Source organism: Lycium barbarum, chromosome 2 (genome assembly GCF_019175385.1).
Source record: "Lycium barbarum isolate Lr01 chromosome 2, ASM1917538v2, whole genome shotgun sequence".
NCBI classification, from domain to species: Eukaryota; Viridiplantae; Streptophyta; class Magnoliopsida; order Solanales; family Solanaceae; genus Lycium; species Lycium barbarum.
Window position 1 is genome coordinate 130475177 of NC_083338.1, and position 61160 is coordinate 130536336.

At 34.1% G+C, this 61160-nt stretch overlaps 5 protein-coding genes, 1 long non-coding RNA gene and 1 pseudogene across 24 annotated transcripts in view; 4 read left to right on the forward strand and 3 right to left on the reverse strand.

The window, feature by feature from the left end:
- LOC132627243 (putative transcription elongation factor SPT5 homolog 1) overlaps positions 1-601 on the forward strand; it is a 4638-nt gene extending 4037 nt beyond the window's left edge. The window contains exon 7 of one of the 5 annotated variants that reach the window (XM_060342482.1): positions 1-601. This exon is cut by the window's left edge and continues 456 nt beyond it. The gene's annotated coding sequence lies outside the window, so the exon portion shown is untranslated. The other 4 variants (XM_060342481.1, XM_060342484.1, XM_060342485.1 and 1 more) reach the window with 4 other exon arrangements.
- Positions 602-1270: 669 nt separating this feature from the next.
- LOC132627242 (peroxidase 43-like) lies at positions 1271-4700 on the reverse strand. Of its 2 annotated transcripts, none has more exons than XM_060342479.1 (4): positions 4293-4700; positions 3951-4133; positions 2788-2950; positions 1271-1900 (listed from the first exon to the last, which is right to left on the reverse strand). In XM_060342479.1, exons 1-4 carry the CDS (start codon positions 4515-4517, stop codon positions 1467-1469), a joined length of 1005 nt encoding a protein of 334 aa, XP_060198462.1. In that variant the 5' UTR covers positions 4518-4700; the 3' UTR covers positions 1271-1466. The 2 variants fall into 2 exon arrangements, with proteins under 2 accessions (XP_060198462.1, XP_060198463.1); XM_060342480.1 differs by having other exon boundaries at positions 1271-1897; positions 4293-4694.
- A 24413-nt stretch (positions 4701-29113) lies between these two features.
- On the forward strand, positions 29114-34387 carry LOC132627244 (uncharacterized). Of its 7 annotated transcripts, none has more exons than XR_009577819.1 (7): positions 29114-29318; positions 29653-29740; positions 30485-30606; positions 31545-31664; positions 32705-32880; positions 33196-33391; positions 33917-34387. It is a non-coding gene; the product is annotated as an uncharacterized LOC132627244 (long non-coding RNA). The 7 variants fall into 7 exon arrangements; XR_009577820.1 differs by having other exon boundaries at positions 29116-29318; positions 33227-33391; XR_009577818.1 differs by lacking the exon at positions 32705-32880 and adding an exon at positions 30331-30354 and having other exon boundaries at positions 29124-29318; positions 33227-33391.
- Positions 34388-38806: 4419 nt separating this feature from the next.
- LOC132627245 (uncharacterized) lies at positions 38807-43116 on the forward strand. 2 transcript variants are annotated; one of them, XM_060342486.1, is made up of 3 exons: positions 39104-39226; positions 40942-41319; positions 42369-43116. In XM_060342486.1, exons 2-3 carry the CDS (start codon positions 40995-40997, stop codon positions 42917-42919), a joined length of 876 nt encoding a protein of 291 aa, XP_060198469.1. In that variant the 5' UTR covers positions 39104-39226; positions 40942-40994; the 3' UTR covers positions 42920-43116. The 2 variants fall into 2 exon arrangements, with proteins under 2 accessions (XP_060198470.1, XP_060198469.1); XM_060342487.1 differs by lacking the exon at positions 40942-41319 and having other exon boundaries at positions 38807-39226.
- Positions 43117-43260: 144 nt separating this feature from the next.
- LOC132627246 (LRR receptor-like serine/threonine-protein kinase FEI 1) lies at positions 43261-46316 on the forward strand (annotated as a pseudogene).
- Positions 46317-47454: 1138 nt separating this feature from the next.
- LOC132627248 (SH3 domain-containing protein 1-like) lies at positions 47455-57722 on the reverse strand. 7 transcript variants are annotated; one of them, XM_060342494.1, is made up of 10 exons: positions 57369-57722; positions 54283-54396; positions 53767-53959; positions 52581-52788; positions 52236-52322; positions 51923-52117; positions 50565-50627; positions 50239-50403; positions 50044-50118; positions 47455-47747 (listed from the first exon to the last, which is right to left on the reverse strand). In XM_060342494.1, the coding sequence occupies exons 4-10, from the start codon at positions 52599-52601 to the stop codon at positions 47622-47624; spliced, it is 732 nt and encodes a 243-aa protein (XP_060198477.1). In that variant the 5' UTR covers positions 52602-52788; positions 53767-53959; positions 54283-54396; positions 57369-57722; the 3' UTR covers positions 47455-47621. The 7 variants fall into 7 exon arrangements, with proteins under 7 accessions (XP_060198477.1, XP_060198473.1, XP_060198471.1 ...); XM_060342490.1 differs by having other exon boundaries at positions 52236-52788; positions 53767-53915; positions 57369-57721; XM_060342488.1 differs by having other exon boundaries at positions 52236-52788; positions 57369-57721.
- On the reverse strand, positions 53038-57428 carry LOC132628910 (SH3 domain-containing protein 1-like). Its single transcript, XM_060344661.1, has 5 exons — positions 57369-57428; positions 54283-54396; positions 53767-53955; positions 53135-53281; positions 53038-53049 (listed from the first exon to the last, which is right to left on the reverse strand). Exons 1-5 carry the CDS (start codon positions 57426-57428, stop codon positions 53038-53040), a joined length of 522 nt encoding a protein of 173 aa, XP_060200644.1.
- Positions 57723-61160: the final 3438 nt, after the last annotated feature.

Here is a 61160-nt window from a genome sequence, read left to right on the forward strand (position 1 = left end):
AAGTGATGAACTTTTGTGCGTTGTAATTCTTGTTCTTCATACTTCTTAAATCAATGTTTTAGCGTGTAAGTTTTGTCCATATGTTTTTTGGTATTTGTAGAGTGTGTTCAGTAGTATAACATTGCAGTATCAGATTGAAATTTGAATGCGTCTTTTAGCTTTATGAGTTCAATTTTTTTCATATTCGAGAATGATTTTTGTTGATAATTATTGTCAAAGTTACTTAAATACTAGTCAAAATTACAATGGTGGGGGATGCAAACAAGTCCGAACAGTTGCTTCTTTACAACTCGAAGCTCAGGCATAGAGGAGCCTGAGTGGAATGACCTTTAATGCTGTTCGTTATTACAATTTATCTTACTATTATTTAAGCTCTGAGTATGTAATCCAATATACCTGGAATCTCTCCGAAAGTTCTATACTACTAATTTCTTCGTCATTGGCTTGTGCTTTATTTGTTGCAATGTAGGAGAGTTGCATGAAAATGCCTGATGTTAATGATGATATACTCTGTAGTCAAGTGTCTGCGCTGAATGTAATCATCATATCATTGTAACTGGGTTAGCTTGAAAATACAATTACTGTTAAAAAAAATAAGAAAACGAAAAGTTCTTCGAGCCACTCGATATCTCGTTTTCTTTCAGGGGATTCAAGCTTGTATTGTAGAATCTTCATAAATAGTGTAGTACTAACTTGTTCCCTCCAACATATAATAGTTGGATTCAAGCTTGTATAGTAGAATCTTCATAAATAGTGTAGTACTAACTTGTTCCCTCCAAGGTATAATAGTCGGATTCAAGCTTGTATAAGAGAATCTTCATAAATAGTGTAGTGCTAACTTGTTCCCTCCAAGGTATAATAGTCCAATAACGTTGTATGACTCAATCAGAACTAGTTATTGCATCCAAAATTCTACTAGCAAGATCAGCACTTTTGCATCCAAAATTCTACTAGCAAGATCAGCACTTTTCTTCAACAAATAGTAGTTTCCCCATTCCGGTGATTACTCTGGAGACTTAGATATTTTTTCTTTTATAATAACTCCTTTTTCTCACAAATATGCACCTCACTTTTGATGCACTGCAAACCTTTTCTCATACAAGTTATGGAGGAAAGACTCCTATTTTTATGATTGAATTTCTACCATATATCGTAAATAGGAGAATAATGGGGTTATTGATGTTGAAGAACATGAGATCATGAGTTGACGGATAATAATTCAATATTTAGTGGGATAAGTAGTGAGATAGATTATAGGAGATCAAAGGGATAAAAAGAAATTATGACGAGTTTCAATATCACGGAATAGTGAACACAAAGACATTGTATGGCCACTTTCCAATCTTTATCGTCACGCTGTAAGAAAGATTAAATGTCATATACTTTAATCTTAACATTTTTTAACTACTAAAATGTATATGATCTCCAACCTTAAGTAATTATCACCATTACTCATAAAATGTTAACTACTTTTTATTAAAAGAATTACAAACCTTTCTAATCTCTCCTAATAATCCAGTCTTCACCTCAAGCCTTCCCAACTTTACCATGGCTAAACCAAAATCTTTTCCAAATGATGATGAATTACGATTTGGACTCTGTGGCTGAAGATAAGAATCAACCACTGCTCGTGTAATATTGTCATCATAAAGCCTTGCATCTGATGCTATAACTGCAAATCCATTCTTTATGTTGTGCAAAATTTGATCATCAAATTTTCTCTCACTCCCATTATCAAGGGATATCCGAACATTTATGTTTCCATTTTTGGGGCATTTTCTTCTCAACTCTGGGAGGAACTTGGGATTGATAGATGGATCTGCATCTAATTTTCCAGTAAAGTTGTATAATCTTTTAGGCATGAAAAAACAAGCTGTGGTGCCAATTGTATGTGCCCCTGCTGGATGTTTGACATGATGCATAAATTAATATCAACTTATAATAAAGTGACAAAAATGTATGATATGTAGCTAGAAAACCAAATTATATTGTATCGAGATACAGTAATTATGAATGTTTAATGTGAGTTCTCTGTCCAAAAAAAAATAAAAATGGTCCCTTATGTTTGAGAATATGTTCAAAGTAGTCCCTTAAATATATTTTGAACAGTTTTGGCCCTTTAAGTTTTGCTAAAAGTGAGCATTTAGTCCCAGTCAAATATTTAAGAAATATTGGCCATTAAATTTGGTATAACCATCTGGTAGTGAGGTCCAAATTCATGTCATGTGAGACTCATTAAAGGGGAAGTTTTGGTTATTGTGGAAAAATCAATTATATTTTAAATGTGGAATAAGGATCAACTAGGACAGAAATAAAGCATTGGGTCGAACTCTTTTTTAATGTCGATGTAATAGCAATGAATAGTCATTGACTTCCGGGACTTAGTTTGCTAATGATCGAATGACATTCCTTCTTCGGCTCGAATCGAGCAATCCCTTAAATATGATGCAAAAGGGAAGTAAGAAATTCAGTGTTTCACTGAGATTTTGAATAGCAGCCCTCTATTCAAGTAAGCGTTCCCTATCTGGAATTTCTCAATCCAAAACATGAACTCAAAATCTTTAATTAAAGATGAAAGAATCCTATCCATCACACATTCACACCAGCCCCCCCCCCCCCCCAAGTGGTGTTCTAGTAGTTGATTGTCACTACTAATTAGAGCTATGTTAGGATGTTGTACCTCCTAATAAAACAATGCTTTTGTTCACTCACATAAGGAATGAAATAGATGGCTTAAATTATTATACCGATAGAGTAAAAATGAGTAGGTGGAATATTATATCATACCACTCAAAATGACGAGTTCCTTTTCGGTAAAGCCTTTGGTTTTGAATTTTTCTTTGAGAACTTCAACAGAGTCATCCACTTCTGGCATTTTAGCTGCAAATGACAAATCGGATACTCTACCATCTCTTCTACCTGTCTCTACTTCATAAAATGGTCCTCCAGCCTATATCCAATGCATTAAAACAAATTAGAATATCACTATCTCTTAAGAAAATACAAATGCATAATCATGAAATATCACGAAAGGTTGAATTATTTAACCTCTTTCTTAATTATTAATCTCAAATTACCCAAAAAGAACATCAATTCTGTTAGAAAACTAATTTAAAGTTGTAAGAAACTAAGTTAATTAGCATTTTGCTATATTATAAATAGGGTTGTCTCTACTTTTTTTCTTATAGTGATGATCATTTATGAGAATTTGAGTAAAATTGTTTCCTTCAAATAAAAAAAGAAAAACGAAAACTATATGTCATACACTTTTTTATGTGATTAAAAAAAAAGCTATAAGTCATACACTTAACTAAACACCATTAATTAATACAGTCGTTTCAAAATAATCTTAAGGAAGAAATAATTTAAAGCAAAGTAATGGTATATTCAATCAATATATGTATGGACAATAGTTTAGTTTCCGTCAACAATTTAAGTTTTATGTATTGGTAGTATAAAAATATTCAAATAATAAAATCACCTGTATGATAATTATAGATAAAAAAAATTATGATAAATATTAATTAGTAACCCGATAAAAATAGTAATTGACCTGCTATCACAAATTAAACTATACAATTAAACTATACAAATACTTACTTCCTCCATCTTAAAATACTTGTCTTATGTCGCTTCTTGAGAGTCAGTTTGATTAATCATTAGAGTCGAATTATATTAGATTAATTCAATAGTTTAATACTAAAACTTAGATATTCGAAAACTATACGATAAGTACTAAAAATTGCGATTCTTCACATATTAATACAACTCCAACATATGGTGAAAAACAAATATTTTCAAATATTGGTCAAAATCTAATTTGATTCCCCATAAACGAAACATGACTCTCAAGAAATGAAACATGATAAGTATTTTGAGACGGAAGGGTATTTTCAAATGAAAGTGGGCTGTTGAAACAAAAAAAAAATGAAAGTGGGCTAATGCATTACCAAGACGACAGCGTCTCTAGCAGCTAAAGCAATAATATCTGCACAAGATACAACACCAGGACACTTAGCTTCCAATTGAGTTTTGGCTTTTTGGATCTCTGCAAATCCTTCAAGGCCTTCATGACCAAATGCATTTTTTTCAGCTTGTTTAACATGATCAATCAAAATTGAGCCATCACAACCCTTTAACATTGTAAAAAGAATTAAGGTTACTAGTATAAATAACATAAAGAAATGTAATCAACATTTATTGGAAAAAGCAATCCCCAAAGAGGGAATGTTCACTTAATTTTGCTTTAGAATTGATTAAAATTGACATACTAAAAAGTGGTTTAAAAAAACCTGGACAAAGCAGTCATGGAAATGGAGTCTAAGTAACATGGCTGGCATTCTTGGTTCTCTTTGAGAAGCTTCTTTAACCACAGAGCTAACAATGGATTCAACATTATGACATCTTTGAGAATAAAACCCAACTCTAAGTTGTCCATTTAGAGCTGTTACTTGTAAAAAGCATATAATTGAAATTAGTTTAATGAAACTCTTTGCATTTTTTTTTAACAATGCCATTGTTGTTAGAAGAATTAGGTGGGGAATTGAAATGAGAAAGGTTACAAAAATGGAGGAGGGATATGATCCAGTTGATGATGAATAGAGATGAGTGGGAAATAATAAGGCAAAGTAAAAGAAGTAAAATGCCTTAAATAACTAGAGGATTCTGTGAAATCTGTCCTATTTACTAACAACACTACATGTCATCCATGCAACTCTGCTTTCCATCAAGACCTTTTTGTTTTTATCCTGAAATTTCTGTTTTTTCATTTCACATTTATTCTACTTGTCCTGTTTAACACTGTGTCAGATTTTCTTGAAGTACCAACGTAGATAAATATTTTTTATTTTACAAAAAAAAAAAAAAAAAAAGGTCAAACTATGACTGACCTGTTTAAAGCTATCTTTCTGAGCTGAATAGAATTAGAATGCTGTTTGGGTGTAAAAATAGTTAATACGCGTTAAGTGTTGAAAAACATTTTTAGGTGTTGAAAGTTGATTTATCAATAATGCAGTTATGTGATTGTTTTAAATTGATGAATTTAATAATAACAGTTAGTGTGTTTGATATTTCTATTAAAATTACTAAATTGTCCTTAATGTTATTTACTAACAATAAAAATTTAAAGTATGTTTTAGAAAGAGAATTTAGAAATCACAAAGAATATAACGAATAAAATCGTAAAAGGTTTGCTCAAATAAGAGAAAATCATAAACCGTAAAATTATAAGTTGGAGATGACCAACTTATGATTTTGGACTTACTTTAGCTTATTGATAAATAGCACTTTTTGTGTTCCTCAAATACGTAACTAAGCCAAAAAGTGCTCATAAGCTAGTTTGATTAGTTTACATACTTAATCAAACCCCCTCTAAGCAGGCGTTTGGCCATGAAAACCAAATATTTTTCACTTTATTTGGTATTTTGGAGTTGAAGATAGAGTTGTGTTTGGTTATAGTTTTTGCAAAGAATATTTGGTTGTTTGAATGTATTGAAAGTAAAAAAGGTGGAAAAAAAAGGGAAAACAAGTGTTTTGGTGTTTTCCAAATTTTATTTGGAATTTTCATGGCCAAACGCTGATTTTCAAATAAATTGAAAACGTTTTCCGGAAAAAAGTGATTTTTTTTATGGCCAAACGGGTCCTAAATTTCAGTCTGATTTTTTCGCGGAGCTGAAGTTTGCTAAAGAGTTTTGTCGCATTACCGCTTTCTCTAAATGTATAGACGATATTGAAACGACCGGCCGAGAATTAATAGATATGTGTCTGGAAAAAATATTTAATTATGATTTTCTAGTTAGAAAATAAGAATGAGGGAGGTAATATCCAGCTATCATAACATTTGTCTGTGCCTATATATACAATCACAAGCTTAAATTTTCAACAAAAAATCCACAAAATGAGAGAAAAAGAATTAATTAATGGTCCAACAACTTGGCTCTATTCTAAGGATCATTGTAAAAAACAAACAATAACAGTAGATACTTTTGCACCGACCTCCTCACCATGAAATAGATAAGGATATTGAGCTCAACTATCATGTCTCTTTCTAAACAGCCATGTGCTTTTGGTTGAAACTTGACATTTTTGGTAAAAAGAAAAAAAAGTTTAAGAGCATTTTTAGTTCTGAGAAAGATTGTAGTTTGTCTATGATAACATGACAACTTTATATTGTTATTTTAGATACATAGTAAGATAATGTTATCCACGAAAAATATATGTGACAAGGAAGGTCCTTGGACAAGGGTGATTAGTGCCTGATATTTTTCTAAAATTGGGTGTTCGATTGAATGTGTGAGCAATTTCATGTATATATTTTATCTCTGTATTTGTTAATGACTTATACTGAAATACTTTCCTATACCTTATTAGGCTTATTTGACACTTCTTTTTACATCTAAACATTCACAATCACTCATTTCGGATTATATGCATCTATGATATTGGGGTATGACTTTGAGTCCTACCTTACTATACAAAAGATAAGTAAATAGAGGAGGGATATGAAACATTACCTTCTCAAATATCCTATAATTTAAATGAACAGGTTTATCCCCTACCCTTGGGAATTTTAAAAAAAAAAATAGCTATGTGCTTGTGAAAACTCAATGATTCTATTCTACAACAGGACGACTCCTTTGTACATGCCCAAAATTTATAGTGTAAGATCAAAGGAGCACAGATTTCCTCTACCTCGTATGACATATTTAACAAAAAATTGTGTTACTACATACCATATGCCCAAGAGATCACATAATATTATCAACCTTGTGATATTCTTAATTAGTTCATTATAATTCTTTACCTGACTAAACATAAAAGATGCATACATGGTGTTCTTTCATATTCTTAATAATTGTTTGTACCTGCATAATTGGCAGGTTGCTCATGTTGAATTGTACTAGTATTATGTTGAAAATTTTGTTCCTGAGTTGAAAATATCCATTGTTATAACAAAAAGTGGATCGTGATCTTATAGAAAATTCTTAATCGATAATTTTATTTTAGGTTGTCTAGTTCTAAAAGTAGGGAGTTGTGCACAGTGTTTTAAAAGGCGTTTTCTAGGCAAAACGCACCCAAGCTGATATGATCCTAATTAGCACACTTCATTTCAAGACGTACATTCAAGAACGAGATATGAAACTTCAAGCTCTACAAGCTACATGGAAGATGAGGAAGTTGTTTGAGGCCTTTGGAGGCTCCTACAAGCCACACAAGATGGCTTACGACGTATGGAAGGTAGCTTGGGCAAGGCTTGGGCAAGAAAGAAGGCCAACACTCAAAAGTGGCTAGATGTGCAAAGGGGTAGAAACGCAAAAGTGGCCAAACATGCAAAGAAGGGGCATACATGCAAATGGTCGCAATTGCAAGCTTTGAGAATTGGATGATAGCTATTTGTGCAAGGAAGAAACATTTCAAATTCCAAGTCAACATCCCAACTAGCCAAATAAAGCCATTGCGTCATTAATGACATTTTTGTAATAACTTAGTCTTCTTTTGTCTAGGAGTATAAATACTAGACTTCGAGATTTCATTTACTTAAATTATATTGAATTGAGATGAATACTCTAAATTGAGTGATAGTTTGTTTGGTAGTTTAGTGTAGTGTCAATTTAGTGATTAGTGATAGTTAATCATGGTGGATTCCATTGTTGGCTATGAAACCCTTTTCCATTGATTTTCAATAGAGTTGTTCATTTGTAGATTCATTTGGATTACTCTTGGTTGATTATCAAATAGTATAGGCTCATTAGTAGGAATCGATTAGGAGGGTTTAGGTTTCATATACCTAAGTTTGCCTATAATTCCTTTACTAATTGGTTCTTGCTTTTATCCCTCTTCTTCTCATCCCAAATTCTTCACTTCTCATCCCTTAATTTCTTCGTTATCTTTGTTTCTGCATTTTTGTTGTTTGAATCTGTGTCTTCCACAAGCCGAATCGTATCATTTGGTATCAGGGCTTAGTCTAGAGTGTTGTTTCTACAATCCTCAATCCTAGGTTCTTCATATTTGACAAAAAAATATTGAAAATTCAAAATTTCCCAAAAAAAAAAATCAAAAATTTGTTGTAGTTTTTTGGTGGATTTGAGGTCAAATTTGAGTTCCTTGATATTAAAAACCCCTAGATTTCAAATTTCATGGCATTTGGAGGTGTTTTGAAGATTCTACCATTGTTGAAGCTTGAAAGTGGGTCTTGATGATTGAAGGTTAAATTAGCTTCAATTGGTGTTGGGCTTTGTTCTCCTAGTTGTGGGGAGCTTAGATCCGAATTTTGGTGCAAAACAAATTGATTTGAAGGTGACTTGGAATTTGGGTGTTTTTCAAGTTCATAAGCATCTTCATATCTTCATAGTGAAGAAGAGGACTCAAAAGAGTGTTGATTCAAAGCTCTTCAAGTCAAGAGGCCAAAAGGTGTTTGTGGGCCTAAGTAAGTATCAAAAATAAATCTAAAATATTAAGTTCAATTTTCTGATTTTTCAAAAAAAATAAAAAAAAAATGTCACGTCAGCGCTGACATCAGTAGCCTGACGCGCTTCTGCAGGTGCGTGGCCCACAAATTCAGAGAGCAGACTTTTCAAAAAAGTCTCAATTTTTTCTAAGTGTTGGCAGATTTTGGTCCAACTTGAGAGGGGCATATCTTTGTGTGTATGAGGAGTTACGAGAGTCATAACCTATCTAAATTGAAGTTCATCGAGTCTACTTTCCAAATCAACAAACCATTCATCAATCGGACCTATGTAGAAAGAATTATTTGCGTTTTAAAAACATGTGGCAAGCAGCTCCGAATTTTCTAAGTGTTGGCCAAAAACTTCCCAAATTTGTTTAAGTGTTTGGCCAAGGTTTGTTCACTTCTTCTTCTCATTTATTTGATTCTCCTAGCTAATTAACAACTAGTAATTGATCCTTACTTGGTTGTTAACTAGTTCTTGAGTCCGAATTTCATTTCGTGCCAATTTCTTCCAAGCTTTTCTCTTTTATTTCGTTGAAAATTTATTGGCTCTTTTCCGTTCTCTTTGAGTCGACCTTTTTTCATCTAAACAAGAATCTATTCTTCCACAAAGATTAGAACCTTGTGAATTAATTTGGGATCAGCAGTTTATTGCCAACTTTGGGAGAAGCTTTAGGTTGAGAGGTAAGCTTGAGTGCAAATACGAGTGACGTGAGGAACTTTACTACTAATCTTGTTTGCTCGTTTTGTAGGTACAAGGAGAGAGATCATAAGGAGGAGGAGATAAGGATGTCATTCATAGCTTCGGAATCTTGTGGTGATGACATAGAAGGCTATGCCTCTAGTAATGGAGGATATGGCTTTGATTGTGAAGAAGGCTATGAGGAAGATGGTGCAACATATGACTATGACGAGTATGGAATTATGGAGACGACAATGGTCAATTTGATCATGACCCATATGATGGTGAGCCTTACTACTCCGAGGGTGAATATGAGACGAGTGAATCTTATAGGGCTTATGAAGATGACGAAGGAGTAGAAGAATTCTTATGAAGAATCCTATGGTGAAGATGAAGGCTATGACGATTTTCATCCTACACACCATGGATATGGATGCGACTTGAGGTATATTCCTTCCTCACACTTACGTTATGAATCTCTTGGTGAGAACTTGCAAGAATGGGAAGAATATGGTGATGATGAGCCTAGCGGCTATACACTTCATGGTGAATATGTTTGTGAAGACAATGAAGTTGCAAATGGTTCTTATGAGGGGTCTTCTGGTAGATATTCATGTACACCTTGTAATACTTCTTATTCCAAGCAAAATGGTCTAAGTGTGTGGATTGGTCTGAGTAGGAGTAGTCTGAGGAGGGAAGAGATTATACATTTCCTAATCCAAGAAACACAATGAACTATGATTCTTATCCTAATCTGGAGATGCCATGTTCTCATTATACTTATGGTGTGGAGGGTAGGAGGAGAGAAGTGTTGACGGGAGGTGAGCAACTTGTTGGTTATGCAAGTTCTTGTGGTGACTACTCAAGTCCGACATCTTATCCTAGTCCAAAGATTGTACGACTAATCAAGGAAGTCAGATTCAAATGAAGGAGAGCTTGTCCGTGGAGGGAGCAAAATTGATCAATGAGAGGATATCGGGGGAGTAGCAAAGATGGATAAAATATTACGTGGGATAGAGGAGAGACTAGGGAGTATGGAGAGTAGAAGGGGGCTAAATAATAGCCCGAGTCTTGTTGGGAACCCACAAGGCTCACATCAAGAACCTAACCTAGTTCACCACCAAATTAACCTGTCCCAAAGGATGCTTGCCACTTGTCCCAGCTCCAATGAAACTGAGAGAAAAAAGATTGAGAGGAGTAAGAGAGTGAAAAGTGACAACTCTAGAGAGGAAAAATGAGAGGATGTGAGGAGTGATATGAGGGAGTTATCACAATCTTTATCTAACCCTTGTGACTTTTCTTTCTTCTCAAGTGGTCTTAATGATAGTGCAGGTATTCTCAGAAGCAAGCCTAATGACTAACCTCAATCTTTGAAGGTTCTTGAGGTGGTTGAGAGCTTCCCAAAGGAGCAAACGAGCTCCAAAGTTGAAAACCAAGGCAAAGAAGATGAATGCGAACGTCAAGGTAAAATGGTTAATCTTAACTATCTAAGTAATGTGAATGACCATGTTGTTGAAATGAGTGTGAATGTTAGTTTTACCTTAATTGAGCTTAATGAATCTTTGCCTTGTGATGAGCTTAGTGCTATTGTGACAATTGACAATGTATTTTATATGGGTAATCCAACACTAGTTGATCCTATTGATGACTATCTTGACTCTTCTTTTGAGTTCAAGTTGTGTCCACCTAGTGTTGATCCTCTTGATATGCATATTAGTACCTTGTCATGTGAGTTGTTAGGAAACCCACTAGTTGATCCTAGCGATGATCGAATTGAATCTTCTAGTAAGGTCAATTTGTGTCCAACTAGTGTGGATGGCGATTGTTTGGGTCAACTTGCTTGTATCGATAGTCCACTAATTGAGAAATATCGTGATGTGCTTAATGAATCTCAATTTAGTGATGAAGTTAGCCAAGTTGATATTGAATGTGAAAATGACACTCCACCCGTGTTTGACACTTATGGAGATGAGTCTTACGACCTTGATTTGTTGTCATTTGTTGAGACTCAAGATTCTAAAGGTGTTATGTGTCAAGTAGATAGTCATGAGATTAAAAATGCTTTGAAGAATGACCTTTGTCTTTTTTAGAGTGAGATTGCATGCTTTCATCCTTCATTGTTCATTGATTCTTCTCTCTTTATAGATAATGCTTATTTGATATTGACATGACTATTGGGAATGATGAACCTAGTGGGGGGTTTGGTAATGTTGAGCATTTGGTTTCCTTTGGAGGCTATAATGTGATATATAACCCACTATGGGATGACGACACTCTTCCCTATGATGGAAATTTTCCCTTGAGGGGTTGTAACTCACTTATGGGGAAGGAAAGTGTTGCAAAGGACGGTGATTCTTGTCTAGAAATTGCTAATTCTTCCTTTCATGCTCAACTTCATAGTAACCTATTGGATGATCTTGTTCTAGATTCTAGTAATGAGGTTACACTTGAGGATGACATAGAAGAGGAAGTTGCTCTGCGCAACACCTTTCTTTACTACTTGTTTGCATTTGATGACTCTCATGTGTATGTTTTGGGTGCATCTTATGTTAAGGGAGACTCTTATAGGGTAAATGATTGTGTCCTTGACCATACTAGGTGGGTAATCTACCCATTTGATCCGGGTGATACCTTGTGTGATTTAGGGACACTATCTTGGAAGATTCCTTGCTTAAAAATTGAATTTTCATGGTGCTTTCATGTCAAATAGAACCAATGTAGTATTACATGCTTCGTATTTTGCATCCATTGGATTTATTACTTTATCCTTATGTCATGAACCTTGGAGGAATCAACTTCTTGATACCTCATGTGTGCACTTGTTAGGTATGATTGCTATTGATGTGTGGTTGTACCACAAATTTGTCCATCCTTGGCATGTATGTGTGGTTATTACTTTGTGTGATAACCCTCAATCCTTGAGAAGTATGTTTTCGTATGTCTTCCCTTGGGTTTTGCTAGGTTCGGATTCGAGGACGAATCCTTTTGAAGAAGGGGAGGATAATATGATCCTATTTAGCACACTTCATTTCAAGACGTACGTTCAAGGACGAGATATGAGACTTCAAGCTCTACAAGCTACATGGAAGATGTGGAAGTCGTTTGAGGCCTTTGGAGGCTCCTACAAGCCACGCAAGATGGCTTACGACGTATGGAAGGTAGCTTGGGCAAGAAAGAAGGCCAACACTCAAAATCGGCTAGATGTGCAAAGGGGTAGAAACGCAAAAGTGGTCAAACATGCAAAGAAGGGGCATACATGCAAATGGTCGCAATTGCAAGCTTTTAGAATTGGATGATGGCTATTTGTGCAAGGAAGAAACATTTCAAATTCCAAGTCAACATCCCAACTAGCCAAATAAAGTCATTGCGTCATTAATGACATTTTTGTAATAACTTAGTCTTCTTTAGTCTGGAGTATAAATGCTAGACTTCGAGATTTCATTTACTTATATTATGTTGAATTGATATGAATACTCTAAATTGAGTGATAGTTTGTTTGGTAATTTAGTGTAGTGCTAATCTAGTGATTAGTGATAGTTAATCATGATGGATTCCATTGTTGACTATGAAACCCTTTTCCATTGATTTTTCAATAGAGTTGTTCATTTGTGGATTCATTTGGATTACTCTTGATTGATTATCAAATAGTATAGGTTCGTTAGTAGGAATCGATTAGGAGGGTTTAGGTTTCATATACCTAAGTTTGCTCATAATTCTTTTACTAATTGGGTCTTTCTTTTATCCCTCTTCTTCCCATCCCAAATTCTTCACTTCTCATCCTTTAATTTCTTCGTTATCTTTGTTTTCACATTTTTGTTGTTTGAATCTGTGTCTTCCACAAGCCGGATTGTATCACAGGCATACCGATGAAGCGTAAGTATCATGAGGCGTAAGTCCCACCCTTCTGGGTGTTCGCCTAGTCGTAAGCCCCAACATGTTGGGCGTAAGCCTCGAGAACTTTTCGAAAATTGAGCCAAAATTGCTTAATAAATCTTTTTTTAAACTTAAATATCCAAAAGTTAACTCATAGTAAATTCTCAAACTAAAAATCTCAAAATGTCAAAAGTATCTTTCTATTTGTTTATCCTAATTTCATAATCTTTTCTCTTTGTTGTTTACGAAGTAACAAATGTACTTTAGAACTTTATATGCAAAGTGCACACTACAAAGTAATATATTTTATCCTTCAATGCTTACTAAGTTTCCATGCTTGCATTTTCCTTCTTTATGCTTTATTTTCTTCAAGATTCTTTTTAGCATTCAATTTCGCCCATACATGATCTTAGAAGCGGAGTCAGAATTTGAAATTTATGGATTTGAAATTTTAAGATAGGACATCAACCTCAAGCTAAGTTGCATGTACTTGACTTTCTTCTCTTTCTCGCCGAAAAGTCATTTTCTCCTATCGATTGACCCACCCTTCAACCACAAAACTGAAATCCAACCTCTAGATTAAATAACCTCTTCAGTTAAGCTCAAAAATACCGAGCCAAAAATAAATTCAACACCCATTCCACTTTTTAATATAGATCTCAACACACTGATTTTTCGGCCTTGCCATTGCAATTAGATTTAAAAAGAAAAAAAATCTCAAAATGGGTTTTCTCAACGGTACCCACTCAAAAAGAGAAAAAAATAAAAGTGGGTTTCTTTCCACGGTCGAAGGTTCTGAATTTAAAAGCATAGAATTGGTGAGAAAAGCTTTGCTGAATTACCAAATTAGAGATGCTTTGACTAATAATTAGCCTTTTGTTTCTAATAACCTCCTCCCCATGCATTTTCTGGGGAGGAGGAGTCCAGTTCAAAGAACAAAAACTCAATTGTGAAATCAAATTCTACCGATCATTACTGATTTTTGAAACTTGGGATCATTGATAAGAGGAATGATTTTCTTTATCAAGACTTAATCCAGTCTAAGCTTGATGCGGACGCCGTTAGAAGAATATGCTAGGTACTTAGTTTATTGTCATATTTTTACACGTTTCTTTATCTTATTTGTTTTAGCCATGTCATTAGCGTGTATACTACACGTTTACTTTTGTTGTATGGTTGTTTTTTACGTGTCCAATGGCACATATTTGACATACCTCACGTGTTCAATAGGTCACACCTTTAATTGATGTGTCTAAATGAAATTTTGGATAAGTTTAAGGGGATGTCAATGTAGTTAAATTAGGGTTGTCAAATGGGCGAGTAGGACTAAATTTGGTGGAGTTAATAAATGGGTGAGTTATTGACCCCATCCCCCACCCCCAAACAAAGTTACTTGGGCTGGTTAAAATCGGGTCATAACCTAACCCACCTAATTCTTATTAAGTTTTAATTTCTTTATTTGTTCTTTTATATTTTTTAGTACTTAATAAAACTATTTTCCTTTTATATTTTTTTAGTACTTAATAAAGCTATTTTCTTTCTTTATCTTGGTTATATATAACATATCAAATAAAAATTATCTTTTTGACAAGATTTTTCGTGGTTTAATCTTGGCTGCCAACTTTTGAGCTGAAATAGGTTGAGCTCATAATTCAGCAGGTCAAACCTCAGCCCAAACTTGAGGTGTTGGGTGGGTCATGCTTTCAAGGGCTGATTTTGCCCACCTTAATTTAAATGATATAGACTTGGGAAAGTCACACAAATACAATTTTTTCAAATGGTAATTAAAAAGATTACAACTACTTTAAAAAAATAACATAAATACAACTTATTCAAAATTTTAACTTCTTAATTACAAAAATACAACTTTTTACATTCCTAAAATATCAATAATACTAAATTTTAGGAGTTACTATCATTAATGTATATCCACTTTTTACTTTCTCTTTCTTTCAAAATCATTAGAATATAATTTTCCAAATAAACATACCAAAATCAACTTCAAATACCATATTCTATCTACCCTTGTAAAAAGACTTTTTTTTTCCTTTCGTTTCCTCCTTTTTATTCTTCTTTTTTTAATTTCACTTGATGATGATTCAATTTTTTTTTTTTGTGACTAAAAGAAATTATTTGAATATATTAATATTAAGAAACATACATGAAAAGATATGATATATGGAAATATGGTATAAGCAATGTACATGAATATCTACCTTAGAAAGTATATGGTATATTTAAATTGGTATATTAAATTGAAAAGGTGATAACAAAATGTTTGTGAATATAATAGTAGATATTAGTATATTTAAGTTTGTATATTATATATAGTACATAATATAATAATATTATTTGTGTATATAATATATAATATTACGATATACCTAATATATGAATATATTATTCTATGTGTCAACCAATTGTACTCTACAATAACATATAAAGTATACAATATACAATATATAGATAGAACAATATAACTACTTATGGATTACCACTAAAATAGGATCTTAATTAATAATTGACACCCCGTCCCATTAAACTTGGCTTCCTTTCTGCCATCACATATTTATTATTCAATTTTTTCTCTCTCTTCCATGAAATAGGAAAAGTAACTCAATTAAATTTATATTTGTATATATTTAATATAATAAACAATATATGCCTAATATATACAATAATGTATGTGGTCATATATATATATATATATATATATATAATACTTTTTATTTAATATACATAAGAAATTATTTTATATATAGTACTACAAGAAAACATGGAATTAGCGACGGTCAAAATTTCGTAGCTAAACAGCAAAATCCCATGCTAATATCATTTAGCTACGGATTAGCGACGGATTATAAGAAAATCTAATTAGCGAGGAGCTATTTAGCGACGGATTAGCTAGAGATTACCGACAAATGCCATAGCTAATTCCTTGTTCTCTTATAATATACATAAAAAATAATATTATATATAGTAGGAGTATATAATAGTGAAATATACGTATATATAAGTACAAGAATATATATACTTGTTCAAGGAATTGTATAATATATATCATATAAATAGTAGTATACTCTTTTATGGATTAATGCTAGATGAGTCTATTGGGATGTTTAGAAAAGTAATTAATGTGTTTTGATATGTATTTATTTGGTTATCACTAATATAGGAAACTCTTTATTATTAACCTTTTATTCATAGCAATATTTTTTTTATTTATGGTATAAAATTATACATATACCCTAAATATAGAGCATATATTGTAGATTATGTAATTTAGTTAATAGTTGTAGATTATGAAATATTTTACTTATTTACTTGTATTTATGTAACTTTCCCTACGGACTTTACTACCAAAAAACATCAATTAGCACACTTCTTCTTCGACATTTTCTCCTCCTCCTTATTGTCTCGCGCTTCTTATCCTTATTCTTGCTTCTCCTCAAATCTAGCCAAGACAGAAAAACACATTTCTTTACAAAACTAATCAATATTGAGCGGTTTCTTAATGAGAAAATAATATTGCGACACAGATATCCCTAGCTAAAATAAAGAATTTTTTCAGTAAAGTGTGTTTTGAATTTGGAACTCCAACAGTAAACTCCAGCAATACTCTGCTAGAGTTCGAAATTCTGGAGTTTGAAAAATCCAAAAAAGATCTATGGAGTTTGAACCTTTTTCCATACATACTTCAAGAATTTGAGTACTAGAATTCTTGAGTTTGAACATTTTTTCTAAAATTTGAATACTGAAAATCCTGGATTTTCACTTTTATAGGTCTGAACTCTAGGATATTATATTAAAATTTGAACTTTTATAGCTGAAATTTGGAGTTTCACTTTTAGAAGTGTGAATTCCAACACAATGTATTGAAGTTTGAACTTTTGCTCCACCCTGCTATTTAAGCTATTGTATATCTAATTTTTCTCTAATATTTAACGTGTAGCCTTCAGATAAAAGCATCGCTTTTTCTTCTTGATCATGAAAAATCTCTACAAAAGACTGTTGTTACAATTGGTTTAACTATAAGAGCAACCAACCAAGATAAAAAAGCTTCTATAAAGTCATCACATATGATTATATGATTTCAGCAACTAGAACAAACAAAATAAAGAACACGATTATCAGATCCATAATGCAAATAATTTAAATGCAACAAGAATGAGAAAAATATAATTGAATATTACTCACATGTAGAGAGGGTTTATGGAGTGTTCGCCAAAATGCCTGCGGCACAAGTAAATCCATCATAAAACTTATTGTCATCAGTCCAAACTAGAAGCATGAAAAAGGAGACCAAATTAAGATATTGAGATAGTTACATGTTCAAATATAAAACCTTGAAACCATCTACCATATTTGGAACAGGATATGAAATCCATCTAAACATATAAGAACATAAGGTTCAGTCATATATGCATGAAGTTCATTCGCGCATGTCTAAACTTGAGGCAAAATTATTTATAGTTCAGTCATATATGCTTGAAGTTAATTAAGACATAAATACTTGAAATTAAGACATAAATACTTAAAGTTCAAGCATAAATGCTTGAAGTTCTTGAAGCCATGATCAATTTAAAAAATGCACTTTCTTCTCCGTATCTATGTCGTTATTTAATCTTATCAAGAAAGCAAAAATATTTTAATAAACGAAATGGAACGACCCGTTTGGTCGTTATTGCATTTTTGAGCCATTTACCCCCATTGACCCTTCTCCAATCCCTATTAGTACAATTTTGACCCGCAGTGATGGGTGGCACGGTTTCCGAGGTAGTCGAGCGAGTTTTATGATGACTTATGAGAATTAGAGCCTTAAAGTGAAAACGTTTGACCGATAGTTGACTTTTGGGTAAATGGATCTTTTTCGAAAATCCGTTGATTCCGAGAGGTCCGAATGGTCGACTATGACTTGGTGGGATGTTCAGTTCGGTTCCCGAAGCACTCGGGAGCATTTTGAGTTATTGGTTGGAAAGTTGGTCTTTGGCCATTGGGTGTTGATCCGGTCAAATAGGCCTCCGTTGGGAATTTCGAGAACACGAATGAGTACATAACGTGTTTTTATGTATGTTTACATATCTGGTTTGCATCTGGGAGGTCTCGGGTTCTGACAAGAAGTTAGTGAAAAACCAGCACACGCTGGGGCGAGACCTCATGCGTCACAATGGACCCGCCTCAGTGAGGCCAAGTTCGCTGGCGCGGTTCATTGGGGTTCTTGGGAATCCGCTCCAGCGGACGTGCTATAGTGATTGGTGGACCGTGGGAGCGGTTCCGCTGTAGCGGACGCTTTTCCCCTGCTGTGGAAAACGCAGAAGCAGATTCTATTTAATGCTAAGTGAAACGATTCATTTTCCATTCCCACATTTATTGCTCCTAAGTGTCTTTAAGGCGATTTGACGAGGTTCTAAATGGATTCTTCTTGGGGTAAGTCTCTCTAACCTTGACTTCCTTTAATTACCTTTCCTAAGCTGGAATCTATGGTAGAAAATCTAGAGAACTAAACAAAGAAGGTGAGTTTTGCCCTATAATTTGTTATTTGAATTTTAGTTTTCCAATATGAGATAAATTGATGGATTTGACTAATCTAAGCATGATATTTCATGAATTATCACCCAATAGGCTTGAATCTTCCTTTCTAGTTGAGAAAATGAAATATGGAAAAGCTAAGGTTCATGCCTAAATTGCGGGATTTGCTTTGAATGGTGAGATTGATCAATACTTGAGCTAAATTAGCAATTGGGGAGTAGAATTGAACTTCTAGAACGCTGGGTTACCTATTACACATTTGAAACACCCATTTTACCCTTGTGGGCCCGTTTTTCCTCTTTTACTTAGTTGATTTTGATTCAAACAAATGTATAGTAATATGAGTACCATTGTTTCTCATTTGTAACTTAGAACTCGATAATGGCTTGACCTTGAGCATTCGGAGGCTCTTCGGAAGGGCAAGGCTCAGATCTGATTGCTCGTGGCTCCAGCTCAGTAGCGAGGTAGGTTACGACTTTCCTTTTTGGTTAGACTCCAGTTAGTGAAGCATATGTAGAGTTAGTTATTGACGAAGAAAGCATGCCAAGCCTTCGGGTATGAAATTGAGATGGATATTCTTAGGTTGGTATTGTTGATGACTTGTGGGCTTGTCGCCTCTTTGTTGTGACTTGGCTTGTTGCCATGTGCGTGATGGTTGTTATATGGTTGTCTCCCACTTATCTTGACATTATCATTGATAGAGGAAAGAACTTGCTTCGGTATTAATATTGTGATACGTGTCCATATGTGAGATGATTGAGTTTTGATATGATTTCACTTGAGACTTGATATCTTGCATATCATTCATACACATTCTACATGATTCATTGTTATGAAGTATGATTTGATATTAGTAATGCTAAAAGGGAAAACGAAACATCTGAGGCTTCTTATTATGATATTTGCTATATGCATATTTCATATGGCATCTCTTGCATATATTATTTGGTGTTACCTATGTGGTCCGAAGGGAAATTGTTCCGGACGTGGCCTTGCACAGATATGAGTGTTACATCCCGAATTTTTGCACGTTAAAGTCGCATCATGAGTTAGTTGGCGCAAGTTCAAAGAAATTATCTTGAGGTTAAAAGGGATTGAGCTTATTAATATAAATGGTTATAAGAGTCTACAAATAATATTAGTAAGTGTCGGAAGGTTTGCAGGGTGAGTGAATCAAATAAGGATGAATTTCATCAAAAGTCGGCTAGATGGGAATACGATAACTTGTACTTTTGGGTGAGATTAGGAGTGCTTCACATTCTAAGCAAGTATTATATGAAGTATTTGAATCGTATAATGGTCTCTTGTTAAGTTTGGAAGTCAAACGAGTTGTAAAACGAAATCCGACAAAGGGCGTCGCAAGTTAAATGTGTAAATTTCACTAAAATTTGGGTCAGATGTCTCGGAGCTTTCTCTCAATTCACTTGGATTTACGGGGTGATCCACCTATCAAATTGAAGATCTACGAGTCTAGTTTTCACAGCATTTTACTGTTCATCGATACGATGTCGAAGTAGAGAGATATTCGCATTTCCGTCTCAGGGTGCGAACTGTTGCGGGAGAGAGGACCTTGGTCGGGGGTTTAATTTCTGCCCTTGTATATATATCACCTTTTTCACGATTTTATCCCCATTTCTTCATCTTTAAAGACAAGGAAACCCTAATACACTCTCCAAATAAATCCCCCATGAATCCTAACCAATCCAAGTGCAAATCAATCAACTTTAACATGAAGAACAACATGGCGATTACGAAATCGTGATTTCTTCACTATTTTGCTTCTCGGAAGAATTCTTCGACTTGAAGTAATCTTTGTTTTGGAATGTTCTTCATAAATCAAGGTATTTTTCCTCGTCTTAATGATTCTCTTAAACTTCTCCAAGTATTTAACTTAGAAATTGTGGAGAAAATCCCATGAATACCACTCTTATGAACTCATATAAATTGTTATGGATGAACTTGATTGTTAGGGCTGTTTCTTGTGGTTTAAATGCATTTCTCCGAATTATGGAGTTATGGATGGAATGATAATGAGGAATAGGAGTAAGGGAGAAGAAAATGGTAGTTTTGTACGGAGGAATTGAACTGAAAATGACCCTACGAACTTACGCCCGCAAGTTGTTCGATGAAACGCCTCAATGAGTATTTCCATAAGCTATGAACTTTGAATTGATCCCAAATTGGTCATATGATGTAGGCTATCGTTCGTAAGGTATTCGAGAACTCGTGGAACATGGAAAATTTTGTCGTTAAGGTATGTAGGGCTTTTCTTGGCATGACTAGAATTCAAATGCGTTTTTTTAAAACGTTATCCCGTTAACTTATGTCGATCATATCCAAGAACGAATGAGCTAATGTCTACTTCCTATATGACTTGTATAAAAGAACTCGCCATGATTCCATATTCCGTTTGGTTATCATTTGATAGGTCTTCCGTTAAACATGCATCAAGGGTGTTCCAAAATGATTAAACTTACTTCTTCTCACGAATAGTTCACATTGAAATATTTTCTCACATTCCCTATCCTTCTTGTTTACCGAGAGAAGTATAATGTTCATCGTAGTACTTTCCCCGTTAAATATGAGTTGATTTCATTACCTAATGGTGAAGGTTGTTTCCTTGATTTATATATGGCTTGTGTTGTAGTACTTTCCCGCACCTCGTATCTTTCTTGTCGATTGGAAAAAAGTTGTTCACTATGTTATTCTTTATGTTGAAGTCGAGCTAATGGTATTTTATTTAGTTGAGCCGATCTTTATCACTTATATAATCATTATTGAAGTATATCTCCTATTCTCCATGTGTTGTTTCTTGAATTGAAAAGATAAAAAACGTAGCGACAATAACGATGGTCGGAGGATAACGACGATAGGTCACTCCGACTCTTCTTGTGATATCTCTTTTTTAGGTCAGTCTTGCATTGCACTTATATATATATATATATATATATATATATATATATATATATATATATATATATATATATATATATATATATATATATATATATATATATATATATATATATATTTATTTATTTATTTATTTATTTTCATTACCGAGCCGCCCAATAGTCGGCCCGGTACGACACTTATTGTGCACACCACTGCAGTGGGCAGGTTATGATGATACCCTGGACGCAGGATGATATGATATATGGATCGAGTTGTACGTTCCGTAGCACTAACATTTACGGATCGGGTTGCACGTTCCGCAGCACTGACACTTATATTATATATGTATGAAAATATTTTTTTTAAAAGCTAAGCATGCATGATATCCGCCTTAAGGGGCAATCAGATATACAGGTTACTTCTCCTATCTCATGTTCCTTCCATACTTTTATTATGTTGTTATTCATGTCTTACATAATCAGTATATTATTCATACTGACGTCCTTTTTGTTTGGGGACGCTGAGATCATGCCCACAGGTACAGGTAGACAGATTGGTGTACCTTTCTCAGGAGGGTACCAGAGTTCAGCAAGGATGTTCGCACTCCATTCTCCGGAGTTGCTGGTCAGAGTCATCAAATAGGATGTATGCATGTGTATATATATATATATATATATTTAGATGGGGTTGGGTACGGCAGGGCCCTGTCCCGACCAGTTGTTGCATTTTAGTACTCTTAGAGGCTTATAGACTATCATTTAGTGTTGATGTGTTTTGTTGGTTGGGCCTTGTCAGCTTATGATTTATATTACAGAGTTCAGATATCACAATTAGTTCGCTCGGCTTTTAGGTGCCAGGTGCCGGCCACACCCTCCCAAGGTTGGGGTGTGACAATGAGAATAGGATTGTACTGGTAATTGATTTACGAATGTTGTTATGTTTATTTGCCCTCATGATTATTGTTGAATTTGACATTCATGCATGCATTTCATCCTACATTTCACATGATATTGTGATGCGGTTCTAATGGATAAAGTGAAGGAGTAAAGTCATCTCTAGGCTGTGTGCTAAGTGACTATGGACATACTTGATATAGTAGCCATCTCTGGGCTGTGTGCGGAATGGTTGGTGTTGTGGAGTCATTTCTAGGTTGTATGCGAAGTGACTGGTACATGGACTTCACAGGTCCCCCGGGTCATGACTATCGAGACGTGGAGGTTTCCGTCCGTAACATGTGTGTACGATATGAGACAGTTGCCCAGTGCATAGCATTGCATCGCACATGTTTTCATATTACATCCATTCATATCTTTGATTCTAGTTGTTGTATTGCATGGTGCGTTTCAGCTTTGATTCCTTAGTTGTTGATTCATTTGAGATGTTACGTGCTTGTTAATCACTTATCTAGACACTTGATGGATTGAAGGACTAGAGATTTCCGCCTCGACTATGATTGTAGACTACTGAGATCTATTTGGTTCACATTATTACAAGTCTTACGCGGATGTGCTTAGTGACTGTATATTTGACTGCTTATATGCCTATCTTTCAGTTTCTTTCTTTTATATATGTTAGCTAATTGTTGTCGGCCTATGATGCCTATTAGTACGTGTTGTTGTACTGATGCTACCTTGCTGCATTCTTTTCTGAGTGTAGAGTTTGTTACTGATTCCACTTCATGCCCTCCCAGGTGAGTTCCTGAGGCAGTCAGTGGAGTTTCCAGGGTGAGCCATGTTCCGATCCGCTGCCCGGAGACTCATCTATCTCGGTCTTTACTTTCTTCCATTCAGACAGATATTTTATCATTTTGGACCTGTTTTTCTAGACATTTACTTGGATGCTCTTGTATGATTCAGACCAGATTCCTTGGGTAGTTCATGTTGTATTCCCCATTACTATCCATCTATGATTTTAGGCTTCTGTTGCTTTTATTTATTATTTATATTGTTGGATGAATCTTTAAGGGACGGGTTCGCCTGTTAGGTGGGAAAAGGGTAGGTGCCCGCATGATCAATGATTTGGATCGTGACACGAAACTGCGGACGTCAAAAATTTTACGCAACAAATATCCATTAAATCTAGAAAAAATGCCTTCAAACATTCATATGGATAATGGGGCAAACAAATAATTGATGACTAGATATAGAGCACGTAATATATACCTAGTTTCACGTATTCAATGTTTCTAGTTTCTATTTTTATACTATATATAAGCATGGGTTGGGGGATGGATCGTCGTCCGTCACCAACTCATGTTTAAAAAAAAAAAAAAAAAAGTGGACCCCATGTTAAAAAAATTAAAAATATATAAAAAAAATCCTCCAAACTCATGTAAAAAAAAAAAAGTGGACCCCATATTAAAAAAAAGCAATATATAAAAATAAAAAAAACGGGCACCCCATATTAAAAAATCAAACAATATTCATATAATCCCCAAAGTATTCTCATTAAGTCAATAATGGTGGATTCATTGCCAAATGCGTATCAACCCATTAGTGGGAGCAAATGAAATTATTGTACAGCAAAAAACGTGGACCCCATATTATTGTTTTTCTTCAAAAGATTAAGTGGTCAAACCATACAATTTTCTTTCTTTTCTTATATTAGCCTGAAATCTAATATAGATATTTAACTGTTGTATTTTCTATTCCGTCATGTCATTTATTTGTTATGTTTACTAAAATAAATATACTTAAAATATTTATATTTTAATTTTTATTCTTACACTAATAAATGTGAAAAGAGATTTATGTCGTAAAAGAAAAAATAATATTAAATGGAGATCAAATAATAAATAAGGTAAATTAGTCAAATTATAATTCTAATTGACGTTTCCTTAAAAAAAAGTGCAAAAGACAACATGACAAATAGAATGAGCTAAACCAAGAATATTCATCAAAAATTAAAAAATAGTAGTTCTTCGTTTAAATAGAAAATCAAATTTCTACTTTGTTTCGTTTTAAATATGTAAAATTAATTTAATAATTTGTATTAGAATTATCCAAATCAAAATTTGATAAAAAATAATAAGTATTGTTTAGGTCCAATCTACATAAATTAACAATAGAATATTTTACACCTTTAAATTAATCGAATTAAAAGTTAAAGTATCAACTAATGCTTAAATATTGCTATTATTTTGTCTGAAAGAGAGGAAATAGTTTCGTTTTAAACAAGCCTTCTCTTTTAAAAAGTATTAATAAATTTTTGCAACCTTTGTATTCGTTGCAAACACTAATATAATAAAGGTTTGGATACGGATGTTGACACCCAATTTTGTCCCTCCTTTATTTCAATTTATTTACTCGGGCTTCTAATTTTATTGACAAGCTAAACACTTTATTTTCACTATTATTAATTTTCACTATCAACATTACTAGTATTACTTTATCACAAATTTTAAACGGTTCGTCATCATTTTATTTTTTTTCGGATTTGGTATTCGTTAAATAATTATACTTTATTTCTTTTTTACATATTATCACTAAATTAGTGTACATGGTACTAGTTATTAAATTAGAAACCCAAAAATAATTGAAATAGAGGAGAAAAGATCCACATTTTTCAGCCCACTATTAATTCAACATCAGCAGCCCATTACCTATTTCCTACCCGACCAGCCCAAATAATCCCTCTACCCGGTCCAGCCCACACCACATCACTCGACCCGGCCCAATTTTTTATTTCCCTAAACCTAATACCTTCAGCCGCCTCCCTCATTCCATTCTCCCTCCTCCTCTCTCCTCACGCTCTCTCCACATCTCTCTCTCACTCACGCTCTCCTCCACTCTCCCCTGTCCCCCACGTTCTCTGCCACTTTCACCACGCCTGTCCCCCGCTCCCGTCTCTCTCATACGCTCCTCTCTTTGCCTCAATTACAAATGAAACCCTATAAATATAATCTTGGGAGATGAACTGAAAAAAAAAAATCTGGAATCTACAAAAAAATCCCTTAAAAACACAAGTTCTAATTGCCTCAAATTTTTTCGGAAATCCTTGGATTTTACGACTTTCATTCGTTCGATTATCGTTCTAACTTTAAGAACATTAAACATTCGTTCTGTCTTGGTGGACTTTGGCCGCGACAGAGATTTTCGAAATCATTTGTGTCGAGTCCTAATCTGTTCCCAACGAGAGTAGATTCGAGATCCCGACGCCTCAGTTCATTGCACACAAAAAAGGTAAACATCGATGCATTTATTGCTTATAGTCTTTAGTTTCTGTTTTAGTTAAAATTTTAGCTTATTCTGCTATATTTTAGTAGTTATGTAGTTTCTTTGTCGTCATATTATTGGATTGATGTTTGGGAGCTGTTAGGATAGGATGATAACTACTAAAAATGAATTTAAAAGACGTACGCTGTAGTTTGGACGCTTAGACTGAATTTCCAGGACTTAGAACCTAGTTAAAGTGGAATATACATAGGATATACAGTGGGTTATCAAGGTAAGAAGGGGGTATACATTCGATATACATCTGATATACGCGCTGTGGTGTGTATATCTCAGGTATATTGTGTATATGATTAAAACAGGTCGGCACTGTCTCTCTCTTTTGCTCTATTTGGTCAAGTAATATACCCTGACATGAACGCAATCTGCTTAGTTAGATACGACGAAATGGTTATATGACATGTCGATGTTGCTTACTGATTTGATTTGGTCTATAGTTTATGTTATATGCTCAGTTCTATTAGCAACCATGTATTAGGCCTAGTTCTATTTTTATCTGATTAGTATGTTTATATGAAAAACAAACATGTCTTAGACCCTGATATCAGTTATGTCCGAAAGTTCATCTATAGAAGAAAAATTCATGAAATAAGTCATGTACAAGCTATTTTTGGATATCATACTCTAATTCTCATGACTTGAAGTGAAATCTTTCATTGGTTCAAATGACCAGATAAGCTTAAGGTTGTTTGCAGTAAAAAGAAAATCAAGACCTGATCTTTCTGATAGCAGGAGTTAGCATTTGTATGGTCTACTCTTTTGGTTCATAGACACAGAAAGTTCTATGTTAATCATTTGCTTATAGTTGGTGAATTCAAATTCTGCTCAATGAGTATATTGTCAAAATCTGCCTACATACCTTGTTTTACAGAGATTTATTTTCTTAAATAACTCTGCTGCACCTGTTTAATTGAAGTTGTTTGTGCTATACATAATGGAACATGTTTGGTTAGATATTGTACAACCCTGATCCTGTTCAGTTTTTATTGTGATCTAGTATGTGTTTGATTAAGTTAATTCAGTCCCTGTTCTATTCAATATCTTTTCCTGTGCATGTTCTACTATTATGCCCTATCTGTTTTTGAAGTTGATAAATGAAGTCATGCTAGTACCAGTCGAAAGGATCGTAACCTGTGTATGTCCTGCATAGTTTATGTTTCTGTCGGAATATCTCATGGTATATTAGATACTGTATTCGAAATGATGCATTATGCCAATTGGGACTAGAATTGGTGTCACTGGGCTGAATATCTGTTTTTCTTGAAAATGGAAGGAACAATCATTTTTCTTCATTTTTAGTCTTGTCCCACGCGTGAAGTTTATTATTTGACAACTGTTCTTGACTTTAAAATAAATCAGAAGACCGCTGTATTCATTGAATCTTTTTTTGTTTACTGTTTGTTTGGAAGCTGTCAATACATTAAACATGAGCAGTCCCTTGTTTCGAGTAAAATTATTAAGATATATAATTTAGAAAGTTTGCCCTCTAGCGGTGTTCACATTTAGCTTGTTGGGAATCTTCAGTTCTACTTGCTGTTCTGTTTAAAGAAAGATTGATAATTTAGCATGCTTCTTAAATTTTTTCCTGGGAATTATGGGTTGATTAATTTTAAGAAGGTTGGCTTCTTCTTTGTAATATGATTTGGGTGTGTTAAGCTCCATGTCAATATCTGGCCGAAGCTGAAATCTGTTTCATTCCATTGATATGATTATGGGAAATTGCGTGAATGTTGTGGTGATTCTGTGTTTATTTGAATTTCTTCATGTTTATACATCGTGAGCATATCATGCCTGGAATACACAATCTGCTAATTGGTTTTGTTTTTTGAGTTCATATTCCATATGTTTAACATTATTCATTGAACATATACTAATCGTTTTCTTTCGTTTTTATGCATGACTATCGCATACGAGTCCAAGCAACTCATCATCTTCCACATTCAGTGTTGGGCTAAAGGCCCAACACAACTTCTCTCGAGTCAGCCTCCATATAGTAGCAGCTAATCTGCAGCAATATATGAAGTCAGCCTCCATATAGTAGCAGCTAATCTGCAGCAATATATGAAGAAATTTGTTGGGCCGAAGCCCAACAGACCACAACAGTCCAAGAAAGTGGGCTGAGCCCATTTATATTATATCTACTCCTCTATTTTTATTTTTGTGTGCGTTTAATGTGTATTGTATGACTAACATTTTGTTTGTTAATTTAGATAAACTTTAGTAACATTAAGGGTTTTAGTTTAGTAATGGGTAGTTAATTCCACAAATTACATTCACTTCTATTTTTTAAAACTATTTATAGTATCTATAACATTTATTTAAGTAATTGATTTTCAAAATAACATGACTACATCTTTTGGTTAGGGGAATCATAATTTATGCTTACTATTTTAGAAGTTTAAAACGTCACAAATCTTACACTAACGTTAGCTTATTCTAAGAAATAAAAAGCAAATTAGTTTCAACAGATAACTTTTTCATTTTAGTTTCTGTCCAACACTTGAAATACATATTTGTTTAAAATAACCTTCACACAATATACGCTGAACTAATAGTCTTTCTATAAAACTTTATTAAATAACTCTTTTAAATTTGTTAGTCATTTCTCCAAAACATATAAACATTACACATCTTGTTTCTTTTAGTTCATTTGTAACTAAACTCTTTTATGCAACTATTATTTTCTACAAGTTTCACTTTAAATAACTTTAGCAATACTTACAAGGTATTTTCTTAAATATTTAAATATTTACATCTACATTTAGCCTTATTTAAATAACATAAGTCCAGTCGGTTAATCATTTTTAATGGGTCTTAAAGGATGCCTAATACCTTCCCTTTAGACTAATTGAACCCTTACCTAGAATCTTAAGTTTCGCAGACTTTTAAAACACAGTTAACTTTAAAATAACTTTAATAAATTTAGGTGTCCTAATTCACCATAAATAATTAGGTGGCGACTCCTTAAAAAACAAATAAAAAATAGTAATCACCAATATGTTGTACTTCTAATTTAACCCGGTTAAAATGGGGTATAACAACGGAGCACAAACTACAATGTTATATTAATCGTGTTTTGAACATAGTATATATGTGTGTGTTTATTAGCAATATATATATATATATATATTATCACTACCCAAACAAAATTACATACACATAGATACACTATAATCCAAAGTGTTGGGCCCGTGCTTGGAGGTGATCGTCGTCCAGCTCCAACTCATGTTAAAAAAAATATATAGTGGACCTCATATTAAAAAAAAAAGCAATAAAAAAATAAACTCATATTAAAAATTAAGCAATATCAAAAAATAACTACACAATTAAATACACTATAATCTAAAATGTTCGACGCTGGGCATACGCCAGCTAGTCTACTAATATAGAAACATGAGTGAAAGCTGGGATATCGTCTGTCGTAAGGGCAATTATGACATTTTAACCAAACCCATCATTCTTTTTAACCAAATCGACAACCTTCTTCTTTTTAACCAAACCCACGAGCTTTTCTCCTTCTTAGTAGATACTAAAAATACAGTATAATCACCTTCTTCACATGCCACTTTTTGTACAAAAAAATAATCTATCAGCAAATCAAAAAGCTTTTAGTAGAAAAATATAGTGTAATTTTCGCTCAGACCGTTGCTGCAATTTTCAGGTATTTGTTTTTAAAGTTTTCTTGGTGAAAAAGAATGATAAAAAATATTTAGCGTTGATTTTGACTTCGATACCATTTTGATAATGGATATTCGAGATTCTTTGTCTTTTAACTGTTACTTTGAAGGTTCACAAAAAAGTTTAGTTATAAAATGGGTACGATGCTACCAGTTGGATTTTCGTTGATTTTGACTTCCATATAAAAAATATTGAGTGTTGATTTTGACTTTCATACCATTTTGATAATGAATATTCGAGTGTGTTGTGCTTAATCTTCTTATCTTAAAACCTCAATATATGTTATGGTAAAGGTTAATTGTTTCTTGATTTAATAGGTGGACACTTTTTTTTACCTAAGGAAAAAAGGCTAAGTGGACACTTTTTATGATCCGGAGGGAGTATGAGATAATCAGGACCAGGCTGGTAATTATTAAGTCATTACAATCTTCACAAACATGACTACTCCTAGCGCTTAGATTGTTTTTTTTTTTTTCTGGATATCTTTTGTTATAGTTGTCTGCTAATACTTAGTTGTTTTATTGTCTTTTTATCTTCTTTTGTTATTTTCCTTTCTGTGTTCCATTGTGGCTGCTGTTTATTTGTCCAACTTTGTAGCATTTTGATTAAAAGGTAAGTTTGCTGCATAATTTAGCTGTTTCGACTGAACCGTCTATGCCAAGAATGTCAGCACAGTTTCTATTCATCTTTGTTTTTTAACCTAAAGAAAGTATTTCAGTTACGAGAAATTTATGTATTAGACTATATGGGTTTGCAAACTGAATGGACAGATTTATTATGATCTTTAGAAAGATGTAGGTCTTAATGGGTTTTGATAAGACTCTTTATAGATTATATTTCTCAATCTATTTGTGCATTTGATATTTAGTTCTGTGGTTTCATAAAGTTTTGAATATTACCAAGATATGAGTAAAAAAGGGATTGCGAGAAATTGATTTTTTATATCATTTTTTGGGTGTAGTGTATCATTCACTTTTTCTTTTGGTTCTTATTAGATCTATCTCAGATTGATTAGTCAGGTTAGCTACTCTCAAGTTTCTGGCAAAATCTTATGAAACATTCTTTTCTCTTTCTCCAGTTAATTCTTTTTTTATTTTAGGTTTTCTTGATTTCTGAAGCTGAGCATAATTCTTTGGTTTTTGGTTGTAGGTTCTCTGATATACTTTTCGGTGCTGATTATTATCTTCCATTTTTTATCTGAACAAAGAAAATTCTCAAGCAAGTTCCTACCCCAAGAGTTTTGTCGAACGGCTGAATGGGAAAATATTGAGGTATAACCACTTGAATTTTTATTTTGTGGTAGGCATAACACATGTGAAAAATCTAATAATCGTTGATTAATTTGTTTTTTGAGGTATAATCCTTTTGGGGGTTCTATTTGCTCAACTGTTTTGCACACTAGATTGATAGATTCCTCATTATGCTTTTATAATCCTCCTTCTGCTCACCTACTTCTGTGTTTTCTCATTATTGGGAAGGACTGAATATGGGGGCTATAAAGAAACATACGACTAAATTAAGGGAGCAAGTAGCTAAGCAGTAACGGGTTTCGTTTTTATATACTTTCCCCTTTATACAATGATATATTTATTTTTTTGAGTATTTTTGGTAGGAGAAGTGACAATGTAGCAAAGGTTCTCTTCTTGGTTCTAGAGAAAAGTGGCATTTTAATCAGCGTCCGATAGTTGTTCCTCATTTAAATGGACGAAGATTCCATTTTTGTTAATATCATTACATCTTATTTTGATTCACTGTATTGTTTGATTATTTTGTCTGAAATTTATTTTTGTATCCTGTTAGAATTTGTTTCTATGTGGCAGAAGTTAGATAGTTCAGTGATGCAAACTCCATGCAAAGTTTTCAAACATGCTATTTCAATGTTATTTGGTTCGTCTCCGGCACTGTCGTTTGCTGAATTCTGTTGAGGTTGAGATTGTGTCTTCAGAAACAGAGTAGTCGAAATTAAAAAATTTCTTTGAATCTAGGAATAAGAAATCCATAGATTTCATCTCCCCTGTATTCAATGGAATTTTAGAGGTCATTAGTTTTTCTTTCTTTTACTTTATTGTTATTTATAGATTTTGCTTCTACATTATCTAAATTTTCCGTTTCGATCCTTCTCTGCTCTTACTTGTGCCTCCTCTGCCATGGACCTGTAGTTGTTTTTTTTTTTCTTTCCATAAGGCTTCTTATGTGTGCTTACTGACAGTGCTTGGGTAGCAGACGATGAAGATGAAAATGAGCTTGGATAGTGGAAGCCCAAGCAGAGGCTGTGTTATTTGCCGGAAATCACTGCAGGCAAATTGTCTCCGGTTTAATTTATACCCAAGTAAGTGTAATTTACAGATGCGCAAAATATCTTTGATTTATTTTCCATATGGTATCTCCAGTTTTAGTCAATATTTTGGTAACCTTAAAGGTTTTCATTAGAGAGGCACTTTCGAGAGTTTAGATATTTTGATTGTTTAAATTTGGCTACAAAAGTTATTAAAAAATTATAAATTGGTCAAATTTCTATGCGAGTGTGTGCGCATGTAGTTATATGGTAGTCATTTTAAGTGCAACATAAATTTTTGGAACTCAACAAGAGCGTTGAGAAAATAATAGGTGAAGTACTAAAACTTGCATATACACGAACATCAATTCAGGTCTTAAATTTGAATTTGTTTATTCTCCAGTTTTCCACCAAAGATTCCAGGAATGGATTGAAGGTTTCATTAGTGATAGGTATTAGCATGGTACAACTTCCATTTTCAGTGAACACTAACAGAAAATTTTCTCAGTAACACGATTTTGATGCCACGAACGTACATTTTACGAGCATATCAAATTATAAAATAAATAGTAGTAATAAATTATAAGTCATCCATGTCTTTCAATAGAAGGAGATTGAAGATGAATACAAAGACAAAGGTTCTGTGGCACTGACCAAATGGAATGGCTGAACAAAGCTATAAAGCGACCAATCAGCTCATTCAAGTTTCATGTTGCTGGCTATAGCGCGCTAACATAATCTGGTGTTTATATTATATTGTCGAATTGATTTGTTACTCATTTTGCTCTGGGCATGGGCTTAAACAATGAACTTTTTTTTTTATTTTTTATTTTTTCATTTAGTGTCCAATATTGTCACTCTCAGATTCATGAGTATGTCTAAGAATATAATACAGGTACCCTACACTACTACAATCGAATTTCTTTCAAAAGGTACTTAAATAATATCCTAGAGAAACTTGATTATAAAATATCCTAGAGAAAATAGCACGAGCTAATAGTTTACTTCAGCCGAATGTAGAGAGTAATGAGAGTTTTCTTCATAAACTTTCGTTCAGTATTGTTGATTGCTCACTTTTTCATGTTGGATTTAAGGGAGAGATTTTTAAACATCCTGAGATAAAATCAAACATATACTGCCAAAAAATATGGATTTGTTTGGGCAAAAAAAAAAGACCTGCTCCTGGATCATATGATTTTGCATGCTAAAGAGGCTCATGGTTGAATAACCTTCAAAAGAAAGGTATCCAACATTGCAGCAGATCCCAGAGGTACTAACTACTAACCATCTCTCTCTACGCTGCAGAACGCATCAACTCTTCATACTGTTTATTTTCATCATGTCTATAATTATATAGCTTTCTACGTAAGTTAGTTTATTAGTGACATTTCCTAAATATAATAGTTAATGAGAAATATAGAGTACACCGATTTTTTATTTTTTAAAAAAAGAATTGTGTACACTGGTCTAGGATTGCATTGTGATACCTGGTGTAGCTTCTGCATCAATTTAGTACTAAAAGTAGGGATGCTACAGGGGGCTTTGTTAGTTTTGATACTAGAATTTTGTATCACATCTCTTTCAGTGCATTCACGAAGATCATATTTTCCTGGCAGAAACTAAAGGGAAACAAGGAAAACGGTGTAGGGAGGAGAATGTGTTCGAGCTATTGCTCTGCTTGGAATTTTGAGGAGGGAGACGAGCTCACATTAGTCCCAGGTGTTGTACAGAGATCTTATGAATATAGCATAATTCAATTAATCAAACGGGCGCTTAATTTGGTAAATTCTTTTTCATGTCATTAAATCTTTTTCATGTCCTTTTGTATTATAACATCTTTGTGTCGTTGAATTGAACTACATAACTCCTATCAAGTGACTTGTGGCTGAATAACCAAGTAGCTACCTTTGTGTTTTTTGTTCATTGGTTCTGTATTTTCCTGTAATGACATGAAATTTACAGATAGCATGATGTTTACTCAATTAACATATGTTTAGGGAGTTCTTTCTATATTGCTAATCACCAAAACTCACACTAATTTATAGTTGTATCTTGGAAGTGTGTGGTTTGCTTAAAAGTTTATATATGTAAAGTCAATATATATGACTTTGCTAAAATCTGATTATGGGGAAATATAAATACTGCAGCATATTCAATGATTACTGATCTTATTATAGTGTAGCCAATGAAGCTTAGAAATTTAACAAATAAATTTATTTATAGCAAACAATCAGGTTAGCTTGGGATTCTGTTGCCATTTGAGATCATTTGTATGTAACTTTTTTAGCATCTTTCTTTTTTTACAGTGTCAAGCTGGAGTAGACATATCAACCTGGATAGAGAATAAGACTAGCAATGAATGCCAATTCTCTGGAGCTTGTCTTATGTGGTGGATTGGAAATTGATGCATTTAGTATTTTTATGTGCGGGTTAAAGTGGGTATAACGTAAGACTTTGGGTGATTTGTTTCCGTTATAGTATATATTTCCTTAAAGGAAATATTCACTTTGTTAAAGCCAGACTCTAGAATTATATTGTTCATTCGCCTTTGAAGACCAAATAATTAAACGACTTGGTTGTTCGCTTAAAGTTATATACAGATATTTCAAATTAAAAGAATGGAAGCAAAATATGTGTAATCTACCTATGGATAGGTGGAAAAGAAGCCACTCTTCAACCATGATTCGTAAGTTAGCAAAATTTTGAATTATTCCTTGGACATGTGATTGTATTATCTTATCATATCTGAATTTATATGGTTTTATACTGTTTTATTACACTACAGCAATATATTTAATGACATTATGTTGGGCCCGTGCACAGCACGGGCAGCACCGATCTAGTAATAATTATAATTAACTATTGTAGCTACATATACAATACGTCAATTTTCATATAAAATTTGTTAATTTGTGATTTGGCACACAATTTTTTTTAAGTGTAGTCCCACATGTTTAGAATTAATTTTGTAGTGGCTAAACTTACAAAAACTTATATATTACGGCATAACTTCAAAGAAGGTCCCAAATCGACTATCTATGTACTTCCCCCAACACAGTGCTAGAGTTAATTATGAATCTTGCTCGGTAATAAAAATGCAAGAATCCCATGACTTTTCAAAGGTTCTCGCATAGCAATACAACAACGAAAAGGTATAAAAAAAACTTTTCTTCGTTTCTTAATCTTTTCATTTCGTTCCTTTTAAATATTAAAAGTATGCTCTCAGCTGAAATATATGAACTCGAATGACAAAGGGAAAAGAAGAAATTATGAACAGTAATAATAAACACTAATCCAAGGCGAGTCTTCAATTGAAAACAGCTGATTATTCAAAAAATGCATTGGCTATTGCAATTTAACAAGTTTTATCTTTGTTTCTCAACTTGTGGCTGAAATATAAGTAACATATATAAAATTATATAATTGTACCAAACTTTAGAGCTTTGAAACTTCAAAAGTGTAGTGGAGTTAGACATTTTCTTTTTTGGTAAATAAACTTAATTCAGTGCTCATGGAGTTTCGTCCTATCACAAGTGAAACTTCAGAAATAAATATTGTAGTTTGAAATTATGCTAATTTAAACTCCATGAAAAAAATTCTAGAGTCTGAACTATAGGTTCTAGGTAAAAAGCAAAGAAGATAAAGCAATGCCATTTGCCGCTTTCAAATGAAAAAGATAAGGAGAAAAAAGTCTTTTTAACTGAAAATTGTTATATTTTAATGGGCATTTTACATAAATGGCAAACATTTAGGGTTTAATCAAGCTACATAGCTAATGTTTCAATATTTACGTTCTGTAGCAAATCAGTTCAGCTCCCACATGTGTATTCAATTTTTTTTTTTAGCTGTATTCATGAATACAACAATTTTTTCCAATTGTATTCATAAAATAATTATCTGTAGTTATAAATTGGCTTGTTGTATTCATGAATACAACTATTAAAAAACTGAATAATACACCAATAATATAAAATACACCAAAAAATTAACAAATATGCCATATTTTTCTGTATGTATACAACAAATACAAGCGAAAAAACTGTATACAACATAGATACACCAAAAAATTAACAAGTATGCCATATTTTTCGGTATGTATACAACAAATACAAGCGAAAAATATTATATACACGGTAAATATACAACAAAAACAATGAAAATCTAGATTTTTTCTAGATCTGACCGGAAAAAATTCCGGCGATCGAAAAAAAATTCGGCTAATACAACAACAACATTTTTTTCGTTTTTGCTTCTAACAATGCTCAGATCCGTTATAGATCTGAGTTTTTTTTTCATTTTTGCTTCCAACAATGCTTAGATCCGTCGCTATTTGGTGCTTTTCCGGCGTAGATCTGAGTTTTTTTTCCCTTGTTGGCGCCGGAGAAGAAAGGAAAAAAGGGTATGGCCGGAGAAGAACGGGAAAAGGGGAAGGGGCAGTGACGGTGGTGAAAGGTCACGGCATTTCGCCGGAGCTCCGGTGGCGGTGGTGGCCGGCGAAGGGGTAGTGGGGAGAAGAGGGGGGAAAGAGATAGGAGAGATGGGTTGGAAGTGAATAGTGGGATGAGTATTCTATTTTTTGTGTGTGTATATATATATAGTTACTAAATGGTATTAACACACAAATATTTGCTATGAGAAGTAATTAAATTAAACTATAGCTACTAAATGTCAATACCCACTATTGTTTGTTATATCATATAGTTATTCCTATTTTAATTACATTTCAACTGGCAGCTGAATATTAAAAGTAGATCAAAAAGTAGTCGGCCCATTCAGTTTATACAAGAATCGCTAACTAGTGTTGATTTCATGGGAAAAATACCTACTTTCACAGCGCCATTTTGAGGCACAATCACTTTTAAATTTTCTTTTATTTGTAGCCATTATAGACAAAGAGGGTGTTTGGATTAGTTTTCTAAAAATAGCTTATAAGCTAAAAGTTAAAAGCCATAAGTTGGGAATACTCAACTTTAGACTTATTTTTTACTTCTTTTACCTAAAAGTAAGTGCTTAAAAGCATTTTTTATTTTTTTCAAACACTACAAAAAAAATAATGAAAAGAGCTTAAAAACTAATAAATACTTAAAATAAGCCAATTCAAATTTCAGGCTCGATCATCGAAAGTTTGGCCTTGACAAGGCTAACTTCAAACGCTTATGTTGGAAGTTTTCCCATACAATCAATTTGACAAATTTTGGACACAAATTTTTATAACTTTAGTTCCGTATGGTTGAAGTGTCTAAACTTACACAAACTTGTAAACTCCGGCTATAACTTAAATGATAGTCCCAAAATCAGTTAAACAAACTTCTAAACTAATGCAATTTTTTTTTATTCAATTGAAATTTTGCAAAACTCTGCCTTAAGGCCTAATTTTTGCCCGAATAAGCCTAATTTTGCTACGAAACTCTGCCTTGCAAACTTTTTTCTTCATTGAGTCGGGGTTTGAACCCAGGACCTCAAGGTATTAGGCAAAGGACAAAAATTAAAGACCATAAATTTGAGGGACAAAAATTAAAGACCAATGCCTTTCAAGGGAATTGTGCAAATGACCCATGTTATAATACATATGCTGAAGCTAAATATAAACTTTACTGAGCGAAATCTAAACTTATGTCATTCTTCAGATCAAGTTGAGTGTTCAAATTTTTTCCTTGTCCAACATAACTTGTGTGAATGTTTATGCTGAAGCTAAATGTAAACTTTGGCGAGCGAAATTTAAGCTTATATCGTTTTTCAGATTATATTGAGTGTTAAAAGTTTTTTCTTGTCCGGAATAACTTATGGAATGTTATGATACATACGCTGAAGCTAAACAAACTTTCCTGAACGAAGTCTAAGTTAAGCTGCGCCAAAAGTGCTAAAGAACAAAAATTAAAGACCGCAAATTTGAGGCAAAAATTAAAGACCAACTTGAAATAGGTCATTTGTGCGAATGACCCTCTAAACTTACACAAAGTTGTAAGCTTCGTTTAAAATTTAAATGATGGTCTTAAAATCAGTTATCCATGCACTCCGTGTCCCGCTATCAACAACATAGCGCCTTATTATGAAAATAGAAAAATAGAGCCCAATACACCTAGAGGCCCAAAGTCATTTTTCCTGTCTCACCGCCACTCACCATTTCCCTTCATACTCCCAAATTTTCTCCTCTCACATAGACGCAAGTTTTTGTAACTTTAGTCCTGCATGCTTAAAGTGTCTAAACTTACACAAACTTGTAAGGACTGTTTACATGGTGTAGCTAATATATAAAAGGTATTTAAGTATAATAACTATATTTTAATTTTCTAACAAATCGTAGCTATAAGGTATTTGTATTTACAGCTTGCAGCCATAAGGTATATATATATATATATTTGGCTGATTATATTTTTGAGCAAACTAGATGCATTTGATTGTATGTATTGTTTGGATGATTTATATACATATGTATTTGGCTGATTGTATCTTGGAAAAATAGAATATTTGATTGCATGTGTTGTTTGACTGACCTATATACATATGTATTTGACTGACTGTATTTGAATCTGTGTATTTGAATACCCTTGAATACATGAGAAACATGTAAACTATATCGACGAATTGTAATTACAAAAGCAGTAACTACAGTTGGTTAGAAGCCTAGAAACTATAGCTGTTTATGTAAGTTTCCTATTTACAACTTAAATAATGGTCCCTATCAACAACATAGAGCCCAATTAGTATGAAAATGGTAAGACAGCCCAATACACCTAATTATTTGTCCCTTTCTCACAGCCGCTCAGCATTTCCCTTCACGACGATCCCAAGTTTTTGTAACTTTAGTCCTGTATGCTTAAAAAAAACATCTAAATTGACACAAAGTTGCAAACTCGGCTATAACTTAAATGATTCTCCTAAAATCAGTTATCCGTACAAGTAATTGCACGTTTCGTCCTTCAAAGCGTCCTTCAAAGCGTGCAATGGACTGGTCTTTAATTTTTGTCTGAACTTATGCCTATAAGTTCTCTAAGAGCGTTAGCATAACTTGTGGATATTATGATGCGTAACTTATACACCTATAGACATAAGTTCCATGTTGAAGGACAAAAATTAAAGACCAGGACAAAATAGGAACAAAAGTGCAAATGACCCGATAACTATGAGCAAAACATAGAGCCCAAATTCTGAAAACACTAAAGAGCCCAATACGCCTAGAGCCCCAAAAATCATTTGTCTGAAGACCCCACTTTGAACATACCGTTTTTGTATGGTGTCAACAGAAAAAGAGAAAAGAAAACCCTAATAGCAAATCGGAAATCATCAATCAATGGCGGTGGAAGGAAAAATGAGATGGGGAGAATTAGAAGACGATGCAGAGGACTTAGATTTCCTGTTGCCACCGAAACAAGTATTTGGACCAGATTCAAATGGGGTAAAGAAAGTAGTGGAATACAAGTTTAATGATGAAGGTAACAAGGTGAAAATAACAACCACAACACGTATACGTAAGCTTGCTAATGCTAGGCTCAGTAAAGGTGCTATTGAGAGGAGGAATTGGCCTAAGTTTGGTGATGCTGTACATGAAGACGTTGGTGCTAGACTTACTATGGTTTCTACTGAGGAAATTATTCTTGAACGACCTACAGCTCCTGGTATACGTCTTATCTCAATTCATTTTTTTTTTTGTGTTATTATCTGGTTGTTGTGGGTTGCTTGTTACTGTTTTGATTGCTGTAGCATGGTAATTATCTGGTTGTTGTAATAAAATGGGCAGTTGTTGGATCTCTGTGTGTATGGATAAAATGAAAGAAGGAATTTTTTCTTGTTGTACCGTTGTGTTTTGAATTTGATGTATTGTCAAGCTATGTTTATTGTGAATTTTGTTGGCGTTCGTGTTGTTGCATCTCAAAGTAGTAAGGAGGGTTAAATTGTGTTATGTTGAATTAGGGGAAAAGGGGGGAACTTTGTTTGAAAAAATTGTTAATTGGTTTAAGATGGAGACTGTCGTTGGGATGAATTTCCTCGTCTCTTTAGCTGGTTAGAAGGACAAAGGCGAGACACGTGTGGAATGCAATCTTTTATGTCGCAGGGCTTTTAACTTTACTGTGTGTAACATCCAATACATTAGTTCTATCTTGTGAACAAAGAAAGAGATTGTATCCTTATTATTCTTCGAGTGTAAACATTGTCTGCTAAAAACATATTGATCCAGGTTCTCTCGTATTGCCTGTTATATAGAGTGAAAAAATAGAGTTATGCAATTACATGTCTCATGTATATATTATCGGCTACTCGACCTCAGTTGTGAGAAATTGGGAGTTGCTATAAATTGTATGCATTCACCATGATTCGTGTAAGCTATGGTAATGGTATTTCACTCCTGTTATGGAAAAAGAATGGATTTTGCAGCTGTGTTTGCGGTCTCATATCGACCTTATGTAATTACAAAAGCAGTAGCTACAGTTGGTTAGAAGCCTAGAAACTATAGTTGTTTATGTAAGTTTCCTATTTGTAAACCTCGACTATAACAACTTAAATAATGGTCCCTATCAACAACATAGAGCCCGATTAGTATGAAAATGGTAAGATACAGCCCAATACACCTAAACAGGCCCAAAAATTATTTTTCCCTCTCTCACCATTTCCCTTCACGACGCTCCCAGATTTTCTCCTCTCACATGGACAAGTTTTTGTAACTTTAGTCCTGTATGCTTAAAAAAAAAAAAAATCTAAATTGACACAAAGTTGCAAACTCGGCTAGAACTTAAATGATTCTCCTAAAATCAGTTATTCGTATAAGTTTCGTCCTTCAAATGGAGTGGTCTTTAATTTTTGTCTGAACTTATGCGTATGAGTTCTCTAAGGGGTCGTTTGGTTCAAGGTATAAAATGGGTTATGCCAGTACTAATTTTTATACCACGTTTGGTATAAGGTATAGATTTATCCCGGGATTATTTTATACCTTGTACCAAACGTGGTATAAAAATTAGTGCTGGAATAACTCAACTTATACCTTCTTAACCCACTTATACTGGGATTATTTTATACCATCTTTTATTAGTCCCGGAATTGTAATCCCGGGACTATTTTGACTAGCAACCAAACGACCACTAAGAGCGTTAGCATAACTTGTGGATATTATGATGCGTAACTTATACACCTATAGACATAAGTTCCATGTTAAAGGACAAAAATGAAAGACCAGCACAAAATAGGAACAAAAGTGCAAATGACCCGATAACTATGAGCAAAACATAGAGCCCAAATTATGAATACAACTAAAGAGCCCCCAATACGCCTAGAGCCCCAAAAGTCATTTGTCTGAAAACCCCACTCTGAACATACCCTTTTTGTATGGTGTCAACAGAAAAACAGAAAAGAAAACCCTAACCCTAACACGAAATCGGAAATCATCAATCAATGGCGGTGGAAGGAAAAATGAGATGGGGAGAATTAGAAGACGATGCAGAGGACTTAGATTTCCTGTTGCCACCGAAACAAGTATTTGGACCAGATTCAAATGGGGTAAAGAAAGTAGTGGAATACAAGTTTAATGATGAAGGTAACAAGGTGAAAATAACAACCACAACACGTATACGTAAGCTTGCTAATGCTAGGCTCAGTAAAGGTGCTATTGAGAGGAGGAATTGGCCTAAGTTTGGTGATGCTGTACATGAAGACGTTGGTGCTAGACTTACTATGGTTTCTACTGAGGAAATTATTCTTGAACGACCTACACCTCCCGGTATACATCTTTTCTCAATTCCATTTCCTGTTTTGGTTAATTCTGTGCTTAATTGTCAATTGGGTCATATTTGCTTTGCTCTCTGTGATTGGATTGTGATTTGTAATTCTGTGGGTTGCTTGTTACTGTTTGACTCTCTCTGTGTATGGATAAAATAAAACAAGGATTTTTTTCTTCTTGTGTTTTGAATTTGATAGTATTGTCAAGCTGTGAATTCTGTTGTTGCATCTCAAAGTAGTAAGGAGGGTTAAATGGTGAATTAGGGAAAAAGGGGGGAACTTTGTTTGAAAAAGTTGTTAATTGGTTTAAGATGGAGACCGAATTTCCTCTTCTCTTTAGTTGCTTACAAGGACAAAGGCGAGACACATGTGGAATGCAATCTTTTATGATGCAGAGCTTTTCACTTTAACATCTAATACCATTAGTTCTATCCTGTGAACAAAGAAAGAGATTGTACCCTTATCATTCTTCGAGTGCTAAAAACATATATCTCGTATTGCCTGTTATGTAGAGTGAAAAAATAGAGTTACGCAATTATATGTCTCATCTACATATTATTGGCTACTCGACCTCAGTAGTGAGAATTTGGGAGTTGCTATAAATTGTACGCATTCACCGTGATTCATCTCACTTCTGTTATGGAAAAAGAATGGATTTTGCAGCTGTGTTTGCGGTCTCCTATTTGAGTGATGAGAAATGGAAAAAAATTTATATGCTTGTGGAAATGCTGCCTGTGTAGCTATTTTGGTAATACTGCAAATCTTCTCTAGTAAAGAGATGGTATTGTTGCAACTATATCTCCTGTAGTGGGAGTATGAGAGTTGAGCACATTATTGACTCTCATTGATGCATCTACAAAACTGCTTGGTGAATTGTGTTCTCGTCTGTGTTTTAATTAATAGGTGGGTTCTTTCTCTCTGTGCTTGCCAATCTTTTTGTGTTTTAGATGCGGTATATGTGTTTAAGTGTCCAAGGATATGCATTCGTTGACTTGAGCTTTATTTTAAGTTTACCTAACTCTGTTATTGTGATCATGGAATGTTGAATAGGTTCCAACAAAGATGAAGCTAAAGCTAGTGGAGACTCATTGGCTCAAATTGGGAAAGCAGGGGCTGTTCTTATGGTTTGTAGGACCTGTGGCAAGAAGGGTGATCACTGGACATCAAAATGCCCTTTCAAGGATCTTGCTCAGCCAAGTGAAACCTTCATGGATAAGCCACCTTCAGCTGAAGCGCCTGCTGCTGGTGGGGCCGGTTCTCAAAAGAGTGCTTATGTTCCTCCGAGCATGAGAGGTGGTGCTGCAGAGAGAGCAGGTGGTGGCGGGACTGAGATGAGAAGAAGGAATGAAGAAAACTCTGTTAGGGTCACCAACCTTTCTGAGGACACTCGGGAGGCTGATTTGTTGGAGCTGTTCCGTCCCTTTGGTCATGTCAGCAGAGTGTATGTTGCCATTGATCAAAAAACGGGAATGAGCAGAGGATTTGGTTTTGTCAACTTTGTCAACAGAGAAGATGCCGATAAGGCTATAAACAAGCTCAATGGTTATGGTTATGACAATCTCATTCTTAGAGTTGAATGGGCTGCTCCAAGAGCTACTTAAGTGTTTCGTTCCTTGAACCAACACCGCGTTATTTAACCTTACTATTTTAGGATAATTTCAGAGACCTTTCCTTACATTTGGTTTTGTAACATTAACTTACCTTGTGATTTACAATATTACGTTCACTTCCCTTATTTCAATCTTGTGTAACAATTCTTATAACCTATTTGTGTTTAATGTAAAAAATTATGAACCGACTAATTTGCCCCTTTTATGCTTATTTTAATTTTGTGAGAATTGTGACTTGAGTCACGTTCGAGCCCTTCGTCATGCGAACTAGGCCTGGTATTTAAGTGGAGAAGGGGTAGAGGGGCGGACCCATTATCCCCGAGTTTTGAAGGTTGCCGTTGGTCCTAAGGGTTTGCCCCACCAGATTTGTCTGTCATTACAAAAAGGACTCATAGTGTTTCAGCTGCTAAACATAGCAACTTGTCCTTCTGTGGATTTCCTATATTATGCAGACGAGAACATGACATGTACACATCCTTTTATAGGAGGTTACATTCTAGATTTCTCTGTTCTAAAAATTAATGACTTAGTATATGGTTTTTTTCTTTGTAAGTATCTTCATATTCTTAACTTTGAATTTGTATAAAGGTAATTCAAGGTACTGCAATAGCTACACTTGCTTCTTGTTTTTGTGTGATTTGTATTGACTAGAATCTCAAATGATATTTCTAATGGACTTGTTCATCTGTCAGGCTCTAACAAGAAAACTTTTTACTTCAAATGGCGGAATCATTTAAGTATGCAGACCTCATAGTTTTAAGTAGCAGCGCTATATATTCAGCGCTTTCTCTGTTTTTTTTCTTTTCATTATTTCACTTCATTCCTTTCATGTTACCTGGTAATGTCTCATACTTTCCATGTTTGTCCGCCCAAAACCAAAGTAAGAATGGTCGACTGCTTATAAGTGCATCTGCCACTGTGGGTGCGCTGCTATTGGTGGCACTCATGTGTTTCTGGGGCTGTTTCCGCTACAAGAGACTGGGAAAAAATGACGGCAAAACTCTTGGGAAGGATATTTGTGCAGGTCTTTATCTAGAACCTATGTAGAAATTACATTCTAAAGTTCTTCATCTTTATTTGCTTTTCTTAACCGTCCAAATATTAAATTTTCAGCATCGATTGTGATGTTTCATGGAGATTTGCCCTACTCTTCAAAGGATATCATCAAAAAGTTGGAGACACTGGATGAACGACACATAATTGGTTCTGGGGGGTTTGGAACTGTTTACAAGCTTGCAATGGATGACGGCAATATATTTGCGTTGAAGAGAATTATCAAGATGAATGAAGGCTTCGATAGATTCTTTGAAAGGGAGCTTGAAATTCTTGGAAGCATTAAGCACCGGTAACTGGTAAATCTTCGAGGGTATTGCAATTCTCCAACATCAAAGCTGTTGATTTATGACTTCTTATCCGGAGGTAGCCTAGATGAAGTTCTGCACGGTGAGACATACGTCCCTTTGTAAAATATCTTGTGGTCAACAAATGGTGAAAATATTTGTTATTTTGCGGATTCAGCACATTAGCTGGATTTGGTGAGAATTTCTGGCATTTCTCTTCTAATTGGAAAATTATTTGAGATTTTAGCAATCTTGATATTCATAGCTCAATAGGGTTGGTTATCTTCCGTTTAGAGCACCCGATTGAACTTTGGGTGTTGTGGCTCAGTTGGGAGATAAAACGCGCAATCTAATAGTAACAGTAACAGTAACAGAGACAGAAATTATATTGGATATGCGCTATTGTGGAAGCATGAGAGACCTTCTGTTTTTCAAAAGCAAAATCCATATGCAGATAAGAGCAAACATATTAGACAGGGGTCTATTAAGAATGAGGATAAATTATGATAAGGGGTCACTTTCTACTGCTATCCTGATTGATCCAATCAGCGAAATATTGTCTCAAAAAGTCTGGCAGATTGTCACTGGGACAGAAGGGAATGCTGTTAAAGCAGTGTTTGATATGCAATTGATTGGAAAAATACTGTCAGCCTTTGGAGAAAATTTCTGAATGGGATTGACTAAGCTCTGCGTTTGATGTCCTAATGCAACTCTAAACATACATGGATTAGTACCCATTGGCTTGATCGAACAAATTTCTGACCTTTTAATACAAGAGCTGATAATGGAAAAAAAAAAAAAAAAAAAAGGCAGATAGTGATTACATCTTTGGCTGGTGCAGATGGCACTCTAGAGATGTTTTCACGTCTAGGTTGTTAAACTGTTCATTTCTTTGGAAATAGTGGAGATTAGTTGCTAACTAACCAAGACGCTCTGATGGTCTGATGGCACTAAAGAATATCTTGGTGTGTCATTGATGTTTCATATGTGTTCTATATTTTGTTTAAATATTGCTATAGGTTCTTTTGGTATGATGATGACATGAGTTGAGCTTAAATGGGAAACATGGTCAGCGAGAATTCATATAGCCGAACCCAACTTGTTTGGGATTCAAGCAGTTGTTGTTGTATTGCTGTAGAACTTTGAATATGAACTTTGTTTTCAAGAAACTTTGAATTTACATTTGAACTCCTTTGCTTTGGCTTACCAGATGGCTGGCTTGCAGCCCTTTTATGCAGCTATATTGCATGAGAACCACATCCACACTTACGGGAAATGACAGTACAGTAGTAATGTTAGCTAATCTTTATCATAGTATGGTATGTTCACTAATCCATGAAAATAAAAATGAATTGTCAAATTGGTTGAATATCTCGTTGAGTCAGTGTTCTTATATCCAATAGAGTAACAAAATGAGTTTCATGTTAGGGAAGTGGACTGTGACATGATGTTTGCTTTCAGCATCTAGGGCGGAAAGCAACTCTTAGAGCAAAGAGCATAATAATAAAAAATGACATTCCTTTAAGCTAATTCATCTTGGTTGTTAAACTGCTTTTGCTGTTTTGATATTTTCACATCCTCAGGGTAGAGAGTTTTAGATTTGACTATTGCTTTTGGGTCCATTTAAAACATCGTTTTTGATGTTCTATACAGAGAGATCTGAGCAACTAGACTGGGGTGCACGGCTAACTGTGATCATGGGAGCTGCGAAAGGGTTGGCTTAATTACATCACGATTGTTCCCCTCGAGTAATACACCGAGACATAAAGTCTAGCAACATTTTGCTTGATGGCAACTTTGAGGCTCGAGTATCTGATTTTGGACTGGCCAAATTACTCGGGGATGAGGAGTCTCACATCACAACAATAGTGTACAAGGGGCTGCTTTAACCAGCCTTCTTTAACCAGCCTTTTTTGTTTCTTGAGTTTCTATTTGATTGATCTAGGTTTCACGTATTTTCTCGTAGCTGTTTGATGTCAGTCAGAATCAGTGAAATTCGAAGTGGAACAGTTCTTTTTGTGATGAACAGGATGAAAGTTCTCAATTGAAAGTTGCTGATGTTTGAGCAATTTTCTTCTAAATTTACTGTTCCACACAAATTAAATCAAACAAAAGAAAATCCTTACATGATTTTATGAAAGAGAGAACAAGAAAGGCTTCGATGAGCAATTGAATGTAGTAGAAAACGAGATGGGGAAGGATAAAAGAATCTTTATGCTTACGATGATAGGCATACTGAAAATATGAAATTAATGTTGTTACTTTTTACCTCAAGAAGTCCTTCCTATCTCTTGGTTCTGGAAAGCTATCAATCCCTGCTTCTCCCTCTTGCTTCAGTTTTGCATTAGATGATGAGCTGCGTCTCTCCAGGAAAATGAATATCTAGAAAAGATTTTAAGTTCAATTCATTTTTTTTTTGTGCACCTGAATCAACCCACCGACTCGGCTTCTTAGATTTAAGGTAATTTGTGTATCTACCCCATGATAGACACACTGATTTGAATATATTCTTAGCTTTGCACGTGATGATAACAGTGAATCTACTCAAAAGAACCTTGTCTTAATGACATGTCATTTGAAATTGAAAAACTGAAAAAGAACTCAAGATTATCCAAAAAGGTTAACTATTCAGATAAACTCTATTTTTCGATGAGTACAATTGGGTGTGTGTCTATATCTCTTGGTCCTTTATTTAAATGTCATACCTATGCTTATACGAAATCATACCTGAACTATCACCTAGATGTGTTTTACAATAGATAGATGGTGATAGGACTTAGTTTGAGCGTGAAACTCACGAAAAAGTGTGTTTAAGTATAGTTTTAATGATTGTTTCAAAAAATAGGTCAAGTACTTTGAACAATAAGCGTTAGCAATGCAATTTTAGCCTTGGAAAATACCTAGCCCTTAGGCAATACAACGTACTTCAACATGCATAGTTCTTTTCTTGTCAATTATGTCAAAATAGTAATCTCCATTTATTTCCTTTCCTTGCTGCAAAGGAGCCAATTTCTTTTTCCTTTGGATAGAACTGTAAGAATTAAGCAGGCACCGGAACGTTAGCTAGGGGAGGTTGAGGACCAACGACCCGATGGAGACTAAGATCTAGAATTAGTCATAATATTTATCAATTACAAGTGCAAAATAATGCATTTTCCCGTATCAAAATTGATTGATCTTGGGACATCAGCAAATAACAAACTTGATTATAAGCTTTGATGCGTTTACATCGGGAGAAGGAAAAAAAAAAAAAAAAAAGCAAAATGGAAAACTCCTCAAACACCTATACAAGTGGAAATTTACAAAAAAGCAAAGGTTTATATGAAGGTAGCATGATAATTTAGTGTTTTATCTTATGGGGTGGTATCCGTTTCCGCCATTTTGCTTGCTGGTACTTTGTGTGACTTTTCAGCATAAGCCGAGGGAAACCGACCGGACTTACCGTTGCATTCTCCTTCAGACCATCCATTTGGAGCTACCTATAGTTAACCATATGCAATATCGTTAGAATGTAACTTATTTTGCTTGCTAAAAGATTGTGTGCTTCTGCTACATAGATAAGTATCAATTTGTTAATCCAAAATATACCTCCAGAAAATTATCAACAGAACAAAGCACAGTCAAAATATCTGAAGTCATGAGACACGGAAGATTCCTCGGGGTCATACAACATGGCTAGCTTGCGTGCACCTTGACTAATCCACTTGGTACTTGCTATCTCCCACCAACAAAGATATCGGCAAGTCTACCCACCCAGGCTTAGGAAGAGGGAAATAATATGCCTAGTGTCCCTTTTATTAGCAGCACTTTTTAAGATTCTTCACACCAAATCTTTAGTCATCATATACCAGGGGATTTCATAAGGCTCATCTATTCAGCATATGCAAAAGTTAAAAGGTGGCAACTTAAGAACGATAAATGTCGAAGCCCCTCGCTTCTTGTTAGCTATTTTGAAAGCAGGATAATTACTGACCTACTATATATTATAATCCACCAATATTAGTCTTACCACCACCATTTGATCCAGATTGGGACTTTGTCCTAGGGCTGTTCACGGTTTTGGTTAAAACCAAAATCAAACCGAAAATTTAACCAAATCGAATAAAAAAACAGACATTTGGTTTGGTTTGATTTGATTTTAAATTTTAAAAACCGATATATTTGGCTTGGTTATGATTCTATTAAAAAATAATCGAATAAATAACCGAACCAAACCGATAAATTATAATAAATTATATACATACATTTTATAATTATTTATATGTATAATATTAGTTTTTCATAAATAATTATAAATATTTTATACCTTTTAATCATTAATTTGATTTTTGATCTACTTATTTCACATGATTGTTTAAGGCCCATGTTTTTAAGAATATATCCAGGACCATGTCTTTAAGTCTTTTAACTCTTTAAGTGTTAAGTGTAAACCTACTAACAGAAGCTCACGTTAGAGTCTAATGTCTTTAACTTAAATTTTTAGCCTTTCTTTGTCAGCCATTTGATTTTAGGTTGTTTCTTCTTTTTTTTTGATTTTTTTTTTTCGAATTTATACCTTTCTTTTTTCTTGTCTGAACGGGTCCTAACTTCTAATATTTTTCATATGAAAAGGACAGAGGTTGTAGATTTGGAGATTCCTATAGAATATACTTCAGTAACATCAGCATTTGGTGCAACTTAAGCACATGATAATGCCCTAATACTTCTTCCATGGGTAATCATTTTAAAAAGCATAAAAGAACAACTCCTTGTAGTCGAGACCCTAGCCTTGGGATAACGATAGAAAAAAATCTGAAGTTTGAGATCATTACACAAAGTTTTTTTTAATAAAATGGGAGAATTAAGGGGTTTGGGATCATTACACAAAGTTTTTTTATGTCATATTTTTTATTTTAATTTTAGGTAGTCTTTGTGTTTAATTAATATGTATGTTTGTAACAACAACTAAAAGCTCCTATGCTCTACTTTATTTCCAGGTATGTGTATTAAGATGACAAAAATGATGCAGCCACTACGAAGTTAGTTTTTAGCTCTATGGAATAGTTTAACAACTTTGGGTAACTTGAGTACTACACTATCACTAATAGTGAAAATATTTCTATGATTTATGTTCCACCTTAAACTATAAATAAAAGTTATCGTTTGAACAAAAAAAAAAAACATGTCTTTTTCAACTTTTTAATGTTTTACTGATAAGTCTCATGGCTGCTAGTCATAAACTGAAAAATCGAACCAAACCAATAATAACCAAACCGCTGGTTATTATTTTATTTGGTTTGGTTATGGTTTTAGACATTTAAAAACCGACTAAATTGGTTTGGTTATGGTTTTAATCAATAACCAATCCAAACCGAATTATGAACACCCCTACTCTGTCCTAACTTTAAGAAGGATTTGATGAAACATACTCTTAGTTCCTACAATTACTACTGCTAGAACTGGCTAGTTGAAAGGGACATCAACAAATAAAGAGACCATTGACCTGTAGTTTTGGATTTTGACTGATAACCGGGAGATGACAATACCTCACGTACAGCGTACAGCCTCACTTGTCTTTTAGCAAAAAAATTGTGAACCGTTTAATATCTACCCCATAGTAAGAAAGCACTTCGGGCTTATGAACATATCATGGAGCAATAACTATGCATACAGAAAGTTCTTAAACTGATGTTACCGTCGAGGTACTCCAGAATATGTCAACTTAAGCATGCAAAACACATAAAATAAAGGCAGTGTAACGTGTCTATTGCTTAACCAGGAAACGAAGATAAATACCTGCCGAACTACCACATCATCGCCAACCTCTAGACTTAGCTCGCCATCTGCTTGGGCTTCAAACGAGTGCATGACCTACCAGCCAAAGAATCGAGGAGATCAAAGAATATTGAGGCGAATACAGAAAGATCCAGATTTTGAGGACAAAGGAGTACTCTGTAGAAGTAAATATGCCAACCCTTTTAGAGTCCTTACCTTGGCACTAAAATTTTTTGAGAAGGGTACCTTGGCACTAAAATAGGTAGGACTTTTATCCTCAGCTTCTGGATGCTCAGTTCCATTTGAAGTTGTATCATGCAAAACTCTTGGTGAATTTGAAGATTGTGGAGATGACTCATTTAATTGCTCTTCTTCAAGCATCTAACCCCAAGAAAAAATGTTAAACATTTATGTCATTTATCTTTTTTATCTCATTGTCTCAAGATAGAAGTTTACGATTCTATGCGTTGCAGAACAGAAAATCCCAATTGAATAGTTTTATTCGAACGATTTGGAGAAAATAAAGGTTTGAATCTACAGACCTCAGAATACAACTTCTCCAAAATAGAAACAACATTCTGATGATAAGATCTTTCAGCATCGACCTGCAAGCTAAAATCATTTTTAGATAAACGAATCACACAGATTTCAACCTGAAGTGATCAATGCAGAGACAAAAATAGTGTAGGTTTTAACAGGAGAGAAAAATCAAACTTCACCAAAGTGTTCAAGACTTCTTGCACTAAGTACTAGTTAATAAAATGAAAAAGCAAGTCTGCCATGAACTTTCTGTTCTTTTTAACTTTTATAGGAAGAAAATTTTAGTAATAATATTTATTAATAGGGAAGAAAAGTAGAAAGCAATGACCTAGGTGTTCTCAAGCTAAACAAAATAACTAAGAACATAGGGATCTCCAATCTCGCAGAAAACCAGTCAAGTGGATGTCATGAAAAAGCGCATTATGACCCCATTATGCCAAGGTATCCCAGATAATTTGAGTTGCTTGATCATTTGGCCCTCAACCACTGGTATTTATATCAAAATAGTAAAATTACTTTTTACACTTCCAAGAACTAGTATTATGATCCTGTTATTCCAAATGCTACATTAGTTAATATAATATTTTCCCTATGCTATATTAAGTTTGATTGACAAGAGGGGGTTGCTCAGATGGTAAGCACCCTCCACCTCCAACCCCAAGGTTGTGGGATTGAGACACCAAGGGAGCAAAAAGGGGGAAGTCCTGGGGAAGTGGTTAAAAAAACAAAAAAACGAAACTTTGATTAGTCCTAAATTAATCACTAACATGACTTTCAATACCTGCATTGTCATCACAATAATAGAGGGGTGCATCATTAAGTTTAGAGTGATCGGCTACTTCCGGTGACCTTAACTTCAAATTTCAAAATATATTCAAAGATACTAGCAGGTCTATGTTTTCCTCCATTATGAGAAGCATTTTAACTACATAAATGTTGTAACTACGAAGTATCTATGTCCATTGTGTTCCTTCATTTCAAATGACTGAAGTTAGCAACTACAATTCCTAAAACTAAATTGTATCAATTTAAGGTCATTTGACTAAGCAGTTAAAGTTAGCCAACACAATCGTGATGTCAGAACAAGGTATATCCTTAAAAGAGAAGACATTCACCGTTCTGTTTCAAATGAAACCAGTTTGTCTTTCTTTAAGGCCAAATCAAGATGTTCAACAACGATGCACAGATCATACTTTAAAAATGTAACAATCTCCATTTGTACATTCAGCATATCACCGTTATAACGGAAACAAAATTTGCAAATAACTAACGCTATCAGTACAACACCAAGACCAATTGTGATACTTCTGTGAGCATAACACGCATATGAATTGAATGAAGAAAGATGAACAAGCAATACCATGGTACGAAGCTTTTGGAAAGTAATCTGCTGCTGCTCCTCCTCTACAGATAACATGGCATCAGTTGCTTCTTTGCCAAGAACCAACACCGAAGATTTGAGCTCCGACAATCTTGTTTCTGCATTTTTAAGCTTTGCCAAACTTTCAGTAGAAGCTTCTCTAAACTTTGATTGGCGTCTTATTACTTCAGTAGCCTGAAAAGAGCGGGAATCCACTTAAAACTACCAGATTTCTTGCATGACATGTTGCTTTATGTTCTTTAATACCCCTAACACACCCGAAAAAAAGAAAAAATGGAAGGTTGAAAGATACCTGGGATTCAAACTCCTGGCGCACTCTGTCATAGCGGTGAGTCAAATGGCGAGCATCTTCTAAAGGAGCACCATGTATTGATGCTCTCTTTTTTTTTTTTGGTAAAGTAATAAAATTCATTAGTAAAACATCAAGAAGATGTAAGGTTACAGATGGGAAAAGCTGACAGACTTGGCAAAAACCTGTAGAACAATCTAAAGATATCCTATCTCTACTGAACTAGAGAAAAGGAGCTAACAAAGTCTAGAAAGTTACCCACATTGTTTACAGGGGCAAAAAAATGCCAACTAAACTAAACACCTAGACTTTAGAGAGCAAATAGGAGTTGAGATTCCTTCAAAGCACCTGTTGTTTCTCTCCTTCCATAGGGTCCAAAAAATTACTGTTGGGATCATTCTCCAGATTCTTTTAATGGATTTGTCAACTCTCCAGAGTATCCAGCTAGCATATGCATCTTTGATGTTGAAGGGCATTACCCATTGTAGACCAAGCATAGAGTAGAAGAAAAACCAGAGGCTAGCATATGTATTGATGCTCTCAACGGCTCACAAACCTACAGCTAAAAGGAAAAATGATCAAACACTATGCGCTCTACGAACCAAGAGATGGCCACAGTCACTATGCCAAATCTAATACTCATCAAGAATCAAGAAAGGAATACTAGAATCCCCAAGGCATAATGCTAGAAAAAGGTTCATCAAGTTATACCATTTTATAGTTTCATCTACATTACATCTTGGGTTAAAAGCAGTAGAGATTCATATTTCAGGGGCTAGAAAAAGGTTCATCAAGTTATACCATTTTATAGTTTCACCTACATCACATCTTGGGCTAAAAGCAGTAGAGATTCATACTTCAGGTATCTTGTCATTAGAGGTATAACTCATCAATAAACATACCTTGAGTTCACTATGTGAACTGAAGATGCTAAAAGCATCTGCAAGTTTTAACCTCTCAAGAGAGAAATATCTCTCTCCAAATTTAACCATCCTAAGAACCCCAGATAGAATGCTCTCATCATAAGTGAAATATATGTGCTTGACATACTTTAATGCATTATATGATATGTCAGAGAGATACCTGACTATTTGTTCTTGTTGTTTTATTTAGACATCAGAAACAGATAGCTTTGCGCTTGACTTATCAAATTCTGCCAAGGCACATAACAAATTCAAGTTTTTCAAAAATGATTTGAACTTAGATCTTACTGATGCATTATTCTTTTTGCATTGTATGAAGCGTGAGAAGTGCATAATTTTGGACCTTATGCATGTCTATTTGTTTTATGCTGCCTAGTTGGTCTCTACACATTTTTTCTTCTAAACTGTCAATCATTTATTGTGCATAGCTTAAAATCAGAAAGCATGACTTCACAACTCCCGCTGCAAGAAATGAGGCAAAATGGTAAGGAAAAGACAGACAAAAATAACCTTCATCAGGTGACCTTCAATCTCCATAATATAAATATCTTTTTTGTGGGAAACAATTGGGAGTGTGCATGACTGTAAAGCTAAACAAGCATAGATCTAACCTGTTGTCCAAGAAATCCTAGCATAATTTCCCTTTGATCTTCCATTGCAGCATGTGAAGTTCCAAACTCCACGGCAGCCTTTGGCAAGGTAGAAGGATTATTTTGATTCTCACCCCCGTATTTATAACAATTATCTGCCAACTTTCTAGCTGCAAGATCAAGCTGAAAATTGAGACTTCCATATACATGCTATCTGAAGCAACAAAAGATACAGTGCACAAAGTTAGATTTTTGCTTGCAAGAAATATCCATATGTTGTTAACAAGAGGATATTCTTAATAGAATTTTTTACAAGCGTTCAAGATCCCTCTTACTAACTGGAATCAAAAAAGATTTGGGCCAATCTAAATAAAAACTATGTTTACATATGGATCTCTACCTACACTCAATTTAGGATATGGAACACGCATATCCGCCTGCTTTTGACCTATCTCTATTGGGACCCTATTCACTTCTTTGAGTTTGACGACTTTCTTAATAGACAGAAAATAGTTAACAAAGTTGTAATGGTGTTACCTTCGCAGCCCTTGTAGATATATATAATTCCTGAAGTCGCTGATCAATCTCCAGTTCTGCATCATCGACCATCACAGATTCATGGCCCAAGTGCCCTAGTTGTCTCAAAATAGCCTAATAAAAAGCAGAATATGAGCTCTTTCATGATAGAAGTCAAGCATCTACATAAAATATCTTGATTGAACTCATATTTTAATGATTACCATACTAGTCTGACCCAGCTTATGATCTCACAAATCTCGGATTTACTTGTTTAATGTTGGTCAAGTATTTGGGTCAGCTACTTATGGAATAACCTTATTAGTAAGTTATTTTAGTCATCTCCAAATACTTGAGTCAAGTATTTGGTTCCAACTCAGTTTCCTCATAACTCTAAAAATTACAAGAGCAGAGAGATGATCCAGGAGTATGGTTTCCTTGTTCTCTCGGAAGATTCTCTGAAGAAAGGCATCCTTCCACTTGCATCTAACAATTACAGTACATTGACTTTCACATTTCACTATTGTTTCTATTGTGATTTGAAAAATTCGGGAACTATTTTTATGGAAATCACAGTCATAGGCTAGATCAGCAGGAACAGGAATTAGAACTCACAACTAATTACTTTCCCAACCGAAACGTTACAGAAAAGAGAAGTATGAGATACAGAAACTTATAAATGTAGCGGAATAATTTCAGATTGATCCAATGAAATGTTGCATTACAGATTAAGTTGAAGACATGATGCTGGTAAGTAGCCGGGAACAGCTTCTTGTAGGATTCACATACCATAGTTAAATAAAAACTGCTTGTTGTATTATTACGAATTTTCTTTTAGTATATAATCAAGGTCACTGCCGTATTGCCTTTTTCATAACTACTTGATTGCTGCACTTGACCTGAGGGTCTTTCTGAAGCAGCCTCTCTACCTCCTCGAGTTAGGGGTAAGGTCTACGTACACTCTACCCCCCCCCCCCAAGAACCCACTTATTACACTGGGTATGTTGTTGTTGTATATAATCAAGGTCCCATATTCCAACTTAAAACGGCAAACAACAAATTATTGACGAAATTACATATACATCTAATGGACATACAGAAAAATGATGTATTCCCCTTTATAAGAGGAAAAGGATTTTTGCTTGATCTGCCTTTTCTCCTCCTTTCTTAATAGAATATTAGCCTCTAGACACCTATACGAAAAGCTCAATGTCCAATTTGCATGAAATCGAGGTGCTTCAATCCTTTTCTTGGGTCTAAGGGCCTCTTGCCCTACCAGCATACCAAAGGCTTTCGGGGCTTACACCTCTCTGTTAAGGACTAAATTAGGCTTTTTGGTAGGAAGTAATAGGAAAGGAAGCTAACAGGTAGGTGTCTATTACTTCTTTCCAGTTGTACTAAGCAACAGGAGGAGAAGAATAATACTTTGCCAAATGAAGTAAATTGACAAGTTCCCTTCCTCATTCCCCCCACCTCTTCTTACTTGCTCCAAAGATAATTATACTCATAGCTCCAAAGAGAACCACCCTATTTTATATAGGTACCTCCACTCCGAACCACCACCCCACCCCCACCCCCCAAAACAAAAAAAAAACCCACCACCAAAGCGAGGATAGTAACAGTGGCCCTTTCCTACTTTTTTTTTTTTTTTCTCCATTGATCATTTATGTGCAAGAAGTTACAATACTGAGTTTGGCATCCCAAACTTTGTACATGATCATTGAGATGAGACTATCCTTCTAAGTGCTAACCAAAAACAGCAGCAACAACAACAACATACCCAGTGAAATTCCATAGTGTGGGGTCTGGGGAAGTTAAAGTGTACGCAGACCTTACCCCCATCTCGGAAGATAGAGAGGCTGTTTCTGAAAGATCCTCGGCTCCTAACCAAAAACTGCAAAAGGAAATACAACTCAAGGAGGATCATAAACTATTTGAGAAGGCTTTTTTTGTTTGATCCTGAATGATGGTAGGTTCCATTTGTCCATGTTTATTAAGCCTTTGATGTTGTTAGGAAGGTCAGTAAAAGAGTTGAACACCTGAATTTCATCAAGGCTGTGACTCAGGTTAGCCAATCTGTCAGCAGGCTGGTTGGCTTCCCTGAAGCAGTGATGCCCTTTCCTACTTTAGCCCCTTGTTGGCTCGAAACCCCAACCTTATGATTGGTGATCGGGGTTCCTCACTTCTAGGCTATACCTCTTAAAATCACCAGTTAAATTTATTTTTCTCTAGTTCTAGTGGCTTGTTATGTTATCGGAAGCACACGAATGTTATTGCCTTGCTACATGGACAAAGCAACACAAAACTTAAGAAATCCTACCAGAGCTACTTCAGGTTCAATTCTTTTCTTACTTAAACATATATACTACGCTGTTGTCCAATAGCAAAACTAAAAACTGCCCAAAGTCCAAACTTGAAATACACAAACAAATTCTAACAGGCTCCAAATAAACTTCAAAACAAAATAATCTAACTCACGATAAGATGCAATAATATTAGTAATAAAAATGGAATCTTTGCCAGGAATAACTATGCTAGCTGATTAAAACTTATCTCAACTTATCTCTAGAAATAAAAAAAACCTTTGGTAACTTGTCACTTCTCCTACCAAAAATCCTCAATAAATAAATAAATGTATGCAATATATATGCAATAATATTAACAAAAATAATCAAACAATACAGTAACTCGCAATAAGATGCAATAATATTAATAAAATTGGAATCTTTGTCCATTTAAATGAGTAACAACTATAGCAAGTTGATTAAAACTTATCTCAACTTTCTCTGAGATAAACAAAAGAAAAAACAAACTTCAGTACCTTGCCACTTCTACCAAAAATCCTCAAAACAGATAAGTATATATAGAATAATATTAATAAAAATAATGAAACAATACAGTAACTCATAATAAGATGCAATAATATTAAACAAAAATGGAATCTTTGTCCATTTAAATGAGTAACAACTTTAGGAAGTTGATTAAAACTTATCTCAACTTTTCTCTAAGACCAAACAAAGGAGAAAAAAAAAAGATATAATTGTCACTTCCCCAACCAAAAAACAAACATATAACTGTATTAAAGGAAAGTAAATAAAAACCAAAACCTGTTGTTGCTTAGCAACTTGCTCCCTCAATTTAGTTGCTTGTTTCTTTATAGCTTCCATATTAAGTCCTTCCCAGTTGTTCTCCCAAAGTATGTACTATGTAGTAATTCAAAATCTTGACACAACCCCACTTAATAACAAGCAAAAGGGTGCCCAAAAAGGTGCTTTACATACATGGATTATACCCTTTTTCTTGGAGGAAGAGAATCTATCTTCTTTTTTTGTTACGGGTAAAGCTACAAACATACCAGAAGAGCAATAACCAATAAGAAAAGAGAAAGTGGGGTTGGAAATTTTCTTTTTCTACTATATTAGAAGCACCGGATGCACTTTTTCCTCGTCCGTTTGTGGGCCCAACAAAATTTTAGACCCACATGTTAAACAAAAACCATCCAATATTATAAAAAAAAAGTATGGTCCCCCGTATTAAACCAACTAATATTAAAAAAAAAAAATTTACTATATTAGAAGCACCGGATGGTGCACTTTTTCATCGTCCGTTTGTGGGCCCAAAAAAATTTTAGACCCACATGTTAAACAAAAACTATCCAATATTATAAAAAAAAAAGTATGGTCCCCCGTATTAAACCAACTAATATTAAAAAAAAAAATCAACTATATTAGAAGCACCGGATGGTGCACTTTTTCGTCGTCCGTTTGTGGGCCCAAAAAAATTTTAGACCCACCTGTTAAACAAAAACCATCCAATATTAAAAAAAAAATGTGGTCCCCATATTAAACCAACTAATATTAAAAAAAAAAAAAAAAAGTAAAAAAGGTGGATCCCACCATCTCCAAATTCACGGAAAAAAAAAAGTGAATCCCATATTAAAAAAACGTACACACTTTGTATTCGTAGCAAACACTAATATAATAAAGTTTTAGATACGGAGCACAAATTATAATGTTATATTAATCGTGTTTTGAACATTAAAAAAAAAAGGTAAAAAAAGGTGAACCCGCCATCTCCAAACTCACGGGGAAAAAAAAGTGGACCCCATATTAACAAAATCAATCAATATAAAAAAAAAGTGAATCCCATATTAAAAAAACAAACAATGTCAAAAAAAAAACGTGCAGACTTTGTATTCGTAGCAAACACTAATATAATAAAGTTTTAGATACGGAGCACAAACTACAATGTTATATTAATCGTGTTTTGAAAATTTAAAAAAAAAAAAAAAAAAAAAAAAGTGGACCCACCATCTCCAAACTCACGGGGAAAAAAAACTGGGCCTCATATTAACAAAATCAAGCAATATAAAAAAAAAGTAAATCCCATATTAAAAAAAAACGTGCAGACTTTGTATTCGTAGCAAACACTAATATAATAAAGTTTTAGATACGGAGCACAAACTACAATGTTATATTAATCGTGTTTTGAATATTAAAAAAAAAAAAAAAAAAGTGGAACCCACCATCTCTAAACTCACGGGGAAAAATAATTGGGCCCCATATTAACAAAATCAAGCAATATAAAAACAAAAGTGAATCTCATATTAAAAAAATAAACAATGTAAAAAAAAAAACTACAGACTTTGTATTCGTAGCAAACACTAATAATAAAGTTTTAGATACGGAGCACAAACTATAATGTTAACTGTGGGCCCACATATTAAACACAAACCAACCAATATTAAAAAAAAAAAGTAAAAAAAGTAGAACCCACCATCTCCAAATTCACGGGGAAATAATAAAGTTTTATATACGGAGCACAAACTACAATGTTATATTAATCGTGTTTTGAACATTAAAAAAAAAAGTAAAAAAAGTGGAATCCACTATCTCCAAACTCACGGGGAAAAAAAAGTGGACCCCATATTAACAAAATCAGCAATATAAAAAAAAGTGAATCCCATATTAAAAAAACAAACAACGTCAAAAAAAAACGTGCACACTTTATATTCGTAGCAAACACTAATATAATAAAGTTTTAGATACGGAGCACAAACTACAATGTTATATTAATCGTGTTTTGAACATAGTAGGGCACTTTTTCGTCGTCTGGGCCCAAAAAAAATTGTGGGCCCACATATTAAATACAAACCAACCAATATTAAAAAAAAAAAAAGAGGTAAAAAAAGTAGAACCCACCATCTCCAAACTCACGGAGAAAAAAAAAAGTATACCCCATATTAACAAAATCAAGCAATATAAAAAAAAAGTAAATTTCATATTAAAAAAACAAAAAATGTCAAAAAAAAAAGTGCAAACTTTGTATTCGCAGCAAACACTAATATAATAAAGTTTTATATACGGAGCACAAACTACAATGTTATATTAATCGTGTTTTGAATATTTTAAAAAAAAAAAAGTAGAACCCACCATCTCCAAACTCACGGGGAAAAAAACTGGGCCCCATATTAACAAAATCAAGCAATATAAAAAAAAGTGAATCCCATATTAAAAAAATAAATAATGTCAAAAAAAAAAACCTGCAGACTTTGTATTCGTAGCAAACACTAATAATAAAGTTTTAGATACGGAGCACAAACTATAATGTTAATTGTGGGCCCACATATTAAACACACAAACCAACCGATATTAAAAAAAAAAAAAAAAAAAGTGGAATCCACCATCTCCAAACTCACGGGGAAAGCAAAGTGGACCCCATATTAACAAAATCAAGCAATATAAAAAAAAGTGAATCCATATTAAAAAAACAAATAATGTAAAAAAAAAAAACGTGTAGATTTTGTATTCGTAGCAAACACTAATATAATAAAGTTTTGGATACGGAGCACAAACTACAATGTTATCTTAATTGTGTTGTGAACATTAAAAAAAAGTAAAAAAACGGAACCCGCTATCTCCAAACTCACGGGGAAAAAAAAAGTGGACCCCATATTAACAAAATCAAGCAATATAAAAAAAATGTGAATGCCATATTAAAACAACAAACAATGTCAAAAAAAAAAACGTGTAGACTTTGTATTCGTAGCAAACACTAATATAATAAAGTTTTAGATACGGAGCACAAATTACAATGTTATATTAATCGTGTTTTGAACATAATATATAGTGTGTATATATATATATATATATATATATATATAATCACTATTCAAAGACAACTACATACACATAGATGCACTATAATCTAAAGTGTTGGGCCCGTGCGCCTAGGCCATCTAGTAATATAAAAAGGGTAGGGGACATAAGAGAACAAGTGTCGGTTACTGTTTCTGTACAAAATATAACGCTAAAAGGAAGAAGAATAGTTGATGTGCTAAAAAGGAAGAAAGGATATATATATATATTTATTTGGCTGATTGTATTTTTGAGCAAACTAGATGCATTTGATTGTATGTATTGTTTGGATGATTTATATACATATGTATTTGGCTGATTGTATCTTGGCAAAATAGAATATTTGATTGCATTGGATGTTTGACTGACCTATATACATATGTATTTGGCTGACTGTATTTGGATCTGTGTATTTGAATACCCTCCAATACATGAGAAACATGTAAACTATATCGACGAATTGTAATTACAAAAGCAGTAGCTACAGTTGGTTAGAAGCCTAGAAACTATAGCTCTGTACAAAATATAACGCTAAAAGGAAGAAGAATAGTTGATGTGCTAAAAAGGAAGAAAGGATATATATATATATATATATATATATATACTAGTTATGGCAGGCCCGTGCTAAGCCCGGGCCCAAACTCAAAATATAAAAATTTATCGCACTTTTTTCAGCAGACAAAACTATAGACATAAAACAATATGAGCTTAACCCACAAGGATTTTGAGTAAACATTCTAAAAAAGTTACTATTTCTTTTTT

Bases quoted from the DNA above. Each gene is read 5' to 3' on its own strand.
- LOC132627248 (XM_060342490.1), bottom strand. From the start codon at position 52,355: ATGAATTTTATTACTTTACCAAAAAAAAAAAAGAGAGCATCAATACAT. The intron at 50,404-50,564 runs GTCTGTAGATTC...TCTTGGGGTTAG, and splicing joins TGGAGAAGTTGTATTCTGAG to ATGCTTGAAGAAGAGCAATT. The intron at 50,119-50,238 runs GTAAGGACTCTA...TTTGGCTGGTAG, and splicing joins CAAAAAATTTTAGTGCCAAG to GTCATGCACTCGTTTGAAGC.
- LOC132627245 (XM_060342487.1), top strand. From the start codon at position 38,902: ATGGCGGTGGAAGGAAAAATGAGATGGGGAGAATTAGAAGACGATGCA. The intron at 39,227-42,368 runs GTATACGTCTTA...AATGTTGAATAG, and splicing joins TGAACGACCTACAGCTCCTG to GTTCCAACAAAGATGAAGCT.
- LOC132627242 (XM_060342479.1), bottom strand. From the start codon at position 4,517: ATGGCATTGTTAAAAAAAAATGCAAAGAGTTTCATTAAACTAATTTCA. The intron at 4,134-4,292 runs GTTTTTTTAAAC...ACAATGTTAAAG, and splicing joins TCCATGACTGCTTTGTCCAG to GGTTGTGATGGCTCAATTTT. The intron at 2,951-3,950 runs GTAATGCATTAG...CATTGGATATAG, and splicing joins CTAGAGACGCTGTCGTCTTG to GCTGGAGGACCATTTTATGA.
- LOC132628910 (XM_060344661.1), bottom strand. From the start codon at position 57,428: ATGGAAGCTATAAAGAAACAAGCAACTAAATTGAGGGAGCAAGTTGCT. The intron at 54,397-57,368 runs GTTTTGGTTTTT...GCTTTTTATTAG, and splicing joins AAGTTGCTAAGCAACAACAG to GCTATTTTGAGACAACTAGG. The intron at 53,956-54,282 runs GTAACACCATTA...TGCTTCAGATAG, and splicing joins TATCTACAAGGGCTGCGAAG to CATGTATATGGAAGTCTCAA.